Raw genomic sequence first — 63,276 nt, forward strand, 5'->3', positions numbered from 1 at the left:
AAAAATGATTGGAATGTCTTCATCTACACATCATGCTAAGAGAGACAATGTCTCAAGTTCCCGATAAACTGACATAGCTGATTCTATTGCAGCTTCATAGAAAACTAAGCATTCCCATTCTTTTGCTGCTAGCTCGGGTAGAGCTTTTGGATAGAGACCTCTATGTCAGACATGCGGCAGATCACACCAAGGAATATGTAGATTGCTCTCTGGCTCTTGTTATTATTGTGGTAATTTGGTCACTATGCCTGGAATTGTCCAAAGAAATCTAGAGATAAATAAGCATAAACTGAGAGGTCAGTAGCTGCACCAAGTAGAAGTATATGAATAGGAAGATCAGGCGGTCAATCGGAGGCTAGCCAATGACAAGAGAATATGGGAGTGGCCCGAATTTACAATATAAAGACCAGTGAGGATTGGGATGATTCGGAGATCATAACAGGTACATTCCATCTTTTTGATAAGCATGTCTTTGTTCTAGTTGACCCTAGTTCTACGCACTCTTATATTAGTACAAAGTTGGTTAGAACTAGAGGAATTCATTTTGAACCAATTTCTAGTGAAATGATAGCGGTAAACCCTATGGGTTATAGTGCAATGGTAGCTCGAGTATGTAGAAAATGTCCAATTAAGATTTAAGGGGTGGTATTTTCGGCAAACTTGATGGAGTTGCCCTTTGATGAGTTTGAAATCATTTTAGGCATGGATTGGTTGTCTCTACATCATGGATGGGTAGATTATCGCCAGAAGCGATTATTCTTAAATGATACGGAGGGCTCCGAAATAGTAGTGATAGGTGATAAAGTGTAATCACCCCCAATGTGATATCAGCCATAACTGCAAAGAAAATGATGTCAAAGGGATGCATAGCTTTTCTAGCTAATGTGATAGACACTCAAGTTTCGGAAGTGCGATTAAATGATATTCCAATAGTTAAGGAGTTTCCAGAGGTTTTTCTAGAGGAATTACCTGGTTTACCTCCAGATCGTGAAGTAGAATTTAGGATTGAGGTTTACCCGGGTACCGAACCTATTTCTATGGCTTTGTATAGAATGGCTCCAATGGAGTTAAGAGAATTAAAATCCTAGTTACAAGAGTTACTTGAAAAGGGATTTATCAGACCCAATGTTTCTCCTTGGGGAGCACGGGTTTTATTTGTGAAAAAAATGATGGGTCTATGCAGTTATGTATTGACAATCGTTAGTTGAATAAAGTAACAATAAAGAACAAGTATCCTCTTCCGAGGATTGATGATATGTTTGATCAACTGAAAGGTGTAGTGGTGTTTTCTAAGATAAACCTAAGGTCGGGGTACCACCAATTGAAGATCGAAAAGAAGTATATTTCTAAGACAGTTTTTTGGACTCGGGACAGACACTACGAATTCGTGGTAATGCCATTTGGATTGATTAAAGCTCCAGAATCATTTATGGACTTAATGAATAGAGTATTCCAACCTTATTTGGATCAATTCGTGGTGGTATTTATAGATGATATACTGGTGTACACCAAGTTAAGAGAGGAGCATGATGCTCATCTTTGAGTAGTTCTTCAGATACTTTGTGAAAAGAAAGTTGTATGTGAAACTGTCCAATTGCGAATTTTGGTTAGCTGAGATTGCTTTCCTTGGTCATATAGTCTCTGCGGAAGACATAAGAGTAGATCCCAAAAATATTCAAGCTATAGTGGACTGGAAACCCTCAAAGAATGTCTCTAAAGTTTGAAGTTTCGTGGGGCTTGCTGGTTATTATAAACGGTTTGTAAAGAACTTATCAATGTTAGTGTCGTCGCTAACTAAGTTGTTACGAAAGGATGCACCTTTTATGTGGACGGAAAAATGCCAAGAAAGTTTTGAAATGCTAAATAGAATAGTAAAAGAGGCCCCAATGCTTGTGCAACCTGAGACAGGTAAAGATTATATTGTTTTCAGTGATGCATCCCATAATGGACTGGGATGTGTGATGTTGCAAGAAGGGAAAGTTGTGGCTTATACCTTAAGACAGTTGAAGAATCACGAGAGAAATTACCATGTTGAACTATGTTTCGATATAACAATTTAAGGCAAAATGGTTTTTGGACTTGAATTGAATTTACAAAATGGTTTTTGGACTTGAATTGAATTTACAAAATGTTTTTGGACTTAATTGAATTTATTCAAAATTTACAAAAATAATTCAAAGTTCTTTTAATTTAAAATTGAGCACAAAAATGTTTTTATGAAGGGGTATCGATTCCCTATGAAGGGGTACCGATTCCCCCCATTCTGGGCAACCTTTTTGAGTATAAAAATCATCCCCAAACGGCTCTAAAATATCCCCAACGGCTATATACGACTTCAAACTCATTCCAAGCTATAAATACAAGCTGAGGACACTTGAAGAAGCAAGAGAACAACTATCCAAGCAATCAAACACAAGAGAAGAGTTTTTCAATCTTATTTCATCTTTCTCTTGTAAATATTTTGTTCTTGTGAGCTCAATCTTGTAAACACCTACCTTAGAGAGGTTTTCTTGTTTACATTTATTATCCTTTTGTAAAGGGGAAAGGTTCTAGCTTAGCCCGTGTAAAAGCTAGGGAAAGGTTCTAGTTTAGCCCGGAAAAACTAGGGAGTTGTAAGGTTATCTCTTTGTCCTCAAAAGAAAGAACAAATTAGTGAATTTGTTGGAAAATCCTTGGTAAGGAGCTAAGGTAGTGGATGTAGACTTTGGTTGATAAAGTCGAACCACTCTAAATCGCTGTGCAATTTTCTATCTTTCAATCTCCTTACTCCCTAAACACAAAACCATTCCGACCCCTCTTTGCAAACCATTTCGGTTGTCGATTCGAGCTTCCGAAAATCCTAACATACCCGACACATGATTTGCAATTGGCAGCAGTAGTGTTTACTTTAAAAATTTGGCGCCATTATCTGTATGGTGAGCGTTGTCATGTTTACACGGTTCACAAGAGTCTAAAGTACTTGTTGACTCAGAAAGAGCTGAATTTGAGACAGAGAAGATGGGTTGAGATTTTAAAAGATTATGATTTAATTATTGATTATCATCCCGGAAAGGCTAATGTGGTAGCTGATGTGCTCATCCGAAAGACTTTTGCAGCTTTACGGGCGTTAGATGCGCATATGTCTTTAAAGGAAGATGTTGCCTTAACTATTGAATTAAAGTTAAAGCCGATACTTTTGGATTGGGTAAAAGAGTTGCAAGGTCGAGATGAGAAATGCTTGGAAAAAATGGCGCAAGTCCAAAAAGAAGAGGCCAAAGATTTCGAAATAAGGGATAATGGATGTTTATATTACCGTGGAAGACTTTACGTTCCCGGTAATGATGAATTGAAGAAAGATATTCTTTACGAGGCATACTATAGCCCTTTTAGGATGCATCCAGGTGGAAATAAGATGTATCAGGACTTAAAGAGTCGTTATTGGTGGTCTAGTATGAAAAGAGCTATATCGGAGTTTGTTGCAAAATGTTTGACATGTCAGCAAGTGAAAAGCTGAACATCAAGTGCCTTCTAGATTACTACAACCAATATCCATTCCTGAGTGAAAGTGGGAGCGAGTTATAATGGATTTTGTTTCGGGGTTACCTTTGTTTCCAGGTAAAAAGGACTCGATATGGGTAATAGTGGACATATTAACCAAGACGGCTCATTTTATTCCAGTTCGAGTAGATTACTCGATGGATAAATATACATAGTTATATATAAAAGAAATAGTTAGACTGCATGGAGTGCCCATATCGATAGTGTCTGATCGAGACCCAAGGTTTACTTTAAGATTATGGAAGTCTTTGCATGAGGCATTGGGTACTTGATTGAACTTTAACATAGCTTTTCATCCGCTGACAGATGGGAAGTCAGAACGAGCTATCCAGACATGTGTGATTGAGTTTAAAGGATCATGGGAAAGGTACTTGCCTTTAGCGGAATTTGCTTACTATAATAGTTATCAATCTAGTATTAAGATGGCCCCGTATGAAGCTTTTTATAGGAAGAAGTGCAGAACACCATTAAATTGGTTTGAACTAAAAGATCGAGACCTAGTTGGCCCGGATTTGATTAAAGAAATGAAGGAAAAACTGAAAATTATCCAGAACAATCTAAAGATAGTCTCTGATCGCCAGAAGTCTTATGCTGATTCAAAAAGAAATGAAATCGAATTTCAAGTGGGGGACAAAGTATTTCTAAAGGTATCTCCTTGGAAGAAGGAATTGCGATTTGGGCGCAAAAGTAAAGTTGAGTCTGAGATTCATTGGACCTTATAAGATCTTAAAAATGATTGAACCCATAGCTTATCAATTATCTTTGCCTCTGGATATGGACAAGATACATAATGTTTTCCATGTATCGATGCTTAGAAGGTATAGATCATATTCATCCCATGTCATCACGTCTGAAGAGATAGAAATCCGACCAGATTTAACTTATGAGGAAGAACCAGTAAGGATTTTAGCTAAGGAAAACAAGGAATTGCGTAAAAAAAGTATTTTGTTAGTAAAAGTGCTCTGGAAGAATCATAAGGTACAATAAGATACTTGGGAAAGAGAGGGAGGACATGAGGAAGCAGTTCTCGCACCTCTTCGTTTCAGGTACTTCTTTAAATTCGATGACGAATTTTTTAAGGGGGAGAATTGTAATACCCCATATATAAGATTAGGGACTTTAGTGAAAAGTTTTAAAATTTGAGGATTTATTTGAATAAATGATAAAAAATGAAAAATGATTTGGAATAGTGTTTTAGACTTGTTTGTAACAATAGATGAATAAAGAGGGCATTTTGGTCCTTTAAAGGGAAATGAATTTAAAAATCATTTTTAATAAGATATTAAAGTAAGGGAAATTGGGGAAAGGTAAGTTAACAAAAAGCCATCTCTTTTCTTCTTCTTTCCCGTGGAGGAGCTCTCATCCATAACCAAAGGTAATGTTTCATTTGGCTAGCTTATCCTCTCGTTTTTTGTTGGTTTTGAATCATTGAGTATTATAGAGGTTTAAGGAAGGGTTAAATAAGATTAAAACTAAGATATGGATGAAATATTTGAGATTTAGGGAAATGGGTTTTTGAATGATATGTTAAGATATGAGTTTTTATTGATGTTTACTAGTATATTTGACTTGTCAAAGAAGTAAATAATATATTAGAAGCATTGGATGGGTTTAAAAACATGTTAGAAAAAGTGTCATGATTCTTAGATTGAAATGTTCTTGAGAGATTTTTTGATGTTTTAAGAAGCTAAATGAAGGAAAGTTAGTAGGGATAAATAAAACAAGAGTTTAATAGTATTGTTGGGTGGAAACATAAGAAAATTTGACCAAATTTGGGTAAGAATCGGGTTGAAAAATGGAAAATCTGTGTAAGGGTATCAGTATTGATAGAATAGTACCGATACTATAGGCTTAAATGGGTAGAAATATGATGAACAATATCGGTACTAATGCAATTAGTATCGATACTAAAAGAAAAGTATCGATACCATGGATTCCAGAATACCAAAATGATATCGATACTGAAAGGGAGTATCGGTACCATAGTATAGAAGTATCGGTACTAAGAGAAGAGTATCGATACCGTGGATCCAGAATATAAAAATGGTATCGATACCTAAAGGGAGTATCGATACCACAGTATAGAAGTATTGATACCATGGTGGGGTACCTATACTATTGAGCCATAAAATTTAAGATAGGTTGAGATTGTCATAGAAAATTTAATAATAGTACTTTTGAGTAATTGTTTAAGTATAAATGTTAGGAAATAGACTAACATTTGATATTGTACGTGTCTTTGATGGATGCTTGAGTATATCGAAATCAAGCTTCCGAGTCAAGCAAAACGAAAGGCAAAGCAGCTGAGTAATCAAATTTGCGTTTTGGATATAATAGCGAGGCAAGCCAAGTGAGTGCATTTATTATGTACTTATATGTTATGATAGTCATAGATGCATGTTTCTTAATATATGTATGGTGATTAACAAATGGCACTTTGTGTGCAAAACTAAGAAATTCATAATAAGTGTATGAATTTCCGTATGGGCACTTTGTGTGCAAAAACTAAGAAATTCATAATAAGTTTATGAATTTTCGTATGGGCACTTCGTGTGCAAAACTAAGAAATTCATAATAAGTTTATGAATTTCCGTATGGGCACTTTATGTGCAAAACTAAGAAATTCATAATAAGTTTATGAATTTTCGTAAAGGCACTTTGTGTGCAAAACTAAGAAATTCATAATAAGTTTATGAATTCTATATGGGTAATTTGTGTGCAAAACTAAGAAATTTATAATAAGTTTATGAATTTCTGTATTGGTAGTGGGTGTACAATCCACAAAAATTATAGTAAGTTTGGGAAATTACTGTATTGGCAGTATAGGTGTAAAATATAGGGTGTATAATGAATTGAAAGAATTAATGGATATTAGAATTGTCATGCTATACTTGTGCTTAGAATTTTGCTTATGATTATTTATGCCTCACTAAGAAAATTCTTTGCATGTGTTAATTTCATGCGTAGGTTTAATACAATCGGAGTAAGGAGATCATCTAACATCACAAAGCAAGGGTCACCTCATCATTAACTGTATGACTTCCATGTCTACTTTTGATGTATTTAGTTGGCATGTAATAGACTTAGTAAGAACGCTCTAAAAAGTATTTGATTTACCATGATGTAAAAAGATGAAATATTTGAACATTTCTTTTGTTTACCTGCGTAAGTTTAATGAATGATTTATTATTATTAAATTAAAATGTTTTATAAAAAAAAAAAAATTTACGGATTTGCAAATAAGGAAATGCTTTAAAAATGATGTGACATATATATCTCGTGTACAAAAGGTATACGGGAGATGGGTGTTACAAGAACAAGATATAAGTTATGTGATATGATTTATATGTTTATATGAACATATGGTATAAGCCATGTGACATGAGCTACGTGATTACTTGTCTATGTGAAATAAGATATAATAAATGATATAAGTGGTAAAGCCCACAGTATGTGATATGAGAGCGAGGGTATAATTGATATGCCAAGAGTCGAGGGTTCTACGCGGTCATTCGAGACAATTCTACGTGGTCCTTCGAGACAATTCTACATGGCATTTCGGTGCAATTTATACGAGCTGTTGTGACAGCATTTGTGCACAACCTCAATGCACTCACATACCTTAAGTTCTCAGTAATGTACCATGGGCTACTAAAAGATATAACACGAATTAACATTGCATAATGTGATATGTTATTATTGGTTTAATGCATGATCATATATGTTCTTGTTGATTTGAGATATGATGATTCATGTAAGTTATGGATGTATGTAAATTGCATGTTTTATTTTTTCATTCATACATATATGCATCACAAAGTCAATGACTTAGCGTGTGACTGTTTCACACGTAGGATCAAAGAAGTCAGAAGATCAAGGATAGGAAGTCAGGACAGTATATCTTTACCATGGATCAGATCAGAAGCAATATAAATAGTATGTTCTTTTGTTATATTATATATTGTTGGCATGTAATTAAAAGTTGGAATGATATATGCTCTGATTGGTTTTTTGATCATATTTATATAAATTATTCAGTTTTATTTTAATGAAAGTTTGAATTTTCAACTATCTTGTAAAAGTAAATGATTTGAAAAGTCAATGTGACACCTCGAATTTGTATCCAGGTCGGGGGTGTTGCATTTTTTCCCACCATTGTCATTCCATTTGTAGGGACCCCGAGTTGTAAAGCCACATCCTCGAAAGTGATCGTACATTCACCACACGAAAGATGAAATGTATGAGTTTCTGGTCTCCACCATTCAATTAATGCACTGATCAAACCAGAGACCAACTTATATCTCTTACAAATGTTACTTCGTAAAAGCTCGACATTTGCAAATTCTAGACAATAAGTTCAGCTGGCTTATCACAAATGTTCAGTCGACTACGAAGGACTCGTTCGTCATCCTGCAATTTATTAATCCATGTAATTAGAATTAATTCATCGTTCTCAAATAAAATATATTATTCGATCATAATATCAATGCTCCCAAATGACTAGAAATGTGTCGATCATCTAATCTCAAAAGAACATTTTGTTATGCCATGCTTCAACAAATCTATAAAAAAAATTAAATATTTTAATTTATAATATTAATTATAATTAAAGAAAATTTAAACAAAAAAAATATGTTAAATCAAAATAAATAGTCTAATTAATTTATATTAAAAATATAATTTAAACTAAACTTACAAAACTACTCAAATACAAACTTAATATGTATAATCAAAATAAATAGTCTAATAATTATAATTTAAATTAAAAACCAAAATTATACTAAAAATTACATGAAAATTTAAATTAAACTTATCAAACTACTAGAATACAATTTGATCAGTAAAATCAAAATAAATAGTCTAATTAATTTATATTTACAATAAAAACCCTAAAGCCTAAACAATAACTTCAAACTAAACTTATCAAACCACTCAAATACGATTTAATCCGTAAAATAAAAAAATTAGTCTAATAATTTATATTACTCAATAAAAAATATAATTTAAACTAAATTTACCAAACTACTCAAATACAACTTAATATGTAAAATCAATAAATAGTCTAATAATTATTATTTAAAATAAAAATAAAAATTACACAAAAATTTAAATTAAACTTACTATACCACGTAAATATAGTTTAATCTGTAAAATAAAAAAAAATCTAATTAATTAAAATTTAAAATAAAAACAAAAAATGAAACAATAAAATTTACATTAAACTTACCAGGAAATTCAAGTTTTTCTTTCTTTGTTCGAACTTTCTTATCTCCTTTTTATTTTTCCTAATCTATCTAGGCAGCTTCACTTCGAACTTTTTTCTCTTCTTTTCTTAGCTCACCCCTTCTCCCCCAAAACCAAACTCTCCCCATTTATAAAAAAATCTACCCTTACATGAATTATTGGTGCACAATAATGGCACCATTATTAGTGCCCAATAATGGCACCATGATTCGGGTGCAGCAGCAACAACAACCTTCATGCATCTCCATATTGCAGGCCTAAAGATGACGCATATTCCTGGGGGCTTCTGCATGTTGAACGTTGATCTGAAGATGTCGCGTAGTCCTGGGGCCTTCTACATGACCTGAAGATGTTTGAAGACACCGTGCACTCCTGGAGTCTTCCTGGTTGGCCTGAAGACGCCAGGTAAACTTGAAGTCTTTAGCTGGGTACTGTAGATTTCACCATATATGGGGAAATAATCTGAGAAAAACATCATCTTGAGAATAAAATAATCTCAAGTGCATTATTTTAGCAATTTTGCCTGTAGGTCTCTATCCCATTAATTGTTCATGATAAAATTAATGATGAAATAGTTAATAATACGATATCTAAATTTTAATTCCCTGAACCTCATTAATTTTTAATATAAAATCACAAATAAATTAATTAATAATAGAATATTCTCAATTTTCCATTTACTTTCTCTATCTTTCATTAAATAATTCAATTTCAAATTAAATATAATCACATTTCTCTTTATTTTCTGAATTACATTTTGAATTTATTAAATATTGTTTAACGCTTCTTCTTCATACCATGCCTATAATTCAATGCATTTATATTTGAATGACGAGGAGCAGTGGATGTTTTTTTTGGAATATACAATGATTTTATAAGGATTTGTTTTTGAGTTTTTATTCAAGATCCTGAAAATATTCAAAATAACTCTAAATGTGACTATTAATAGGCGTCATAAGTAGGGATGCATGTTTTTGTCCAACCCGACTAGACACGAAAAATATATCTCTTCTATCTAAATTCGATCCAATCCTAGTTTTTGAGATAAAAATCAAATCTGACCTGACACAATTAAAAATAAATATATCTATAAAAAATTATTAACTTTATTCAATAAAATAAAAATCTAATTGAAAAATATAAAAAAATATTATTGATATTATCACTAAATATTTAAGATAAAATCATATTTTTTTCGACTTAGATTAAATATTTTTTACCCTAAACCCGAATATAATCTGACTCAACCTCAATCCAATTGCTTTTTTTTAAAGTTTGACCCAATCAAATCGAATCAAATCTAAACATGTAGAATTAAGACCCGTTCCCATCATAGTCGTAAGGTTAGTGTCGAGTAACTTTCCAACTCACCCTAAGAAACCAAACCAAACCAAACCAAAGGCCTACTTCCACTGTGACAGACCCATTATTTTGGTCGTTCAAACGAAAGCTAACTGAAAACGCAGAGTGATCTTTGTCTTAAGGCAAACTATTAAAATCCCACGACACTCCTCCCTTTCTCTCACTTCATCTCTGCAACATGGAACAAACTCTGAACCATCATTCTGCAAAAACTAATAATTAAAAGGAATAATACTAATGGAAAAGAAAAAAGAAGGAAGAAACATGTCTCATAAAAACACAATGTCTGAAACTCTGAAGAGATTCTTTCATAATGTCCATTAACACCCGTACTCATTACTGACATTTACTAACTTTGCCTTTTTACTAACCTTCCTCTGCCCCGTCTGTGTTGTTCTCCCATTCTGGATACCTCACCCACCAACACTAGCTACTGTAGACTTATTGAATTTTGATAGCCTTTTTGGTTAATCTTTATATATATATAACTGTTATTTTAAGTATTCAATGTATCCAGCTTTTTACGCTATCGCTTTCAAATTTCGTTAACTTCAATGACTTGTTGTTGAGAGTTGACAAGCTTGAGACTTTGAGACTTCCTCATATTTCCCATTTTTGTATATATATATATATTCCATCCTAGAGGTCTGAGATTGTCTTTTCAACTCTCTTTTCTTTTGTATTCTTTGGGATTTATCATGTTAAGTTTTTGTTTTGTTTTAGGCTTTGTTTAGTTGTGATATTTTGGAATTGTAGATTCTTGAGCTTTGAACTTAAATGGAGTTTGCTTTCTATTTAATGCACAGCTCAAGCCTTTGTTTTTTTTTATTCTTTTTGTTTATGTTCCTGGCACTGGCTCCATTGTTTTGTGAGTTTCTTTTGTTTTGCTTCTAATATCATGTTTTTTTTTTCTTTACTTTTTCTCAGTTTGCTTTTGATTAGAGGTACATGAAAATTGTGTACTTCGTTATTGGGTTTTGGATGTTCATTACCATGCACAATTCTGTAAATTCTAAGATGTATGCCATGAAAATGACATGGTTCTTTGCTTGTTTATAAGATATGGATCTTCTCTACTGCTTTTACTATGTTCATTGTTTAGTTTTTGTGAAGAATGTGTAATGTTTGATACAATGTCTCTATTGTTTTATTTTCAGGTTGAGAATCCATTTCTTTCTTAGATCCTGCAAGAAAGCTATTTGAAGACACCATGGATGGGCGCAGACATTCTGTTGATCTACCAATCTCAAGAACCCTTGTAGCACTTAGGAGAGTAAGATCATTAAGGGATCCTTCTACCAATTCCATTAGCAAATTCTCTTCATTGTTTGATAATGTCAAGTGGGAAGCAAATTCAAGCAATGGTTGCCCTGAACCTGGTCCTGAGCCTAATGAACTTCAAACTGTGGAGTATTTAACATTTGATGGAAGAAGAAAGGAACACAGTTATGATTTTGAGCTGCATTCTTTTCCAGGAAAATCCAACTCCAAGTTGATCCCATGTGGGAATGTTCAACTGCTGCGAAACATTGATTGTCCTGATAGAAGCAGGCAGGTATTTGAAGATGGTTGTAGATGGGATTTTAAGGATTATGCATTATCAAACAAGAAAGAATTCCACAATAAAAGACCAATGGGGTTTAAGGATGAAGGTCTGAACTTGACATTGATGTCTCCGAGTTGTAATTCTATAGATGCTTGTAATGGATCCTCATCAGTGGAGAGAGTTAATCACTGTGCTTTAGAACAGAAATCTCAAACTTGGAATCAGGTGATGTTATATGGGGAAAATGGTGATGTTGCATGTCCATGCCCATCAGTTGATGTTGTTTCGGGTCGTAATACCTCATTGTATGCGGACGAAGATGTCGAACTTGCTGATGATAGCAGCCACCATGGATGTGGAATAAGCTTCTATTGGTCAAAAGATCCAAGACTGAGGGAATCAAACCCTACTTCGGATTTTGAAGACCTCCCATTGTTGCCTGGGGATACAAATGAGACATCTCTTTGTGGACAAACTTTCTGGAAATGCATTAATGGTGAAATTAATTCATATTCGAACAGTCCTAGGAGCTTGAGTCAAAAATTCAGGCCAAAATCTTTTGATGAATTGGTAGGACAAAATGTTGTTGTGAGGTCTCTTTTGAGTTCCATTTCTAAAGGAAGGGTTACCTCTTTCTACCTTTTTCATGGTCCTCGTGGTACAGGCAAGACCATTGCCTCAAGGATTTTCGCAGCTGCTTTAAATTGCCAGTCGGTAGAGCTTCATAAGCCATGCGGTCAATGTCGAGAATGTATATTGTTCTTTTCTGGAAGGAGCAAAGATGTCAAGGAGGTTGATTCTTTGAAAATCAATCACACGGATAGGTTAAGGTCCCTTGTTAAAAATGTCATTGCCCCACCGGTTTCGTCACTGTTTAAGATTTTCATCATCGATGAGTGCCAGTTGCTGCAGGGTGAGACATGGGCAACTATTTTAAACAGCCTAGAAAAACTCTCCCAGAATATCGTTTTCGTTATGAGTACTCCTGAAATCGATTTGTTGCCAAGAAGTGCAGTTTCTTGGTCCCAAAGATATCACTTTCCAAGGATAAAAGATTATGATATTTCAAATAGGTAAGAGAAAATCTGTGCTGAAGAAGGTCTGGACTATGATCAGTTGCTTTAGACTTCATTGCTGCTAAATCCAATGGTTCTCTCAGGGACGCTGAGATGATGCTTGATCAGTTGAGTTTGCTCGGTAAAAAGATCACAGTGCCCTTGACCTATGAACTTGTGAGTTCTTTGGGATTTTCTTATTCGTTATCCTGAATGGTGCTTCGCTTTCAATGTATGACATTGAATTTTTGCTCTTTTTTTTTCCTTTGGGGCAGATCGGAACTGTTTCTGATGAAGAATTGCTTGATTTGCTGGATCTGGCTTTATCTTGTGATACTTCAAATACAGTTATAAGGTCCAGGGAGCTAATGAGATCGAAAATCGATCCTATGCAACTTATATCACATCTGGCTAATCTCATTACAGACATTCTCACTGGTAAATGTGACGAAAACGGTTCTGAAGCTGGAAGAAAGTTCTCGAGGAAGCATAGTTGTAAGTTCTACAGATTCATGCCATGCATTGTTATTTAAAATTCAGTATTTTGCTTTTAGAATGTGGATGTGGTAAGTTGAAAAGGTTGAAAGACTAATTAGAAGTGCTTAAAGAGTAGGTAAAAGGATTCAAGTATCCTTTATTAAGCATATAGCCTTAGTAAATGCCATGCAATATACGAATTCATGTCTTTTCATACGTATCGTCGGTGCCAGTGCAAGGTTGATGGTTCTATTGTTTTAAGTGTTGTAAATTGTTGTGTCACAGCTGAAGCGGACTTACAGAAGTTGAGTCACGCGCTGAGAACGCTTTCGGAAACTGAGAAGCATTTGAGAGTGTCAAAAAATCAAACTACTTGGCTCACTGCTGCTCTTCTGCAACTAAGCTCTATGGATTCTAATTTGCTGGAGACGACTGATTCAAAATTGTGTTTGGAAAATTCTCAATGGAAAGGTCGGTATGCTTATATCGTAAGTTTTAAATTTAGTTTAATGTATTGAGAAGCCTCTTACGAAGATCTCTTCTTGTTTCGAAGCAGAAGGTGGTTCTAACAGCACATCATCCTCCGGGGAAAATCCGAATCATCTGTTATCATGTATGTGTAACAGCAATAACTCTAAAATAGGAAAACGAGATTCGGAGGGAAGGCTTGAATCTATATGGAACAGAACAACCGAATTATGCCAGTCCGGTTCACTCAAGAAATTTCTGAGGAAACATGGGAGGTTGTCTTCTCTTTGTATTAATCAAGGTACATGAATATCAGTTTCGATATGGTAAATGGTAGCTATTCTCATTCTATTAGTGATGAATTGGTGTTCCTCTGAATTCAGGTCTGGCTATTGCTGAACTAGAATTTGGCCATGCTAATCATGCTTCGAGAGCCGAAAAATCATGGAAACATATTGCAAGTTCACTTCAGTTTATAGTGGGATGTAACGTGGAGATTCGGATTAACCATTCTGATACTGGTTCAGTCTCCAAGTTTGCAAAAGTAAGAAAACTATCTTGCAGCTTGTTTAGTTGTTCACACAGGCTGTACCCGAAATCGAGATCGTCTACGAAAAGTAGAAGTGATTCTGAGGTATCAAAGAATGTATACCAAAAACCTGGGATAAGTGACGGACCTATTTTATCTTGCTATTCGGGTCATGGGTTTGAGATACCTCACAACGATTCTTGTGTAAGGGAAGTTGTCACTGCTTTCAGAAACAGTGAAGGTAACATCCTGAGCAGTGGGGCAACCCCATCGTGTGAACCATCACGAGATGATACATCTCCGACCGCTGTATATGGAGTTTATTCTTCCAAAGGGGAAGGAAGAGACTATGAATGCCGGATTCTTCCCGTTCATGAGCCTGATTATCTACCAAACTGTTTCCCCAGAGCATTGAGGCCTAAGAAAAAGGTGCATTTGTCCGACAGTACTAAAATGATTTCGTCAGGCGACCAAGAAGGAAACAAACTTGCTTGATCTATTCCCGGGGTGTCATCTTTCAAGAACCCCCTCTGCTCCAATGAATCCTATGTTTTATATGGCTCTGACAACGAGGATAGGTAAGAATGTGTAGAAATGTTACTTGTTTCTTTTTTGAAAGATGAATGATGGTATTTACTTATATCGTTATGCATTTTGGCAGATTGAGGCCGATCTCTGACGTGCATTGCTGCAGAAACCCTGCATTTCCCTTTAAGAAGGTAATGACACTAACGTTATCGAAGTTTCTTCACGACATTCTAGCCTAAATCCAGTTCGAACAATTACATTCTAACCTATGAATACTGCAGCGGTCTCAACGTCGTCGTGCACACTTCGTGGATTGGGTTTTTCCTTGCTCCACTGCCACATGACATTTGCAGCGAGTTTGTGGATGATTCTTAGATAGCTTCAAGGTACTATATGTCTCATTGTCTTGCCATTTTTGCATGTAAATTATATAAAACAAAATCTTGATCATACATGTAAGAAGAGAGCATAGACAGGGAAAGTCCTATGTGTAAGGCCAAAAACAGTTTATGTCTGGCTGTCTCGTGCCATGTTCCAACCCAATGTTTCATTGAAGATGATTTAACAATCATAACATTAGCTTAATTTGTTTTTGTTTCCAAATGAAAACTGATTATAATCCTGGAATTGAATTGCATATGCCGAGGTTCAAATTTTTATACATTTTCAAGGAAAGACAAAAAAGATACTACAGGTTACAATAGGAAAACATCCTCCAACATCATCCACAACTGACGCCATTGAACAAAAGAATGATTGAGAACATGATGGATCCTACTAGTACATAGATAAACGTTGGCCAACATGGATAACAATAAATGGAACAATCCTGTTGACATCTATGGTTCTAGTACCTGTAATGAGGAGGTTTATAAGGACCTTCAACGGGGACATTGATGTATGCAGCTTGGTGAGGAGTTAGCTTGGTGAGTTTAGCTCCAAGCTTCCCGAGATGAAGTGCCGCAACGTTGTTGTGCAAGTGCTTTTTTTCTCATACTTGCCTGTTACTTTTTCCTTCCACAGCTCAAGCTACGCAATCACTTGGTTCGTGAACGAGCAAGACATCACGAAGCTGCGGTGTCCAGTTGCACAACCCAAATTCACGAGTCGTCCTTCTGCAAGCACAATGATTCCCCTATTAGTCTCAGGGGAAGATCCATCGATCGGTTTGAGGCTTGATCGTAATCCGTTTGATACCTGGGTAAGTCTCGAGACCAAGCATATCAATCTCATTATCAAAATGGCCGATGTTGCAGACAATTGCATTGTTCTTCATCTGCTTCATATGACTAACCATAATAACATCCTTATTTCCATCTGCTTCATATGACTCACCATAATAACATCCTTATTTCCAGTGGTGGTCACGAAAATGACCGCCCGAAACTGGAATACCCTCCATTAGAGTTTGAAGAGCACAAATGGGATCGATCTCTGTCACAATCACATGAGCTCCAGCTGCCTTAAGAGCAGCCGCACAACCCTTTCCAACATCTCCATAACCAAAAACAACCGCAGTTTTTCCAGCAATCATGACATCAGTTGCTCTCATAAGACCATCAGGCAACGAATGTCGACATCCATACAAGTTTTCGAACTGCATTGAACACAAAACCCAAACTTTCTTATGCTTAAAATACATAATTAACTGAAGTTCAAGAATCAAAACAAATGAAAATTTACTGTCTCTCAGCTCATCAAAAGTTCTGATAAACCCTTTACCTATCTCTTGGTAACAGAATCATTGACATTAATGGCGGGGAATAGAAGGGTGTTATTAGCTTGCATTCGGTATAATCTTTTAACTCCACTGGAAGTTTCTTCCGAAACTTTAACTAATCTAATCCCTCATCCTTCTAAATCTTTTGGGGTCAACCAATAATCCTTCTTTGATAATACTCAAAACGATTCGAAACTCGGAATTTTCAGTCTCATTTGGGTCAACCAATAATCCTTCTTTGATAATACTCAAAAAGATAACTAATTTAATGAATTAAGCTATCAACATCAAAATATAGGTACAAAGAGACTCATTATTTTTTTTTCATTAAAAAAGGTTCATTTTGTTTCTTGCTTGTCATATTTTCATGGGACAAACATTTTTTCTTTAATTTAATTTTGATTGTACCGTCTTTATCTAAAATTTTAATTAATATTTGATAAAATTTGAATGAAAGATTAAGTCTAAAAATGACTTTGAAGAGAAAAAAATATTAGCTCGATTTAGTTTAAATATTTAGGGGTCGAGTATGACTTAACTTGTTGTTCGATTTATGATATTTATATATTATGTAATTTTTATCTCATATATATATAATTATAATATGAAAATTAGGTTGGTTGGGTTTAAATATTCACGGATCGACTATTTTTGTGTCTAGTAAAAAATGAGATATAAATGAATTCTTATTTATTAAAAATTTAAAAATAAAACGAATCTATTTAGGTGACCAAAACTAAACAAAAACTTAAGTTTAGTGATGATTTTGAGAGAAAAAATAGTTGAGTGACCAAAACAGAACTGTGAAAATAATTAAGTGGCTAAATATGTAATTTACCCTTGTTATTTTTAACAGAGTTTATGGTTTGTAGCAAACGAGGTAACTATTTAAACTTCAAGGGGGCAAAACGTCCCCAAAAATATTTTAGAAGGCAACTCAGTACAAATGACATACTTTAGGGGGAATGATGCATTTAAACCAAAAAAATTTATAGAAAATAATGTAATTAATATTTTATTTTAAATAATTTACCTTTTATTTTTTTATTAATTTATAATTATATATTGAGTCCTTTAGAATTTTTAATATTTATAAATTAAATTAATGATGCTCTTCGTTAGAGGAACTTAGCGATGCTCGTCGAACGTTGTAGAATTTTCCTTATTTTACACAAGAAATCTTATAAAATTAGGTTTCTTTGTGACTAGGTATTTCACCCCATAACTGAGATAATATGTCTTGGCCTTTAAAATTAAGAGATAAAATTATTTTAGAAACATGTAATTTTTGTTGAGATTTATATTACATAGACGAGTTTTGTAAGAATAAAATGAGAGTAAGTTGGGACACTTCAAGTTTCGATATAGATATCAAATTTTAGAATAAATTAGATATAATCTATTTATATATTTTATGAACTCAATATTCATAAAAAATTATTATTCTTAAAATCTATAAATATAATAAAATTGATCACGTTAAATCTCAACTAATGAAACATTCAAGCTTTCAAATTAATTTGATTCCTCCCTCCCCAAATTTTCCTGTAGACAAGCTCTCTGTTCGCTTTTTTATTTATTTTATGGAATTTATCCATGTTTAGCTCACATTTGAATTAGTCATTTTTTTAGTCAACGATGGCTGATAATGGTTGGTAAGTAGTTATACATGGTGAGAATTTGATCAAATTTTGAGATCAATTTAATATTTAAAATTCATGATGAAATTAATATTTTATTTAAAGTTTAAGATTCATATCAGAAATTAATCATTTTTAATGTGTTACGTCATCAAAATGACATGAATTAACGATTAAATGACTATAATGTAACTAATTGATAACGTAAATGATCCAGACAACTTTTTGAAAACCAGAAATAAGAAACTAGACACAAATGAAATCAAGGTGACCAAACTTATAATTTACCCTTACAAAAAGTTTCACGTGGTAGAGAGGCACCTTATCAAAAGTAAAATATATGCAAAAATATTCGATCCGATCTACTAATTCAGTAATCTGATTTAAAAATTCGGATGTTTGATTCGTTTTTGAGTTTCGGATTCAATATCTAAATTTTTTTGGATAACCTGATTAAGTATGGATGGGATAAATTATAATTTAGGATTTTCGAAAATTCAAAAAAAATGAACTTTTAAAATTTAAATACCTATTAACCCAATAAATGAGTAAAATACTATTAAAATTATAACTTAATAAAAAAAATAAGATATTTAATTATTTATTATGAGTGAATAATTAAATATAAGATATTTAATTATTTATTATGAGTGAATAATTAAATATATATATATATATATATATATATAATAGGAGTATCGGATAAATTACATTAAATTACAAAATTTAAAATTAATCTTTTTGTCAAATTGAATTTTATGTTCAAATCTAAATATCCATATATTCGATTTTTCTAGATCAGATTACTATTTTAAATATCCACAATTTTCGATTCAGATCTGATATCCAAATTTGGACACTAATAAATATAATAGATTGATATATTTACTGGATAGTCGATACTCACCGTTTTCATTGGACTGGTAAATCTAAAAAGTCAAGAGCAACCAACCCTAACTCCTAACATTTCCAAGTTTCTGACCTTCTTATTTCCCCCCTCCTTTTATCAGTCTCATCACCAGCAGTGGCGGCGGAAACGGCGACACCTCAACTCAGACTCTTCAGTCCTCACCACCACACCGGCAGCTTTCTGCTTCAAACTAGAACCAGATCACCGGTCGTCTAGTTTTACGCAATACTCGCTAGAATCAGAACCGAAACTTCCGCTTCTATTACCAACAAAGAAAAGGGCTATTGAATATTGGATTATTTAACCTCCATCTTGAATCGTAGGTAATCTTCTTCAACTTTCTTCTATTATTTTTCGTTGTTGCTTTTGAATTTTCAGCTTTCGGCTCTCTTGTTTTCAATTGAGTTCATGATATATTGAACCTTTTGATTGACTCGCGTCGGGTCCTTGATTGGTTTTGAATGAACAAGCTGACCCCTGGCTTTATAGTTTGATTGTTGAAGTCGTGAAAAATGAACCCAGTTTTATATTAGAAGAGCTCTTGGTTCAAGATTATGTAGAGAAAACTAATGGACGGACTTGAGTCTTATAGGACCTAATCGAAATGACTTAACATCGGTCTGTTGGGTCAGTTAAGTTGGCTGATCCGATTTTTTCTCATGTTTCTTCAAGTATGAAAAATAGAAGGTTTATATTACAGATAAGTACCTAAAGTATACCATCTTTGCTATTCAAAATAATTACTTAAAGTTGTCTATTTGGTCTAAATAGATATATAAAGAGTTTTTTTAGTCAAAATAGCTTCATAAAGTATTCGATTATTTTCATATGTTTTAATAAGTTGACATGCTGCATTAGTTAAAGAATACTTTAGGTACTTAAATGGAAACTATAGTATATTTAAGTGCCTATTTTAACTAAAAAATATTTTAAGTATTTATTTTGACCAAAATGATAACTTTAGACACTTACTTTGACCAAAAAATACGTTAGGTACTAGCTGAAAAGGATGGTATACTTTAGGTACTTATTTGTGATATAAGACAAAATAAAACATGAACAGAAGTAGGTTTGGATTTTGGTTAAAAAATTATGTCATATATTTATTATATTTTGTAAAAGTAATTTAAAAATTTAAAATAGTATTTGTGTAAATTAAACTTAAATGTCAGTTAACCTAGTTTGATAGCTTACTGACTTAACCTATTTTAACCTCCTAAGAAAACTGAATTAACTATCAGAACTGAGTAGGCCAAACTGATTTGACTGAAGATTATGAAATAAGTCAGTTTGAACGGACTTTTGTTTACCTCTACTGTAGCATTATAGGTCTTTATGCTTTTGAAAGAAGACAATGACTTATAGTCTCCAGCTCAAAGGAAAAAAAAGCTTATAATCTTGATAATGAGCTTTGAAATGCTTTAATGCCATAAATCAGCCTAACCAAGAAAGAGGGAATCAGAGTGCTTAATGAATGCATAAGTTGTGGTTGTAGTTTAGCACTTATTTTAACCTTTTTTATTTAATCTGCGAGAGTTAATTGAATTTTCTGTTATTTCTTTGTTTCTTTTAATACCCTTTTGCTGCTCATCAATAGTTCTTTTATTATTTGTTCCCTAATTGAACGTTTGTTCTAGCTAAAACAGCTCAATTTAAGATGAAATAATATCTTGCCTCTTTTTACTTTTAACTTTTTAGTTTCCTTTGACATTTTATATGGTATTTAGAATTGGTGAAGGGCAAATGGCGTCAGGCGAGGGATTTCTTACTGATGAACAAAGGGAAATGCTGAAAATAGCGAGTCAGAATGTAGAGACTGCTTTACCATCTCCAAGATTGTCATCATCCCCGAAATCTCCAACGTCTTTGCTTTTGGATCATCAATTAAAGGTTCATGCTGGTGGCAAGGCGCCTACTGGTGGTATTGCTGTGAGGCATGTCCGTCGGTCTCACTCAGGAAAGTGCCTTCGTGTAAAGAAGGGTGAGCCTTGTTATTCTCTACATGGTTCAATTCAACGCATTATTTCTTCTTCTCACCTCTTTTGGTATTTGGTTATACTTGCTATTTTTGAAATTTCTATTTGCTTTATAACTGACTTGTTCATCTTGGAACGGTTGTTGAACGAAAAATGATCAGTCAGACAACAAATGTTCTTTCGGTTGATCCTTTATTCCTAATATAACTATATCATCTTTAATCAATATCACCTTGTTGCTCTTCTAATTTATTGTGCTTAAATTTTCATAGGTTTAGCACATCCAGTTAGGTTCATAAATCTATAATTTATTTTTCATTTAAATAAGATGATGGAATCACAATACTTTTGGTTTGGTTCGAGTTTTTTTTAGTTGGTCTTTGCTTTGTAACTCACAGGGTAAATGTGTGGGGTTAAGATCCAATCCATTATTTTTTCCCATTACTTTCCACAACATGAATCATCATCATTCATATGTGTAGGACCTACTCATGAATTATTTAACTCAAACTTATGAATGGTGATTATTGTATTGAATACTAATGAATAAAAAAAGTAATGGAAGAGAGCTTGATCCATATTTATTAACCTGCAGCAACATTTTGTGCATAAACATATTCGATGGATAATTGATAATCAAAATCATATATCATTTTGTTTTCTGCTTCTGCCAGGTTTGGGCTTTAAATTAGCCAATTCTGTTGCTTTGCATCTGCATTTTTGTCAAAAAATTACCTTTAAATGTAGAAGAGTGTACTACAGAGTTGTTATCTGTTTGTTCTTACCAATAAGTTCTTTTTCCCATTTATAATGTTAAACAGATGGTGCTGGTGGTAAGGGTACATGGGGGAAACTCCTTGATACAGATGGGGACTCACATATTGATCGGAATGATCCCAACTATGACAGTGGAGAGGTACTTGCACCTTTTTGTCTTTATTTGGCTTTTACACACTTGCACTTGACAATTTTTCCTAGTAAACCGCTCTTGTTTATAGGGTCTGTCAATGCAACTTGTACCTGTGGCATACTTGTTTGTTATAAATTTTCTTGGTGCTTAATTTCTTTGCCCTTACTTTTTCCAGGAACCATATCAACTTGTTGGGTCAACCATTTCTGATCCCCTAGATGATTACAAAAAAGCTGTTGTTTTGATTATAGAAGAATATTTTAGCACCAGTGATGTGGAATTGGCTGCATCTGACCTTAAAGATCTTGGCTCTAATGATTATCATCCTTATTTCATTAAAAGGCTTGTCTCCACGGCCATGGACAGGCATGATAAAGAGAAGGAAATGGCCTCAGTTCTGCTTTCTTCACTTTATGCTGATGTCATCAGCCCACCCCATATTCGGGATGGTTTTGTGATGCTTCTCGAATCTGCTGATGACCTTGCTGTGGATATACTGGATGCAGTTGATATCCTTGCTCTGTTCATATCTCGTGCTGTGGTCGATGAGATACTGCCTCTGGCTTTCATCACAAGGGCAAAGAAGACACTTGCTGAATCTTCCAAGGGATATCAGGTTCTCCAAACTGCTGAGAAGAGCTATCTCTCAGCTCCCCACCATGCCGAACTTTTGGAAAGGAGGTGGGGTGGTAGCACTCATGTTACAGTTGAGGAAATGAAGAAAAAGATTGCTGATCTTTTAAGGGAGTATGTCGAGAGTGGTGATACGTTTGAGGCATGTAGGTGTGTTAGGGAGTTAGGTGTTTCATTCTTTCATCATGAGGTTGTTAAGAGAGCATTGGTTCTAGCTATGGAAATTCAAACAGCTGAACCACTTATGCTGAAACTCTTGAAGGAAGCAGCTGAGGAAGGGTTGATAAGTTCAAGTCAAATGGTGAAAGGCTTTTCTCGGTTAGCAGAGAGTCTTGATGATATTGCTCTAGATATTCCGTCTGCAAAAACATTGTTTCAGTCAATTGTTCTCAAAGCTATTTCTCAAGGATGGCTTGATGCATCATTCACAAAATCCTCTTATGATGATGGAGAGACTCTAAATGAAGACAAAAAATTGAGCCAGTACAAGAAGGAGATTGTAACTATAATTCACGAGTATTTTCTCTCTGATGATATTCCTGAACTCATTCAAAGTCTTGAAGATCTAGGGTTGCCTGAATTTAATTTGATTTTCCTAAAGAAGCTTATCACTCTTGCCATGGACAGGAAGAACAGGGAGAAAGAAATGGCTTCTGTTTTGCTCTCTGCTCTACACATCGAGATTTTTTCTACGGAAGATATCGTGAATGGTTTTGTCATGCTTCTTGAGTCAGCAGAAGACACTGCCTTAGATATTCTGGATGCCTCTAATGAGCTTGCTCTTTTCTTGTCTAGGGCAGTCATTGATGATGTGTTGGTTCCACTGAATCTTGAAGAGATAACCAGCAAGCTGCCTCCAAATTGCAGTGGAAGTGAGACTCTGAGGATGGCTCGATCACTTATAACTGCACGTCATGCTGGGGAGAGGCTCCTTAGGTGCTGGGGAGGTGGAACTGGCTGGGCCGTGGAGGATGCGAAAGACAAGATAATGAAACTCCTGGAGGAGTATGAAAGTGGGGGCGTTGTGGCTGAAGCTTGTCAGTGTATCCGTGACCTTGGAATGCCGTTCTTCAACCATGAGGTGGTGAAGAAAGCACTGGTGATGGCCATGGAGAAGAAAAACGATAGGATGCTGGACCTGCTGCAGGTGTGTTTCAATGAAGCTCTAATCACTATCAACCAGATGACCAAAGGCTTCACCAGGGTCAAAGATGGACTCGATGACCTAGCTCTGGACTTTCCAAATGCCAAGGAAAAATTCAGTTTCTATATGGGGTTTGCCCAAAAGAAAGGTTGGCTACTACCGTCGTTCGGGTCTTCTACAACCGAATCACTGCCCACCGCCGCAGCCTCTTGAGAAGGAAACATTCAAATCTCGAGTTTCTCATGTATGGTGTTGAGGCTCCAGTACTTGTTTGTTCTTAGCAGTCATCCATAGCAGATGAGATAGATAGGATTAGATGTGGGATGTTTGGATTCCTTATGATGTTTAATTTTAATGGTGTCATCTGATGGAGATTCTTATGATCCCAGTCGGAGCTAACCATTGTATAAAGTTGGTTGTATTTCTTTTAAACTGAAATAGCTTCAAGCTCATGTCACAACCAGCAGCATGTTAGGTGTTGCTTGCAATGTATGGTGGTTAGAATGGTGCTATTTACTTCCTCCTGAACATATAATGTGTTTTTGTTCTAGCAATTTCAGTTTTATCTGTAATTTTATGTGTGATCCAATTTCTTCACCCTTTGTATAAGAGGCTTGAGATAAGCTAAAAAAATATGTCCACTTTAACAATCTTTTAATTTACTACTTAAAAATCTTTTTATTTGGGGTGAGGGATATAGTTTATAACCATTGCTTCCATCCTCGTTGAGGAGTAGGTTTAAAGTGCGCTACTTCATCTTTACTTGTTTTTGGGGAGTTATTAAGAACCATCAGAATTCATCATGAATTAAGCAAAGTGCATAAAAAGCATACTTATCACATGGATAATTTATCGCGAACTATGCATGCTTTCAAGCTAAACTCACCTGGTTAATCATGGATTGATGATAAACATGCTTAATAAATCATGTTGTTAGGGTATATTTTAGATTCGAATGAGTAACATTTTAGATAGATAGAATAGAAATCGTAACGATTTCTATAATAAATCATGTTGTTAGGGTAATTTTTACAGTTAAAACCTACAAAATTATTATGGGTTCAGAACTTTTTTTATTTGAGAGACAAGAATAACATTTTAGATTAGAATTGTTTTTCTTACAGTATATATAGACGAGTAACATTTTAGGTAGAACAATAAATGTTACGATATTTTATAATAAATAATGTTATTAAGGTAACCTTTCTGATAAACCTAAAGAATTATCATAAATTTATTATTTTTTCATTTAAGAAACAAAAGTAACGTTTTTAGTTGAAAACATTCTATTACCGAACATTTAAACTTGAACCAGATAACATTTTAAATTAAAATCAATAACCGTTCAAATCAGTTACATCATTTTTTAGCCGCATACTAGTTGCCACACGCCAGAACCATCGGTCAGTTAGATTTTATGGTAAATCACCTTTATGCCATTCCACACTTTTAAAGATTTCAATTAGATCCAAATTTCATGCTATAAATTTTATATTCAAGCCTTAGACTTTATATTTCAATCAATTAAATTCTATTGTGCTTAGGATTTATATTTTGAATTCAAGTTTAAATTTATATTACTTTTAGAAAACCAAATAATACATGATTGTTTTAAAAATACTAATCAATAGACATCATGAAGGTAACCTTCCTCACGTTATCAACTTCTAAAATCAATTTTTATTGCATATTTAAAAAAATATTTTTTTTTCAAAGAGAATGTAAAAAACTTTTACAGAAGTCTATCATATCTAACTCAAAACCACTAACAATGATTCCATTTATCAAAACAAATACCATTTCCCAATAATCATTTCTCGAGCTTAAAAACAGCCTCAAAATACAATTTATTGGTAAAGCCCTATCCAATTCCTCACAATACCACTTGTAAAGTAAAAAAGAAACCAATATAGAGACGAACATTCAATCGAGAGTTTGAATCATTCGAATAGGCGAATCTTATTTTATAACTAAAAATTAACTTGAACTGACAAATCCTGTTTTATTACTTAAAGTTGACTTAAGATTTTCTCAAATCAAGTCGGATTTATGAAATTTGAGTCAAATTTTTAAATTTCTGTTTAAACTTGATTGTAAATATATATTTTCCATAAGTTTTTTCACATGTGATATACACATATCATTCAGAGTCGGGAGAATCGACTCAAACTTCAGTCCACTAATTACTAGAAATTTTAAATCATTAGAGTTACTTTTCAAGTTATCAGAGTCGTAATTTACAACTAAATTTGAACTTGAAAATTTTTTGAGACAAATTTATAACTCAAAGTTAGTTTGGGTCGAGTTTTTATGAACCAAGTCGAGTAAAAAAAAATCGGTTTTTAGAGTTGAGTTTTACTCAACTCTATTAAGAGAGTACCAATATGAAAAATTCAAGAATAAAAGGATTGTAGTTTATACGTATAATCAAATAAAAAATACACGAGAAAACTAATCTCATTGACAGGAAACTACAAAAACAAATCAGTGGGCATTCAAATGTAAAGGTGGTGTAGAAATCATGTCTCCACATTAGCTTTGTTTCCTGCAAGGATGAGAGAAATCTCCAGCCCACGGCTAAAGGCTTGGTTAAAGAGAAGGCGAGACTGGAATGTCGAGATGAATGGGAACCATGACAACACTGCTACCGGTGCAAATATGATTGTCCCCATTCCGGCATCGTAAAATCTTGCAATTTCTCGCACTGAATCCCATAATCCCAAACTCCTCACTACATTCTTCCATGTCACAGCCAACTGCGCGAAAGCATCACAGATTTGGATCCATGATTGTTAGACACAATGTAACACCATATTGTAGACTCATTTGAACTCGAAAAAGAAATGGAGAAGCAAGCAAATGAAATTAACTATCAGCAAAGATATAGACTGGTTCCTGCATCTAGGGAACAAGAACAGCCCACAAGATAAGCTAGCGAACAAAGGCCACCAAAATCCGTATAAATTAGAAACAAAGGACAAACTATTAGCGGGTGTAATCGAGTCAAACAAAGATCAAACTGCTTGAACTCGCTCGTTGAGGCTCATCTACCAAAATGAACGACTTTCATGCTTGACTCAGCAAACAATAATTACCGAGATAAATTTGAGTATCAGCTACGAGGATTTTGTATATTCCCGGAAAAGGTCACACAGTGCCATTGTTAACAATAATTACTTCTATATGTTCAATCAAGAGAAATATATCCAAAGCAGGAAAATTAGTTAGTTACTTGCACATAATATAGTCCATCCAGTTGGAATGAAAGCAAGGGTGCTTGCAAATAAGTCTGCAATTGATAAGCTGGTAAAGGCAACGACAAGGCAAAGGGCAACAACAAGTCCGATGGATATAACCCCTTGCATAAATCGCATCACCAGCTTTAAGTCATGGGACTTCTTAGGGCTGTAGCTGAGTATCTGCAAGCCAATAGATGATCAACAAGACACCGTAAACAAAAGGCAGTTACATTGGATATTTTTTTTCAGGGGAAGTGTGCGTTCGGACTGTTGAAAAGTTTGACCTCCCTCAAATGATAAATGGTACTGACCTTGAACAGGAGGACAAATCCAACCAAGACAATCCAGGAAAATCCATAATGCTGGAAAGAAAAATCAAACCATCAAGAAGTTATAATAAGAACATTCTAGTCCAAAAATATGAATTTCTTGAATAAATGTCTGAATAATGATTTGCATATGCATAATACAAAAACTGGCACAAGCAATCAGACAGTTCATTTTTTTTATAGGAATAATAGGCCTCATTAAACAGCTCCCTCTTAGTTAACTCTAGAAAAGAGTAACTAGAAGGAGGAAAAGAGTGCCTTAATTTATTGAATATAGAACTATTACAAAACAGTACACCAATACATAGAGGGTATCCTAATAAAACTGAAATCCATAAAGCACCCTATAGAAATACCCTTACAATTACCCGATCCCATCCTTAGCTAATTTATCTGCTTCCCAATTACAACCCCTAGGAATCCATCGAATAATAACCGCCCTCTCTTGAACTAAGGACACAATATCCAAAACAATGGAATTGAAAAACTGGGAACAGAATTAGGCAGTAATATCCAGTCAACTGCAAATTTGCAGTCACTTTCAAGGATCAGACAGTTCATTGATTATATGAAACTGTTTCACTGGAACTACTTACTATCTCCACACAATTGTGTTAGTTCCATAAAGCACCCTATAGAAATACCCTTACAATTACCCGATCCCATCCTTAGCTAATTTATCTGCTTCCCAATTACAACCCCTAGGAATCCATCGAATAATAACCGCCCTCTCTTGAACTAAGGACACAATATCCAAAACAATGGAATTGAAAAAACTGGGAACAGAATTAGGCAGTAATATCCAGTCAACTGCAAATTTGCAGTCACTTTCAAGGATCAGACAGTTCATTGATTATATGAAACTGTTTCACTGGAACTACTTACTTTCTCCACACAATTGTGGTAGTTCCATTCATCCAATGTGGCTCGATTATAATTACTACATGCATGTGCAAAAAATCTATCCTGGAAACTTCCATCCACAAGTTTTATGCCATGTTATTATCCTTTCGCATCCTTCTAAGCAGTGTTTTTATTTTGTGGTACACTTCATGGGTAAAGGGTATTCTAGGCAATCTCAAGTCGAAGGCAACAAAGCAACATACAATTCATACGACGCATGGCTTTTTGTAGATAGTTTTTGGTAGGACTCTTACAATAGCTTCTGTTTTGGGTACGTCTTTTTCTGTTTGATATGAATTTATTATTGCAATAAGCAAAACAAAGGAAACAAAATTTTATCAAACCCTAAAGAGATTTGGTTCTCTCTAATAACTCCTAAGGTTTCAGCTCCCTTTGATGACCTCGAGTAAATTAACAGAACAGGCTAAACAAACAAGAAGGGAAAAGGTCTGATATTCACATCCTCAACCTCAAACTCACACTCGTACCATTTTATCTTAGAACATTGGGTGGAAATGATTTGCCAACTGATGAAATGGCACGAAGTAAATATTAATATTGCAAGTAGGGGGAAGTTGCGGGGAAAAGTTTCTCTAACATGCTTCATTAAGTTTTAGAAACAGAGCTGACAAAATGTGAAACAGAAAATTAGAAGGGCAAGAAGCACACCGCAATGGATGTATCTTTTCCAGTAAGATGGAGTTTGTACACAATGCCATACTGAAATATTAAGAATCTCAAACTTAATATCGTCTCTAATATGCGGCCTCTCAGCGTCTGGATATGCATCTGCAGAACAAACACAATATTTTCCGCAATAAGAAACATAAGAGCAACAGCAGTTATCAACGCCTAAAGCTTGTTTGTATACTAAATATTATCCCTCATTAAACATAACTGAGGGTGAAGAAGAGATTCTACCACAGATCACCCTCGGACAATCTAGTTTCATACTACTAAAGAGAGAAAATAACTTGATGTAGAAAAATAAGTTGAATGCAGTGTTATCAAGAGCGCACAACACACTCCAGATGCTGCAACTCTGATAGTGCTTTTGAAAGCAAGGTGCAAAAAATACCTGCCTGAATGAAGGCACAGCATGAGCGTGTGAGTGTGTATGTGATCATGACTACAGACAAGTCTAGTTAATTCACAAAACCTCATAAATTTTCTTCTTTTTGTAGGCCAATATGTATGATTTCCTTACGGTCCCATGTCTGCTGTTGAATATTCAAATATTGGGAACTTTCTACTTCGATATTATCTTGTTTCTTACTAGTAAAGGAACAACAATAGAAAAAATTAAAAGGAATGAAAGAGGACTTCAAATAGGCAAGCTCTTTTGCACAAATCACTTTGAAGAAGCATTAGGAACACTAGACGTGCAGCTGATGGTACTAAGGTGCAAATCCTAGGTGCATGCTTTGACAACAGTGGTCAAATGCATTGACAAACTAAATGAGAACTAAAGAACTAATTAGCATCACAACCTGTTCTTCTTCCCACCAAGACTCCCAGCTATCGTCTCCTTTCACCCCAACTCCACCTTTATAAAGAAGCCAACTTGTCCAGTCATCAAAATCTTCCACAGTCCTGTTCATTAAAAGATATGCTTGTAACTAAAATAAGGGCAAACTATGATGTGGTAAAGTTGCAGACTTGCAGTCTTGGAATAAATTCTGAGAACTCTTAAGATAAAAGCTAAAGAAGCAAAACCAAAGTGCTAAGGGACTTACTTTTGCCACTCAAATCCTGATGGATTAAATATATAAGGGGCAAACAGCCATGAGATGACAAGGAACCAACTGCTAAGTGTAAGCAAAACAAAAGAAACAGTACCCCCGTCCGTGTAACATCCGCATTACCGGGTTAGTGACCAAATTGTAAAGTTTCAGAATTTGGTGACTAAAGTAGGATAATTGAATAGTTCAATGATTTCTTGGAAATATGATGATTCAGTAATTATTAAAGGAAATAAAGGGTAAAATGGTCATTTGATCATTTAAGAAAAAAAAAGGGAATTATATACACGTGGAGAGGGAGAGAATTCTCCAGAATTCTCTTCTCCTTTCTTCTTCTTCTTCACGTGGAAGCCAAGAGCAAAGGTAAGTTTGATTTAGCTTATGATTTCTTGAAAGTTTTAAGTTGGATTCGAGTCTTTGAGGGTTATATAAGCTTAAGGAAAGCTTATATCAGCTTAAAACACCAAAGAGATAGAATTAGAAATGAATTTCTATTAAGGGTTTATAAATGAACTTTTGTTATAGAAAGGTTTTTGAAGTTCTAAAGTTGGATTTGACTTGTCATCAGCTTCATTAAGAAGTATTAAGTGTTAGAATTGGATTTAGAACATATAGAAAATTTGGTATGATTCTTGAATCTCATAAAGAAGATAGGATTTTGAGGTTAAAGATGATTTACATGGATATAAGTTGGTTCAAGTTATAGTAGTTGAGTTTAATGTCAAAATAGGGGCTTAAAATAGAAGAATTAAGGGAAGAGTTGATGATTTACGTGCTAAAATGTCAGTTCTGGGCAATGTGCATCGATGCACATTCATTGTGCACCGATGCATCGATGATAAATACCAGAAATTGTTTAAGGTGCATCGATGCACATGCAGTGCATCGATGCATGAATTTAAATAGAAAACATCGAATAGGATTTATGCATCGATGCATAAGGAGTGCATCGATGCATCCCCATTAAATACAAACATCGAATAGGATTTATGCATCGATGCATGGTGTAGTGCATCGATGCATACCTTCATTAAAAGATGAAATTGGCTTTTCTTTGAGACTAAGGAGTGATAGTTTCGAATATATCAATCAGTATACTGATAAGTATTAATGTATTATTATGTAGATATAGAATGAAAGCTTGTTCCGGAACAAACTAAGGATTATGATTGATTCAAACAACGAGGCCCAGGTGAGTGCATATTCAATAGTATATGATGTGCGATTGGAATAAGACTTGCGATGAGTCTATTTCCTGAAGTGTTACACATGAATGCATGATTAAAGGCATGAATTGAATATGCATGTATGTATGCTTGATTATATGGATTGATCTGTTTTTTTATGTGTTAGGTGAGAAAGTATAAGTAATTACATAAGAAGGTTATGAATTATAGGAGATATAAACTATGTGATCATAGTAAAATATAATTATTATTATATGATAAGTGAAATAAGCTGGATAATATTGATCTATAGGATGAAGTGAGAATAGTACACTAGCTAGGAGATTTGAACATAAATGATAAGATGAACATATAAGATAAGCTAGATGGGAAAGATTCATATGTTTAAATAAAACTATAATACATGGGTTGTATGATAGAAATTTATGAAGTTATATGAGAAGATTATAGGAGTTATATGAAATTGAATTAAGTAATTAGATTAGATTATATATATATATAAAGAAATAATAGAAGTGAGATGTGTTTATAAGTTTACCCTAGATGAATAATAATATGAATTATAAGAGTGCTATATGATTTATATTAGGATAAATCTTGAGAATATATATTTTATATAGATGGATATGAAATGAAATGAGTTATATGAATACATAATTATGTGATGAAATGGTGGATTACCTGAACATGTGAATATATATATATATATCTAAGAGAAGGCATAAGATTAAGATATAAGCAATGTGACTATAAGTATATATGTGTGCTCTAAGTGATATGACTTATAGGTATTTCTATTATAATGTTACATAATATGTTATATATGTTAAATGAATTATGTGATGGTATAAGAAATGATATGAAATATATATGTGAAAACAAGTATATGTTATGAGATAAGACCTATGACTATAAGCTACGTGAAAGTGTTCTAGGTGTTTCGATATATTATATGAAGTATATGATCTTATGTGAACAAGATATGATAAGTATGTTTACATGAATAAAGGTGATTGGGTGAGAAATGATAGAAATTATATGAAAACATGACATATGTGACATGTGAATTATATGGAAGTGAACTACGTGACTATGTGATAATATGAAAAGAAGCTACGTGATACGTGATATGTGAAAGTGAATTACAAGTTTATGTGAATATCTGAAATGAAATAAATGATAACGCCCATGTTATGTGTCATGAGAGCTAGGGGTATAGTTGGCATGCCAAGAGTCGAGGGTATACACGGTATTTCGGGATATATATATATTCTTTGGAACATGTGTGAAGTCTGGTGAGACACATATATGATCCCTAGCATATGTATATGATTCTTGGCCATCAACCTTTTTTTTATCTTTAAAAGATTTTCAGGGCATAAAGTTTAAAAGGAAGTCTATGGAAGCTCATATTAGATAACAATTGAAGTTTAAACAAAAGTAAATCATAAGACACCAAAAAGTATCCATGATTCATCAAAATAACTGAAAGGGAAAAGAAAAAAAGTTATTTACCAGATAAACTCTTCCATATAAGAATATATAAACTGTAAGGACAGTCATCTGCAATCATGGAAAACTAATATCAGATGTGTCTGAAGACCAGCAATATAATCTAAAATTAAAATGAGATAGATATAATACCATTGTGCAGACATAATAACCAACAGTTGTGAAAAAGAAAGATAGCATTCTAAAAAAATCAAATAGTTGTCCAAGTCTATACACATCCCTACTCAGGACTTGCTCTCCATTTCCTCCGGCAACCTTCCCCTCAAATAAAGCAATTTGGTTCAATCCAACATCCCTTCCCTTTCCAACCTGCATTAGAAAAATTAATCCCAAGAAAATAGATAAAAATAGGTCCAAGAGACAAATATGATATACTAACCCCTGGAGAGAGAGAGGGGGGGGGGAAGCAAACCTGAATGTATTCATGATGGGTGATGTTACCCTGCCTCAATGTGGAGTTGAACCCTGTAAGAAATCTTCTTTAGTCATGAAATTAACTGAAAATAAGCTTTTAAGCAACAATGTTGAGCTCCCTTTTTTATGTTAGTGTTGCTACTTGGTAAAGATTTTAATTTTGACAATCTCCTAACAACAACAGCTCTAAGAGCTTTCAATTCATGCTAGGAGTTTTCAAGCACTCATGTCCGTTTTGCCCAAGTGGCTGGCATGACTCTAGTTAAGTTCTGACAAAAGAAAGGAATTGTATGGTTCACATTCAGTAACAGAATTACCGATATTAGAGAATGAAATCACATTCTTTGATTTCTATCTAATTAGAATAATCTTCTCAAATTCCTCTACGCACTTTTCAGAATATACACCTCTGTACCAGGTATGCATGGCAGTCGAAAGTAATTTGGAAGAAATGAAGAGAAGGAAGTGGTTCAAGTAGTTGCGTTGAGAATATTAATGCACTTTAAAAAATGGAAACAAAAAGTTCCCATCATCCAACCTTACCTGCATATATGTCTTCACTAATATTGATAACACGCGATGCCTTACTAATCCCTCCTCTTGTTATATGAAAGAGTCGATCAAAAACATCAGGGTGCCCATAATGCATACGAACTCTGCATTTTTCGCACATGAAAATGGACATAAGTAATGCACTACGAAATCCCTTCCAAGGACAACAGATTAAATGCAGACATCAAAACAAGCTCGAAACCATATCGCCACACTTCATATGAAAGCTCATGAAATCAAGACACTACTCTTCCCAAGCACTCAACTAAGAAATTATACAAGAAAAACAGAAACTAATAGAACAACCAAGTGTCAAGACACATTTCCTTTGAAAAATAACAATGTGAAGACACAGATATTATATGTAAGCCATTTTTTTCCTTGAAAACAAATTTATGAAGGCAAAACAAATAAAGTTGAACTTTATAGTCTTCAATTTCAAATCTAAAAGGGAAACAAACAAAATTTATACTAATTCCTTAGTAGCAAAGGGATATCACTGACAGAGAATAAAAGGAGAACGTCCCTTGAGAACTCAAATGCTAGCTAAATAGTAAGACATGCTCACAACAAAATCAGTGTTAGTATACCACAACTTAAACGATTCCATTTTGATCTTACAAGGTGTTTTGGGAAATAATACAAATGAGAAGTTTGTACATATAATCAGGAATAGCCTTTTAGGGTAGATATACTCACTTGAGAGGAAATGCTAACACACGCTGGCCCAGAGTGACAAAACTGGTCTCCTGATTAGACATGAACCATGCAAGTGATGAAACACTGCATGTACACACATTCATATCATATGCGTTATAAAGATAAACAGAGAAATAAATTTACAAGAATGATTATTTCATTGGGAAAAGTAACACAAACCTTCCTGTAAAAACATGCTCTCTAACACCAAGAATAGTTGGAGGTCGGATTCCATGATTTCCTCGAAATTCCTCAAGAAGATTTCTCATTTTCATTGCCTCCTCGAGGTAGTTGTCCTACACAACAAGACAATGGCAACACAACAAACATTATTATAAATTATTCTACATTGACACAACATGGACATAATTTATTGCATACAACAAATATATTTTTTTGATATAAGTAGGAGGCCTCGTTAAAAATCCCCTTCATAGTTGTCCCTTACCACAAATGAAAGGAAACAACTAGCGGAAAGAGGAAAAGTGTACCTCAATTTTATTGAAAAACCAAAGAAAACATAACAATCCTTTTACAATCCCTAAAAAAACAGCCCACTAAATACAGTTATAACACCCTAATGTAACCTAATAATCACCCAATCCCTTCTTTAGCTAGTTCATCAGCTTCCCAGTTGCTGCTTGCATACAACAAATATGAAAACATAAGAATTTCAAGGCACCCATATAAGAAGTAAAAACAGCACATAATAAGAAAGACTGAAACACTAGAAATATCAAATGAAACTAAAATATTGATATTTGAAATGCTAGACATCCAACAAAAGCAGAAATATTAACACTGTTTTTTTTACAAGAATTGAAGGCCTCGTTAAAAACCCCCTTCGTGATTAATGGAGGTTGGGTAAAGCTCCTTAATCATAGGAAGGAGGAAAAGAGTGCCTTAGGTATTTATTCAACAACATAAAATACATAAGAAACAACCAAGACAACACCCCCATCTAACACAAAAAAACCTACAACGCCCATAACCAAAACACACCAAAAACAAATACAGACACTTAATCTAAACCGACAGTAGAACCCTAGATCAGAGGATGAGTCCTGTTTACCACATTACCAAAACTATTACAAGGATTTAGCCATTACAAAACCCAAAGGAAAAACACAAAACCGTCCAACAATAAGCCTGCAACACTCAACCAATCCCCTGCTTAGCTAACCTGTCAGCCTCCACATTACAACTCCTAGGAATCCATCTAAGAACGACGCCCCCTTAGCAGTAACAAGAGCTCCAATTTCCTCTACCAAATCAGTGAAAAAAGAAGGGGCAGGTTGCAGCTTTAAAATCCAATCCACTGCACATTTGCAATCACTCTCAATAATAAGTCTTCCCTTCTTAGCCCAAACGGAAGAATAGAAAAAAAATCCTTCTTTAATAGCTTTCAGTTTAGTCAAAATAGGAAGACCAGGCTCTACTGCAGACGAGAAAGAAGCTAAAGAGATGCTGAAAGAGTCATTCAAAACACCACCAATACCACCCTGCATCCCATCTCCAGTCACTGCCCCATCAACATTGAGTTTGAACATATCCGATGGTGGAGGAGACCAGCCAATAACCTTCTCAGTACTAGTACTTATTTGAAATTGATCAGCCCGCGTAGGATCCCCTACTAGAAGATCTGTCTGAATCCGAACCGAAGGGTGTTTAACTAAGAACCATTTCGCTAATCTAAATCTAGTGATAAAGAACATAACAATACTGTCACACTCTCCGTTTTCAAAAACCACCAGATTCCTTGCCTTCCAAATTGACTAGAAAATGACAACCGGGATGAACCTCCAAATAATAGAATTCTGCTTAAGATTCGACCACGAGCAAAGAATAGAAGAAGGATCATGAGGCAGAACAGTAGAGATATCCCATAACCTTAGAAATTTGCACCACAATTCCGAAGCAACAGAGCACGATAAGAACAAGTGAGCTATAGATTCATCCTGCGAATGACATAACGAACAAAGAACATCCGTAAAAGGAATCCCCCTTTTCTTCAATTCCACTCTAACTGCTAACTTCTTATGACAAATCTGCCATAAAAATGTTTGAACCCTCGGCGGGGCCAAACCATCCCAAACCCACTTCTTCCACTCAAAACTCCCTTCAGAGCTGCCATATAACGACTGTATGCAAGATCTGACCGAGAACATGCCATCCCCCTTTCCCGACCATCCCAGAAAATCCTCTACAGTACATGACAACGAAATCTTGTCAATTAACGACATTAAAGCGATCCACTGGTCCAATTCCCAATCACAAGTTTCTTCTAAGTTGTATGTTCCAAACCCAAACATTATCTTCATACCCACCAAACTCTGATATCTTCCCCCATTTATTCGTTGACAACGCAAAAATTCTGGGGAATTGATTTTTTTAAGGCAAATTAGTAATCCAAACCTCAGTCCAAAAAGCAATCGACCGACCATTTCCCACTTGGATCTTAGAATTGTCTCTTAAACAGTCACCAATCTGATCGTTCTTCGCATAGTTACTAAGGATACCTCTCCAAATCCAAGAATCTGAAGGTGAAGCCACATTTGAAATTGAAAGAGACAGGGTACTAACGTTGTTTTTGCAGCAGATTAACTGTTTCCATAAACTATTTTTCTCACTAGCATATTTCCACACCCATTTCCCAAGTAAGACTCTATTTATCAACTTAAGTAAAGGATTCCCAAACCACCCTCATCGAAAGGTTGACAAACCGATTTCCAATTAACCCAGTGAATTCGTTTCTTATCATGATCTTCACCCCAAAGGAAGTTAGCAAGGATGATAATACAGATTTAACCAGAACCAGTCTACCCGCCAACGACAAATATTTAGCTTTCCAACCTGCTAGTTTCTTATTAAAATTCTAAAAAACAGGATCCCACATCCCCTCTGAATTTTTCCTAGTGCCAATCGGTAAAACCAAGATAAGACATTGGTAACGATCCCACTCCACAGCTCGCTTTCATAGCCCAATCTTTAATCATGTCAACTTCTATATTAACCCCAAATAACGAACTCTTAGTCAGCTTTAAATGCAGCCCAGACATAACACTGAAAACCCTCAATACTCTCCTAATGTTCAAAATCTGCATTGGAGAATCTCTGCAAAAAAGGATTAAATCATCTACAAACTGCAAATGTGTCAAATGAAAGGAATTCCCAACCCTACCAATGCTGAACCCTTGAAAAAGTCCTATATCGACAGCCTTAGTCAAAATAAGATTTAACAATTCCCCACTAAATTGAACAGGAGAGGGGATAGACTGCACCTTTGCCTCAACCCTTTACTAATGCAGAATTCCTCAGTAGGAGAACCATTAACTAACACCGAAATAGAGGCAAAAGAAACACAATTCTCAATCCATGAGATCCATTTTTCCCCAAAACCCATAACCTTCAATATTCTGAATAAGATAGGCCACTCAACCGAATCATTAGCCCTACAGAAATCAGCTTTGAATACAACTCCTTTTCTCCCTAATTTTCTCCAATAATCAATGCCTTCATTCCCCAAAAGAGCACAATCTAGCAGTTGTCTACCCGGAATAAATGCGAACTGTGAAGGGCTTACCAAGCCATTAATAACATAGACAAGCCTTTTGGTGAGCACTTTAGAAATAATCTTATAAAGGCTGCCAACAAGACTAATAGGCCTGAAATATTAAATTCTCTCTGGATTCACTATCTTAGGGATTAGAGTAATAAACGAATGGTTCACTCTATGCTCCCATTTTTTTCCTCTATGAAAATCTTGAACAAATTTCATAATATGTTCCATCAATATAATCCAGAATTTTTTAAAGAAACCCATAGTAAACCCATCCGGACCAAGTGCCTTAGCACTGTCCGAATAAAAGACTGCTTCCCATACCTCCTGTTTAGAAAAGTCAACCTCTAAACCAACCTTTTGTTCCTCTATCAATTTAGCGAAATTCATATTAGATTCATCCACCTCCAGAGATATTTTCCCATTGTAGTTGACTCTAAAAAAATCAGAGATAACTGATCTAATCTGACTTGGATCAGCAATATCTTCCCCAGCCCCTTTCAAAGACGATATGGCATTTACTCTACTCCTATTAAGAGAACATAGATGATAAAATCTGGTATTTCTATCCCCATCCTTCATCTATTTTATTCTTGATTTTTGAAACCAGATACTCTCCTCTTTCCTATGCAAACCACACAATTCATTCCTCCAAGTCGATAGTTGACCCCAATCTTGTGCAAAAATCCCCCCACATTGACACCTCAATTCCAAATCATTTATCCTGTTTTCTAGATCAGAAATCTGTTCGGAAATCCCCAAATTATTATTGTTTGGCCACTTTTTAATCGATTTCTTATTTCCTTGAAGAATACTCAGCATACCCCTACGGGCATTCTCCATCTTTAAATCATACACAGCATTCTGAACCACCCCAGCAAATCCGTCATCCTCAAGTAAGTAGTTAAAAAACTGAAAAGGTTTAGGACCCCAGTTATTGAATTCTTCTTCAAGTACTATAGGGTTATGATCAGATAAGGACTTCGGCAACAATTTCTGAATAACTTTTGGAAATACCTGAAAAAATGCACCTTAATAGAAAACGATCTAATCTAATCCACGTGGAAGCTTCTCTATTATTGCACCATGTAAATCTCCCTCCAACTAAAGGTAGATCCATAAGATTTAAATTTCGGACAAAGTTGGAAAATAAGTCCAATGAATGCCAATTCAGAGCCACTCCAATTTTCTCCTCGGGATCTAGATAAGCGTTGAAATCCCCCCTAGGCATACAGGCCAGTCAAGATTTTGTATAAAACACATCAACTCTCTAAAAAACTCCTCTTTATCAGCCTCAACCGACGGACCGTACACATTAATAACACATTCAAAGTTAACCATCTTAAACTTTCCTGATAAAGCAATGAATCTATTATGCTTAATTTCCCTGCTGGCTTCAAACAGATTTTCATTCCAGAGACAAATTAAACCCCCTACAAAACCTGTAGATGGCTGAAAGTTAATACCTTTCATAAAATTACCCCCCAACTTCCTCAGTAATCCGTTTTGACATTTATTCAATTTAGATTCCTGAATAAACATAATTACCGGTTTGACTTTTGATGCTACTCTTGCAACTGCTCTTATTTTTTCCTTTTTTCCAAGCTCCCTAACATTCCAGGAAATCAATTTGATTTGTGACATAATTAACAATATCAACAAACCCTTGCCATCCTGAAACCAGCACTCAAGAGCTCTTAAGAGGCCCTTTCAGCTCCATCTTCAAGACCTCCTCTTCCAAAACATGATTTCCCCCTTTGAAAGAGATCCCCAATATATCACAAACTTCCCTTGTAGCAGCAGCTTCCAATCTTGCTTCCACATAATTGTGTGGGGACTCAGAAGTAACACTGTTTTGCTCCAAAGGTTCTCTGACCAAACCTCTATCTACCCTTTCATAAACTCGATCATGGAAAGTAATGAACACATCACCCTCCGAGCAAGCACTACCAGACCATGTTGGAGGAATCCTCATCTTCTTGTGCTTAAGAAAACCTCTTCTTAGACCATTAGAGCAAGACTCCTTATTGATTCCCCGCCCCTGATTACCAACCAAAACTGGAATTTTTTCCCTTTCCACCTCTGTTTCATCCGCATTACCAACTACCTTATCCAAGACTACTACTTCCTCTACCTGATCCTCTTCTGTAAATTGAGTCTGTAGTCTATCCTTGGACCCACCAGCAAACAAATTTGAGTTGTAATCAGGCGAAGCTACAACCAAATCCTGCAAATTTGATTCCACCATCACATTTTGCTGTAGAGCTTCTATTTCCTCCACCCGAGATTCTTTATGATTACCATAGCCCAATCTAATTAAATTGACAGCTGGCCCATCTATTCTGATGGGCTCACTCAAATCCTCTAATTGGGCTTTATTACTTTCATTAGAAAAATTATTCCTAATCCCAATACCCGGATAATTCCCTCTTAAATTCAAACCATCCTGTGAAAAATCTGACACCTTTTCTGCACTAGGTTGACCTTCTCCTTCCTGCCACATTAAATTCTGACCCACTTTGCCGCCTGCCACAGTTGTACCAACCATCTGTCTACACTGCCCCTAGTATCCTCAGCTAGCAAGTCTGTACTACCAACCCCATCAGAACACCGTTCTTCTTCCTCTGAAAGTTCGTCATCACTAACCACACCCTCGCCGACCGCCGTTGAATTTACTCCTGAAAAACTTTCCTGTTTTATAAGGACCGACCCCACATTAATTTTGACCTTAAAGGATCTCCCATACGAACCCAATATAACAGATTCCTGTATATCAAAGGGACTGGCAACCCTTAACAGGGCCCTTGCCACCGCCATGTCTTCTCTTCTTGCTGTCGATTCATGGATACAAACTAGCTTCCCCCACCTTGAAACAAGCTTTTCCAGAAAAGAAACATTCCAGCATAATAAGGGGATTCCAACAAAATCAACCGAACAAAAAGTCATCGGTACACCTTCATCATTCAAAAGCGGATCGATCCAATCAAACCAAAAGACAATTCCTCCAATCTGCTCGACCACACCTCCTTAAATTCTTCCACCGAAGCAAAAGTTAAGATGCATGAGTTCCATGCATAACCCCATTTAGCTCCCTTAACCTTGATCCCATCACTAGCCAACCCCTTCAGCACTAGCTCCAAATCAAAATGGGATTTAATAATCCCAGTCAATGATCTTTTCACCCAATCCCTTTCATCAGAGGGAATATGCATCTCCCACAGATTTCTCATTCTAGCATCCTTACTAGGGTGACCCTCCCAAATCTTTTTACTCACCGGACCTTCCCTCGGCCCATCAGACTAGGCTAATGCATCTTTATATGATCTTTCATCCCTCAAACGACAAAAAGACTCAGATCCAGCTCTTCTTCTCCCTTTCGCTCCCTTAATCAACTTTAAGGTGGTGTTGAGATTCCATACTAGACTTAAACCAGATGCAAGTATCTGATGCCCAATGTTAAATCAACAACTTTAGAGTTCTTTAATACTTCAGTCCGAACTTAATTAAATACTTACTGATGATAGCTTGCGAGACTGAACTTTGAGATCACTCATTAAATATGATAAATAATTCGAATAATTGTATTAATTTCCCCAAGATATTCTAACTCAAGAAAAATGGTTAGAGAAAAGTACTTAATATACCAAAACCATAAGAACGCAAATTAAATCAAAAGGAAACTATAAGAGAAACATAAGGCATGCATACTTTCCCAAGCTAGTCGAAGAGAAGGTTCCAGATTCCCGCCATCTTTGTTCTTCTCTTTGGATATCATCGACTTTGTGCCGTCTCTTATAAAGCTGATAGAACTCCCACAAATGTTCAATATCACGATTACGATCTATTCGACCACCATCCCTTTTGGCAAGTTTTTGCTGCAGAAAAACAAATAGGAATCATATAAGAATTTAAAAAAATGATTGAAAAAAAAGGTTCAAACATGTACAAGTAGCTGTTATATTGTAGATTAAGAAAACATATATCAACGTCAACTCCACATCAATAATGAAACAATATAAATTATGAAATACCATGCGAGCAACTTGTTATAATCAGAGAACTTGAGTCTTGATGACACATGAAATCGATACAATAGATTATTAGAAATAGTCTTATAAGAATGAGCCAGAACAACTTCACAAAAATACCATACTTATTTTATTAGTTGTAAAATTTAAGGTGATTTGGTGCTTTCTCATGTAGTATTTGAATGGAAAGTTGGGCAGGAAGTAAAGTTATAGCTTTAGCATACATAGGAAAAATGCTAACTAAAGCTTTAAAAACTTACATTGGCTTATTTGGTTCACTAAACATTTTACAAAGTATGTTATAGTAATTCCCAGACTTACCCTTATCAAATAAAGTGTAAGTTTTATTAGTTTTATATTTTTCAATGATATTTTATCGTGAACAAAAACGTCACAATATTTATTCTTATCAAATGATATTGATATATTTTTAAATAAAATTAAAAGAAAGTATTTATCTTAAAATCAATATATGATTAAACCAAAAATAAGTTACATATTTAAAATGCATTTAAGTTAGAATGCAACTTAATTAAAATTTAATTTGATTGTGATTAAAATAATTTTATAACCAATTTAATTTCATGACTTTGTAGTTAAAAAATAATAATATGATTCAAAGAATTTTAACTGTCCAATTACATTCGGAACTAACTTCCCCACCATTCTTCATGGGAATTGCATCCTCATTTTTATGAGAAAGTAGTCCCAAAGAAACAATAACTTCCCAATAAAGGGATTACCATTAAACATAGCAAAACTTTTACAAGAAAGTGATTGTGTGCATTCCATAATACCAAACACCTTCTAATGTTAGAGTGGTTGTCAGGGGTCCAACAAAGAAGTCTACAAAATTGGAACGGTATGATATTTGAGTGGGATCTAAAACTGATAAGTGATAACGCAGCTGATACTAACAAACAATACCATCAATCTGGACCCTAAAAGATGGCCAATAATGAAGGGAAATTACTACTATCTGCATGGGTTAAGCATAAACACAATGCAAAATATGAGAAAACTACATAACATCCAAAGCTGATGTAATAGTACCTTAATTACAGACATCAAACCAGTCTTGAACTGAAGTACACCTCTACCTTCACTATTTGGGTCCAAATTTTGGGCCATACCATATGCCTGCTCACAAACTGTGATAGAATATAAGCATATCACCAACCCAGAAAGAAATTTGGATTAAGAAGAGAAATATATGTCAAAAACTATATAAACACGTAGTAATTATAGATATTCCAGTCAATGTACAAATCTAACAGGCCATTGGATGTCAAATATAGAAAGTTACAACATAAAAAAATGAGAAAGAAAAAACACATTCTCAATAAAGACAAACAGTTGGCCACTCTATCCAGATGCTAATTTACTGCAGTTGGATCCACTGTCATGAAGTAATTTGGATTCCACAAATATCCCTAGCCAACATATATATTTATGTAGAAACATGTTCAAAAACAAACCACAATACACCCAAATGGGTATGAGCCTATAACTGAACAACAATGCTATTGCAGTGGAATTCAAATTTACAATGGATCTGAAATAGCTTGACCATCCCAATTTTTTGTCAAAGTAAAAGGCAGTTGCATAAATGTAAATAAGAAACTCTAAAACATACTCATGTTAAATCTGTCTTTAAATCTTGTTTAACATTGAAATCAATACGATCTGAAGCTTTCAATTTAATAATTCAATCCAATTAGAAATCTGCATTAAGAACTCAAAATAAACATCTGATTGGATTTAATGCAAGTTATCAATGATTGGAACTTACAAAAGCTTAAACTTAATACATGGAGAAATATCACATAGCCACATCTATGTACAATCTCAAAGAGACCCAAAGATCACCCAATTAAAATTATATTGACCCGAAAGAGCCATTTCTATGATATAAAATGGTTTGCATCACAAGCAGGTTCTACTTTTTTCTGTTCTATATTACTACAGCTATTGCTTCTCTAAATTTGAAATATTCAATTATTTGAAGTTAATTGTTCTTATCCCACAACAAATCCATCAAATAAGTTGTCAGAATGCCAGTTCAGCTAGACATGGTAGTAAACCAAACGCACAAAGCAATAACACAACTAAGGAAACTCGAACCAGTTTGTCTAAATTCAAAACTCCCTTTCAACACATAAACGGAAGGAAAGAATAATTTAACCCCCAGCTGTTCTATCTCTACCAAATCAATACTACGAGCAAATAAACTCAACCATCTACGAAAATCCTCGTAACCAAACACCACCTTACTCTCAAAAGTCCCTTTCAAGCCTTTCGTCCTTCAATTCATAACTTAAATTGCCATCAGATCAAATGACTAAGTGACCACAATAATGCAGTAAAACCAAGAAACTAAGAGGGAATCAAAATAAGGATAAACATACGTATCCTGGCAATCGTGGGGTCCTCCGCTTGAATCTCATCGGCAGCCTGAAGGATGGCGTCGATGTTAGTGGCGCGACCGAGCGAGGGTGGGAGTTGAACCGCACCGGCAATCCCACTCGATCTTTTCTCATGACCTCGACCCGCATCTCTGAGCTGCTCTCTTTCCAAGGTAGCACGCACCAGCCTCTCCCAGTTTTTATAAACCCTAGCCATTGAATCTCAAGAATCCTCCAAATCAGTAGAGAAACTAAAAAAAAAACTAGAGGCTGTCACATGAAAGAGAGGAAATTATTGTACAACTCGATCTAGAACGAGTTATAAGAATTTTTCAGAGTCGGATTTTGAAATTGAGGTTTGACGAGTAAAAGGAAAGGAACGCGGAGCCCGAGGCAAAAGAGAAAAATGGCGAAGGGAGTGAATTACTGATAAACCCTCAGTTTCTGAACCGGTTGATTAGAACAAATATGGACCAACTCTCAAATCTTAGAGAAATGGATGGACACGATTTGTTCTAGTAATTGTCTGCAAACGATATTTTAATACGAGTATGTAGGCCAATTGACTCTTTAAAGGGGCGCGTTTGTTATTTGGAAAGGTAGACGCTTAACACTTAAGAATTGATCCCACTATTCTTTTCACAAGGAAAATAACATATTAAACTAAATTTTGTAACAAAAACATTTTATATAAAATAATATATTATCAATTTTTATTCAATTCTATGAAAAATAAAAATTTACTTAATAAATAATCATGATAGGTGGATTGATAAATTTATATTTTTATTCGTATATATCGGTTTTAATTTTTTATTTAAAAATTATATAAAATAATAAAAATATATTTATAATAATATTAATCAGAGTCGTCTCGAATATTTTCAAGGCCCTAAACGAAAACTCAAAAGTAAACCCTTATAGAACGAAAGTATATTCTATTACTTTGAATAATTAATTTAATATTACATTAATAAATCATAGAAAATGATTAAATTTTGCCGACCACGTTATTTTCATTGTTTTGTTAAGAAAATACCTTAAATACAACAAAGATATAATAAGTGAAAAAATAGATTTGAGTATAATATGGAGCTTGATTTTGAACAATATATAAAAATGAAAAATTATGTATTATTTTATCGTTAGATTGAGATGGAAGAAGACTAAAAGTTAAAGAATACTTGATAAATTGAAGAATGAAATTTGAAAAAGAGAGAAAATATAATTAATTTTAATTCAAATTGAATGAATTAATATGAGATATGAAAAAAATGTCAAAACTTGAGAAATTTATGGAATTGAAAAAATTAGGGCCTAATTATAAATGTAGAAATTAAAGCTCTAATTATAAATATAAAAATTATATGGGAGTTACTCCCCTCGACATGGAACTGCAAATAGCTCGTACACTTGTTTAATGACTCGTATACCATATATTCTCATGATGATGCAATGGGCAATAATACAAATTGAAATATAGTACATAATTGATATGACAAAATACTATTTGACTTTTAGATTGTTTAAGTAAAATTATTATTACGGGTTTTAAACTGTCAGTTAAATTTATAACTGTTAGTATATGTAAATAATTTTATTGATCGTAATTGAGTTTATACATGTTTAATTTTAATAATTTTTTATGATATCACATGTTCTATATGTTAAAAGTTTTATTTATTTTATTATGTTTCCTCACTAAGTGAAAACTTAGCGTGTGAGTGTTTCACACGTAGGTAACAAGTAAGCGAGTAAAGTAGAACGTGTACTAGTGTCATTCCAGGGAAATCAAGTCCGACACCAAAATCAATAAGGATATCTTGTTTTTTTTATATTTGTAGTTAGTGGCATGTATATTAATTAGGTTTAGTTGCTGTAATATTTATATTAGTTATATAAAGGTTTGTAATATAATATCTAAAACTATTTTAAAATAGATAATATCAACTACTATAAATATTATAAATAAATAGTAAAATATTAAATTAGGTTCTAAAATATTACATTATGGTTTTATGTGATTATTAGTTTTACAAATACATAAATGAAATTTTAAAATTTTAAAGAAGCAAAAATTTATTTGTTTTCAAACAAAAAATGTTTTATATGATTGGCGTGACATCTTTAACTCGTTTGTGGTTACGTATATGGGTTAAGGGTGTTACATTTATTGGTATCAAAGCTACAGGTTTAGTCGATTCTCTGCCTAAACCGAAGTTAAATAAATATCAAAAAGTGTATGCATGCCACTAGGATGTTCGTGTTACTGATCTGGTGTGACTAAGTGATATGATGAATGATATTGATTTTTTTTACTAACATAAAATAATTTGCGCTTGAATTAGATGTTGAAAGCAGAAGGATTGTCTCGAACGATCAATTTCGAGCTTTAGGATAAATCTAAGAGGAAAGATAAGGAAGCTGATAATGTTAACAAGAAGATCTAGATTTTAATCGACTCAAACCGACCAGAAAAGACTTTAGTATTTTGCCCTAGAAATATTAGTGATGTAAGATATTTTTCCTCCGTTTTGTAGAAGGAATGCCCCACCTTTTGATGAAGAAGAAGCTGAGATATAGTCACAACTTAATCATGAGAAAATGAGAATATCATTTCATAGGAATTTAATATTATGTCTCAAGAATATGCAAATGACCTTGAGAGTGAAAACGATCCCAAGATCGAGGATGACTCTAAGGTTGATGAAATTGTTGATGATTCTTAGGTTTCGCCATATATATTTTAAAACTTTTCAATAAATATATAAGTTAAGTACTAAGTTGATTAGAAAGAAAAATAGGATTAGAACTAATCTTTAGTGATAGACTAAATAATAAATTTTTTAGGCGAGAAAGCAAGGGTAAACTATATATAAGTTGTCCGCTAAGAATTCAAAGGGAGTTAAGTTCCAAATGAATCTGATGGAACTAATCGCGAGTGATAAGGTAGTAATTAATTTTCAAGGACAAAACCCGTGGATAAGTCATATTAGTAAAGACTTCCAATAAAGAGTTCAGGAAAACAAAAGTGAAATGATAAGAATTATTGAATGGGAATAAGATTAAATGTGTCGTCTTGGGGCTTGTGGATATTAATTATAACAAGAAGGATGATTTCAAGCGATCATACATAGGTTATCATTAGTTAAGTGAGGTGAGAGTAAAAAGATAAGTTTCCATTCCAAGAAATGGAGGAACCCTTAGATTAGTTAAAAGTACATCAATATTTTCTAAGGTTAATTTTTAAGTTGGTCAGCAAAGGTCAAAGAGAAGGATATTTCTAACATTATTTTCAAAATCGAATATGACTAATACGAGTTTTAAAGAAAAGTCATTCGAGTTGAATAAATATTTTGTAGTATTTGTGTATTAGGTGAATATAGCTTTCAGCTATACTTAGATCAGTTGTTGTGATATTCTTAATCGTATTTTGATCTATATGAAGATAAAAGAAGGATATGATACATATCTTTGTATAATATTTTAGAATTTCCTAAATAATAATAATAATAATAATAAGAGTGATTTAGTGGAAAATATAAGCTATGATTGAATATAAATTCTTAAGAGTCTATTCGACAATCGAAATTTATTAGGAATCTCTTATAGTTATTAAAGTTGGTAAAGAATTTCTTATGGATTCCATATCTATATATCAAGTTATGAAGAAAAGATATGTTGATTGTTTGGATTGATAAGTGTCAAGCAAGTTAAAGACACAAAATAGAAGAATCTGCTAAAAATCTAGGATATGGAAAGTAACTTAGGAAATTTGTTATAAATTTAATAAGAAGTAATATGAGGGGATTTTTATACTGTTGGATTTGTATACTTGTTTAGTTTTGTGTAAAACAAACGGAATAATTTTTAAATGTATAGATTAATAAAGAATAGTATTTCTTTTCGCTTAGAGAAAACTACCAAAAAAAGGAAAATGTGAAAAGTATTGCAATTTATAAGGATTATATGTTTTATAATGACGCATTTCATAATGGTTTGAGATGAATATTATTGCAAGAATAAAAAGAGGTGATAAAAGTTTAAAGGAAACTTAAGATTCTTGAAAGAAGTTATTCCATCTATATTCGAGAGTTAAAAGTTATTGTGCTTACTTGAAGATTTAGTGGCACTACAAAATCGTGAAGAGCGATAATACTTTGATATGAATCATAAAGAAATAAAAGTTTGTGGTACTGGTTAAATCAAAAGAAGTCGAATTTGAGACAAAGAAATGGATAAAACTTCTTAAGGATTATAAGTGAGTTATTAATTATAATCGGGGAACGGGTAACGTGGAAGTTAATGCATTGCATCAAAAGATTTTTTTTTGCATTGAAAGTTTTGAGAATGCTCGATTATTTACAGAAGAATATGGTATAATAAATACGGGATTAGAGACAAGGCTGATTCTGTAAGAGCAAAGAAGGAATAAGAAGTACATGTTAAGAATGAAGTAAAGAGACAAAGGTTAAACTAAGGATTTCAAAGTATATTGGAGATATTAAGGAATTAAAGAAAGAACTTCTTTCAAAAGTATTTTATAGTCTTTTGACTGTGTTTTAAAGGAACTAAGATGTCTATGGAATAAAAGAGTTGGTATATATGGTTAAGCACAATAAGAGTTATAATTAGATTTGGTTTTATAAGACTAATGTGACAACAAGTTAAAACAAGGTATTAAGTGTTCTTGGGATTTTGGTAACTAATTTCCATTTTTCAATGAAAATGGAAGAGAAGTAGAATGGTAATTATCACAAGATTTCCTCGAACAACCAATAAAAATTATTCGATCAATGATGTTGTGTAATACCCCAAATATCTGGTCAGTGACTAAAGTATAAGGATTTAAAATTTAGCAATTTAATTTTCATAAATTGAAAAGTTCAAGGACTGATTTGGAAATTTTTGTCTAGGACTTATTATCAAAGATTGAAGAATCGAAGGGCATCATGGTCTTTTAGCAGAAATGGATTTAAAATTCATTTTTAAGATATTTAAGCATGTGAGGTGTAACATCCGAAAAACTAAGTAGTGACTAAATTGTAAGCTTTTGAAACTTCGGGTCTAATTTTGAAAAATTGAAAAGTTTAGGGACTTAAATAGAAATATTTTGGTATTAAAAGATAGAAGGAATAAAGGGTATTATGGTCTTTTCAGTTTAAAGAATATTTTTTCTCCTTTATTAAGAGATAAGCATATGGGATTTGGGGAGAGTTATCTGGAAGCTATTTCCTCTTGTCTTCTTCTTCTCGTTAGCTTTTTTTCAAAGGTGAGTTGAGTTATAGCTGCTTATTTCTTGAATTTTTAAGTTGGTTCTTGTTCTTTGGGTGTTATATAAGCTTATGGAAAGCTTATATAAGATTAAAACAACAAGATGAGAGAATTAGAAAGGAATTTGTAAAAAGGGGTGTAGAAGTGAATGGTTGATATGATATAGTTTTTGAAGTTTTCTTGATAAATTTGACTTGTCATAAGAAGGATTAACAAGTGTAAAGTATTAGAAATGAGTTTAGAATATATTGAAAGTTTACTAAAATTCTTAATTTCGAGAGTTATGGTGAGATATTGAAGATGATGATGTGTTATAGTGTTAAAAGATGGTTTAAGTATGTATAGTAGAGTTTAATGGTATGAAGGGAGTTCTAGAAGTGGAGTTTAAGGGAAGTGTGGGTAATTTTCGGGTTAAGAAGTATATTATGGGTTAGTAGTATCGGTACTGGTGGAGTAAGTATCAATACTACAAGGCAAAATATGTGATAATTATGCGTAGGGTATCGATACTGCATGAACAGTATCGATACCATAGGGCAAAATGAGATAAATCTTCATGGGGTATCAATACTGAAGTGATAGTATCGGTATCATTGGTATTGATACCATTGAGAAAGTATCGGTACCATTCTTGAAATGAAATTACAGAATCCAGAATGGGTATCGATACCGTGGGATGGTATCGATACTACAAGTATAGAGGTATCGATACTGTACTTGTAGTACCAGTACTACTTAAGTTGAAAGTTAGAGCTTAATACTTTGTTTTAGTTGTATTAATAAGCATCTTTTAGAGTAATTCGAATTCCGATATTTATATGGACTATATATTCGTGTAGATATCGAGCAAAAACAAAGTCCTGACAAGTTGACCAATTAAGAGTTACCGAAAGAGTGATAAAAGATTGGTATTAACTAGTGAGACCAAGGTAAGTAAATGATATTATGTATAGGTTATTTTATGGAATTAAGAGTTGCGATGAGTCTAATTCCTATATTATAGTACATGAGTACATTAATACAAGTATGATATTGAGACAGTGTTTATGTGTATGAGTACATGCATATGTCTATATGTTAAGTGCATTTCTATACATGATTTACATGAATACATGTTATGTAAGATGATCTTGTGATTTGATATATATGTCTATGAGAAGATATAAGAACACGATATAAGCCATGTGACATGTGAATGTGAATCATATGAAAATGTTCTATGTGTAAGTGAACTATGTGCTTATATGAATATGTGAAATGACATAAATAATAATGCCCATGTTATGTGATATGAGAGCCAGGGGTATAGTTGGCATGCCAAGAGTCAAGGGTTCTATATGGTCCTTCGGGACATTTCTACGTGGTCATTCGGGACAATTTTATATGCCCCTAGTGGGAATTTATACGAGCTGTGGTGACAGCATATGTGTACAACCTCAATGTACTCAGATATCTTTAGTTCTCAGAAGTGTACATTGGCTAATAAAGAGATAAAACCATTACACTATATGTGATATATATATGACTTGTTATGTGAAATGTATTATAGGATTTATGTGATGTGTGTATTGTTTGATTAAATGTATTATCTGATGATTACGAATGTTATGTATAAGAGTATATAATTATAAGGACTAATGATAAGATTGGTAATAATGAAAATGATGGTACATGTGTATGTTAGCATTTGTTATATGATTTGATATGATATTATTGTATTTAATGTACATGCATTGTTAAGTAGTTAAAGTTTCTATTATTCATTTATATATCTCACTAAGTCCATGACTTAGCGTGTAAGTGTTTCACACGTAAGATCCAATAAGTCTAAAGAGTAAGGATAAGCAGCCAAGACAACATAACATTTTCAGAGATCAGATCAGAAACAACTTAATAGTATGTTCTTTTGTTATTGTAAATGGTGTTGGCATGTACCTTAAAGTTAAATTGTATATGCTCTGATCAACTTTTGTAAACTTTTTGATTTAATATATTTAAATTATTCAGTATGTTTAAATTAAGTCTGAAAGTATCTTCTATTTTATATAAGTAAGTGATTTGAAAGATCAATGTGACATCTCGGACTCGTATTCGGGTCTTATACGGGTTGGGGGTGTTACATGAGGAATATGAGAAATGAAGGAGTATCCTAGAAGCCTTCACCTTCATCTTCTTTTCTTCTTTTCCACTTGAACTTAATTTCCAAGGTGAGAGAATTTTTTTAAGTTGGTTATTTCTTGTAATTTTGAATTGGTTTTTAGTTCTTGGGTGGTATAGAAGCTTATGAAAGCTTAAATATAAATAGAAGTTAAGGGATTGAGGAATTAATGGTGAATTAGTAAAATGGGTTTTTAAAGGAATTGATGAAATTTGAGTAGTTATTGGATTTTAAAGGCATATTTGACTTGTAAAAAGTATGAATAAGATATTTGAAGTGTTAGAAAGGATTGGAAACATGTTTGAAGAATGGGTATGATTTTTAACTCTAAGTATTCTGTGGATATTTTGGATGTTAAAAGGGGAATTAATGGATATAAGTTGATTGTGATAAGTATTAATGAGTTTTAAGGCATGAATGGAGTTAATAGTAGGAGATTTAAGTGAATTTTGGGTAAAATTCGAATTAAAATAAGTGAATTCTGGGTAAGGGTATCGGTATTGGAAGAACATTACCGATACTATAAGGTTAAATTGAAGGAAATTGTATGAATCAGATGAACAATATCGATAATGATTGAAGTAGTATCAATACTGATGTGTAGGTATCAATACTATATTTGAAGATGAAATTCCAGAATGTCATAATGGTATCGATACTGAAGTAGGTATCGGTACCATAGAAGAAAAGTATCAGTACTGTGTGTAGAGTACCGATACTATTTAGTATGAAATTTTAAATTAGGGGTTTCATTTTGTTTATGTAAATGTTAATTGGTTAACCATTAATTGAGATTCAGTATTTATCTTGGACATGTTGATGTGTATATTTTGATCGAAAGCGTACGGAACGAATCGACATAGTAAAGAGATTGAACGAAAGTTAAAAAGGATTCCGTTTAGGACTTACGTGAGGCAAAGCTGAGTACAACTTATTTATTTTATATTAGATATGAGGACGGCTTGCGATAAGCCAACCTCGAAGGTTTTCGAGTGAAAACAAATTTATTTATTTTATACAATATCTTTGTAATGTTTTATATAAATTGTATTTTTGAAGTACTATTTTGATTTTATTCTTGTGTGAATATGTTATACGTGAAGATGTTCTACTTGAAAATTTTCTATGTGAATATATACTATGCGAATATGTTCGATGTGAATAAATGATACTTTGTATAATGTAATGAAATAATTATATGGTTAAAGCCCAAAGTATATGTTATGAGAATTAGAGGTATAGTTGGCATGTCAAGAGTCGAGGGTTCTACGCGATCTTTCGGGACAATTCTATGTGGTTCTTCCGGACAATTCTACGCGATCCTTCAGGACAAATCTACATGGCACTTCGGTGCATATTCTGCGTGGCACTTCGGTGCAAATTCTACACAACAGTTTCGACTGTAATTATAATGCATGTAACACCCCCAACCCGTACCCGACCCGGATACGAATTCGAGCTGTCACGTTGACTTTTCAAAACAATTTCTTTTTAGAGATGTTTGAAAATTTAAACTCTAACTTGTATTTTAGTGGTGAAACTGTAACACCCCCAACCCGTACCCGACCCGGATCCGAGTCTGAGTGTCACATTGACTTTTCAAAACATTTACTTGTATAAAATAGTGAGTAATTTAAAACTTTTATACATGTAACTTATTCAAAAGATTTCCAGAACTATTCAGAGCTTAAATGTTTTTGCAAAACCGATCAGAGCATATCCAATTCAAAACATTAATTACATGCCAACTATTTTCAATGTACATAATACATCTAATTCAAGACATCTTTTCTGATCTGATCTTCGGTAAGAAGTAACTGACCTATCTTGTTCCACTTTGATCTTTACTCTTCTCACTTCTGTAACCTACGTGTGAAACAATCACACGTTAAGTCTATGACTTAGTGAGGCAAATAAGCATATAATATAAACTATAGCTTATAATCATGCATGACCAATTACTACTATCACTCATACCCTTATTCGTGTAACAAATCCCTATAACATCTATGCAATATATCATTACATGTGAGAACATATACACACACATATACTCATCACCCATCATTTCCATCATTAGCCTTATTTCGTTATCAATATTATTATCGTTTATATCACTTAATACATATCCTCTTATACCTAGCCTTTTAACCAACATTTGACTCATTTAATCATACAATACACATATCATCATATAAATAATATAATATCATTCATAGCACAAAAGCATACAAGTCACATGTACTAAATGTTTGTTGTTATTTCTTTATTAGCCCATGTACACATGAGAGAACTATGGATATGCGAGTCTATAGAGGTCGTGCACTAATGCTGTCACCATAGCTCGTATAAATGCACCAAAGTGCCACGTAGAATTGCACCGAAGTGCCGCGTAGAATTGTACCGAAGTGCCATATAAAATGTCCCTAAGGACCACGTAGAAAATTCCTTAAGAATCATATATATATACAAAGGATCAAGTATGTGTCTAAAAAGACATCACACATGTTCCAAGGAATACATATATGTCCGGAAGGACCGCGTAGACCCTCGACTCTTGGCATGCCAACTATACCTCTAGCTCTCAAGACACATAACATGGGCATTGTCATTTATGTCATTTCACATATTCATATATACACATAGTTCACTTACGCGTAGAACATTTTCATATGATTCACATTTACATGTCACATAGCTTATATACTTTCTCATGTAGTCACATAGATCCATGTCATATAACATATATCCAAAGTGCATATAATCACGTATATCATATCATATAGCTTAGATCAATTTTCAGAGTCCTTTCATATTACTTGATAACATATATCATATATGTATATAATAACTTATATCATATCATCTACCTTATACTCCATTTCTTTGTATTCCCTTAGATTATATAAATTATGTCGTATTTCTAAACATATATCATTTAATAGTATTTTTATTTATGTATTAATTTAATCAATTTACTTAATTCAATTTCATATATTCATTATAATCTTTTCATATAGTTCCATAGATATTTAGCATATAACTTATCTTACATATTTGTATCGTCCCTTTATATTCAAGTTTCCTAATTGATATACTATTCCCATTTCATTCTATAATTCAATCTTATTTAGTTCCCTTAACTCTTATTAAATCAAAAAGCTCTATTATACTAATTCTCATAATGGATCATACCACTATGTACTTGTCCAACTCATGTTTCCATTATGCATATACTGTTACCCATGTTTACCTAGTTCCTATCACTTCTCATGAACTCACTTTCATCATATTTTCCTATTATTACATATTTTATCTCATAACCATGTATTCACATAGTCTTATATTTCATTATCATACAACTTATATTTGTTCTCGTATGACACTTCATAAACATTTATTTCGATTTCCATACATCTCTTGACTTATCTTATATTCATATAATTTCATAACTTATTTTATATTCTCTCATTAACACTTAATAGTGTTTTTACATAAACCACATAGCACATACAAAAACATATCAATTCATACAATCAAACAAACATACACTTCATATAGTTAACATACTTATAATTAAGACTTAATGAGCTATTACTTTAGGAAATAGACTTATCACAAGTCCAATTTCCATATAATCTTATACAAATATGATGAACTCACATTGTCCTCACTAAGTTCCAATCCACTTTTATGAGTTCTTCTATTTCGATTCGATAATCGTTCTGGAACTTGTTCATGTTCGTTATCTACATAATCATACATTGATACATATCAGTATCCCATTGATATACTCTAATCTATCATTTCTTAGACCAAAAGAAATGTCTATTTCAATTTCCCCTTGAAGTGCATCGATACATTCTACAATGCATCGATGCACTACCCATGCATCGATACACAAATCACCTTCGATGTTTTCATTTTAAGGGGGTGCATTTGATGTTTCCTTTTTTAATGGGTGCATCGATGAACTTCCTGTGCATCGATACACACTTAACAATTTCTGGAAATACCCTTGATGAATCGTTGCACATTGAATGTGCATCGATGCACATAGCCCAGAATTCATTTTTATGCCCGAAAATCCACTCTTTTCATCTTAATAACTTCATATATCATCTCCTTTCTTATTCTTAACTTACATATTCATATTCAAACTCATTTCTATTCATTAATCACCTCTTTAACATCAAAACCATATTCTCCATATGTAATTCAAGAATTACACTAAATTTTCAACATGTTCCAAAATCAATTCTATTGCTTCTAACTTCTTAATTAGACCCTTGACAAGTCAAATCCATCTTTAGAACTTCAAAAACTTTCTATAAAAAAAGTTCATTTCTACACCCTTCATATAATTTCCTTTTAAATTCTCTATTCTTGATGTTTAAAGTTTATATAAGCTTTCCTTAAGCTTATATAATACTCAAAGAATCAAAATCAACTTATAAATCCAAGAATTAAACAACTAAAATTAAACTCACCTTTAACTGAGGTTTACGGGGAGAAGAAGAAGCTGGAGAAGAAGACTCTCGATAGATTTCCTTATTTCCCACGTTTTTATATTCCTTAAAAAGAGAGAATAAAACTCTTCTCTTAGAAAAGACCATAATACCCTTGTTACTTTTTAGCTTTACTATTAAATCCATGAACTTTTAACTTATTTCAAAATCAAGCACATAGTTTTCAAAATTTGCAATTTAGTCACTGACCCTGAATTTCAGGATATTACAAATCTCCCCTCCTTTAAAGAAAATTCATCCTTGAATTTTCACTGAACATATCAATAAGAACATATCTTCTAATGTTCTCATGCTACCTCATTTATTTAATCTTTCCTTCCTTTATTTCTTCAATTGTCTTTTTTCTTTATACATTCATCTACTGTCACTTATCATATAAACAATAACTAGTAACTTTAATCCATTTCTCTCTTTTCTCTCCTTCCATTATGCATTTTCCTTCGACTATTTCTGAAATTTCATATAATGTCACTAATCACCTAGATAGTAGCATCCATCTCTAATTACCTTATAACCATAACCAAACTCTTTTTTCCATCATCATTTAACCAAGAACACGACCTTAAATCTTCTTTAAATATGATTCAACATACACTTTAAAGAATCTTTTCACATCACCTTCCACACTTTTCTTCCTTCTATATCAAAATTATCATCTACACTTCCATATAACCTTTATCATATCTGATCCTTTGACTCATCCCTTTCATTTCTTTATTCCATTATTCCTTTATTTATTCCTTATACCCAAATCATATCTTTCCTTTCATGTTCACATACTCTTGTCTTATCATCTATACTCATCACTCTGTACCAAACTTCATTGCATCCTCATAACTTTGATAACCCATTTACCTATATAGAACTTTATTCTTTATCATTTATTATACTTGTATTTTTCTTCCTTAAGGTTCCATGCAAATACTTATCTCCTTTTCTACATCATAGCTATCTGATCAGAATACACAACTATCTTCAGATTCACTTCATAATCAATTAACTCAACTTTATCTTTTCCTATAATCTTATAACTCTTTCACCTTTACTCTAACAACTAGTTAATAACATCTGTTCAATCTAGGGCACAAGCCCTAGTCAACCAATCATATTTATCATTTCTAATCGAAATTATCTCAAAATTAGTTTATTTAGCTTATCAATTTCACCTCTATTCTCATACATCTTGTAATTTCTGTTGCTCAAACTAAACATTCTGGCTTCCTTTGTCTTATAAACTTATCATCGATATACCCTTTCTTAAACTCTTCTTATCAATCCGCAACTTTACTCAAATATACAACTGTATCCAGATCCATTTCATATTTGGTTATCATATCCTGAAAATATATTATAATCTTATACTTCCAGTACATTCCCATCACATATTCTTATTAGCCAACGCTAACTTTTTCCTTCTAAAATACAATCTCTTATCATATCCACACTTTGGCTTATGTACAACACTATTCTTTGTTTCAACTCATAAACTCTGGCTTTCTATATCTTATACGCTTGTCAGTGATACACTTATTCTTGAACTCTTCTACCAATTCATACTACATCATTTGATCTTTTAACGCTCTTATGGTGATACTTGTTCACCATATTCTATCTTATCCATGAAATAATAAAACTACTCCATATCACTTTTCCGATTCAAAACAGTGAAAAACTTTCTATCATTATTCAGATATGATTTTACCATTCTGAAATCAACCTTTAATCTTATAAGACACTTTCTGAGGTTTCCGCTCTTCATCCTGCCTGGTCAGGGCAGGTGAATTGCTATCACCATCAGATTTGTCAGTTATCGATTTACTTCGACAATTTATGTAATCAATTTCTACTATATCATACAAATCTTATTCTATTAGCAAGACAACATACTCCTTACACTATCAGAAATTTTTACTTTTAGTTGGAATGTACACATTTTTAAACCTCAGTTGACTTCGGTTTAAGCCTAGAATCCGCTAAACCTTAGCTCTGATACCATTAAATATAACACCCCAACCCGTACTCGACCCGGATCCGAGTCCGAGGTGTCACATTGACTTTTCAAAATAATTACTTATATAAAATAATGAATAATTTAAAACTTTTATACATGTAACTTATTCAAAAGATTTCAAAAACTATTCAAAGCTTAAATGTTTTTGCAAAACCGATCAGAGCATATACAATTCAACACATTAATTACATGCCAACTATTTTCAATGTACAAAATACATCTAATTCAAGACATCTTTTTTGATCTGATCTTCGGTAATAAGTAATTGACCTATCTTGCTCCACTTTACTCTTTATTCTTCTTACTTCTATAACCTACGTGTGAAACAATCACACGTTAAGTCTATGACATAGTGAGGCAAATAAGCATATAATATAAAATATAGTTTGTAATCATGGATGACCAATTACTGCTATCACTCATACCCTTATTCGTGTAACAAATCCCTATAACATCTATGCAATATATCATTACATGTGAGAACATATACACACACGTATACTCATCACCCATCATTTCCATCATTAGCCTTATTTCGTTATCAATATTATTATCGTTTATATCACTTAATACATATCCTCTTATACCTAGCCTTTTAACCAACATTTGACTCATTTAATCATACAATCCACATATCATCATATAAATCATATAATATCATTCATAGCACAAAAGCATACAAATCACATGTACTATATGTTTGTTGTTATTTCTTTATTAGCCAATGTACACATGTGAGAACTATGGATATGCGAGTCTATAGAGGTTGTGCACTAATGTTGTCACCACAGCTCGTTTAAATGCACCGAAGTGCCACATAGAATTGCACCGAAGTGCCGTGTAGAATTACACCGAAGTGCCATATAAAATGTCCCTAAGGACCACGTATAAAATTCCTTAAGAATCATATACATATAAAAAGGATCAAGTATGTGTCTCAAAAGATATCACAAATGTTCCAAGGAATACATATATGTCCCGAAGGACCACGTAGACCATCGACTCTTGGCATGCCAACTATACCTCTAGCTCTCAAGACACATAACATGGGCATTGTCATTTATGTCATTTCACATATTCATATATACACATAGTTCACTTACGCGTAGAACATTTTCATATGATTCACATTTACATGTCACATAGCTTATATACTTTCTCATGTAGTCACATAGATCTATGTTATCCAAAGTGCATATAATCACGTATATCATATCATATAGCTTAGATCAATTTTCAGAGTCCTTTCATATTACTTGATAACATATATCATATATGTATATAATAACTTATATCATATTATTTACCTTATACTCCATTTCTTTGTATTCCCTTTGATTATATAAATTATGTCGTATTTCTAAACATATATCATTTAATAGTATTTTTATTTATGTATTAATTTAATATATTTACTTAATTCAATTTCATATATTCATTATAATCTTTTCATATAGCTCCATAGATATTTAGCATATAACTTATCTTACATATTCGTATCGTCCCTTTATATTCAAGTTTCCTAATTGATATACTATTCACATTTCATTCTATAATTCAATCTTATTTAGTTCCCTTAACTCTCATTAAATTAAAAAGCTCTATTACACTAATTCTCATAATGGATCATACCACTATGTACTTGTCCAACTCATGTTTCAATTATGTATATACTGTTACCCATGTTTACATAGTTCATATCATTCTCATGAACTCACTTTCATCATATTTTCCAATTATTACATATTTTATCTCATAACGTGTAATTACATATTTTATCTCATAAACATCTATTTCCATTTTCATACATCTCTTGACTTATCTTCTATATTCCTATAATTTCATAACTTATTTTATATTCTCTCATTAACACTTAATAGTGTTTTTACATAAACCACATAACACATACAAAAACATATCAATTCATATAATCAAACATATATACACTTCATATTGTTAACATACTTATTATCAAGACTTAATGAGCTATTACTTTAGGAAATAGACTTATCACAAGTCCAATTTCCATATAATCTTATACAAATAAGACGTACTCACCTTGGCCTCACAAAGTTCCAATCCACTTTTATGATTTCCTCTTTTTCGATCGAATCTTAACTCGATAAACGTTCCGAAACTTGTTCATGTTCGATATCTACATAATCATACATTGATACATATCAATATCCCATTGATATACTCTAATCTATCATTTCTTAGACAAAAAGAAATGTCTATTTCAATTTCCCCTTGAAGTGCATCGATACATTCTACAGTGCATCGATGCATTCTTTAACATGTGCATCGATGCACTACCCATGCATCGATACACAAATCAACTTCGATGTTTTTATTTTAAGGGGGTGCATCGATGCACTTCTGTGCATCAATACACACTGAACAATTTCTGGAAATACCCTTGATGCATCGGTACACATTGAATGTGCATCGATGCACATAGCCCAGAATTCATTTTTATGCCCAAAAATCCACTCTTTTCAGCTTAATAACTTCATATATCATCACATTTCTTATTTTTAACTTACATACTCATATTCAAACTCATTTTTATTCATTGATCACCTATTTAACATCAAAATCCTATTCTCCATATGTAATTCAAGAATTACACTAAATTTTCAACATGTTCCAAATTCAATTCTATTGCTTCTAACTTCTTAATTAGACCCTTGACAAGTCAAATCCATTAGAACTTCAAAAACCTTTCTATAACAAAAGTTCATTTCTACAGCCTTCATATAATTTCCTTTTTAATTCTCTATTCTTGATTTTTAAAGCTTATATAAGCTTTCCTTAAGCTTATATAATACTCAAAGAATCAAAATCAACTTATAAATCCAAGAATTAAACAACTGAAATTAAACTCACATTTAACTGAGGCTTACGGGGAGAAGAAGAAGCTGTAGAAGAAGACTCTGGATAGATTTCCTCATTTCCCACGTTTTTATATTCCTTAAAAAGAGAGAATAAAAATCTTCTCTTAGATAAGACCATAATACCCTTGTTACTTTCCAGCTTTACTATTAAATCCATGAACTTTTAACTTATTTCAAAATCAATCACATAGTTTTCAAAATTTACAATTTAGTCACTGACCCTGAATTTCAGGATTTTACAAAAACCCTTATAATAAAATGTATATTACAATGAAAGATCAAAATAAACATTCATTAATTTCGTAGATACAAAAGCTTTACAAAATAGATCAGAGCATTTCAATTTAAACTTGTAGTACATGCCAACAGTTTACAAATTTACAAGAAACCTACTTTTAAGTTGTCTTGATCTGATTTTCATGGGAGTATGCTATCCTCAACAAGCTTTAACCTTCTGTTTTCTTCAAACCTACGTGTGAAACAATCACACGCTAAGTCGATGACTTAATGAGGCATTTACGAGTTAAATAAACTTTGTAAATGAAATCTTTTTTTATTTCAAAGAAACAATTCATAAGGATTCAAATTTCTTTTCATAACAAGAATGTATACTTTAATACATTATTCATTTGATATAACTTTGTTTTAAAATGCCCAATGTATACTACTAAGAATTCTAGATATTTGAGTATATTGAGGTTGTGCACTAATGATGTCCCATAACTCACATAATTTGCACTGAAGTGCCACATATTTGTCCCGAAGGACCACATAGGTTTGTCCCGAAAGACCACATAATTTTGTCCCAAAGGACCACATAGAACTCTCGACTCTTGGAGTGCCAACTATACCTCTAATCCTCATACATATACCTTGGGCTTTTAACCACATAATTATTTATCATTTCATTATTCAAAGGATATCTTGTTCACATAGGCACTTTCACATCGAGTTTTTTCGTATACACTATATGTCACATTTTCATAATCATGTACACATAATAATTAAACATATCTTAAATAATATAACTTGAATAAAAACATTGTAAACTATAATATAAAAGAAATTAAAATTTTTCGATCGAAAACTCTGAGGTTTGCTTATCGCAAGCCGCCCTTGAATCGAATATAAAAAATAAGTTGCACTCACCTTAGCCTCAGTGAAGTCCTAAATGAATCCTTATCACTTATGATCAGTAACTTATAACGTTGAGTTGTCCGGAGTTTGACTTTTTTCAATGTCTACACAAGAACAATCGAAAATGAATATCGTAATTCATATTGCTTATAACCACACATAATAACTTAAGCTGAAAGAAACACTTATTTCAGGTGCATTAGTATCGGTACTCCCACTACAGTACTGATACTTCCCTTCTATGGTATCAATACCCACTTCAGTACCGATACAATTACGGCATTCTAGAATTTCAAACTTGATAATGGTATCGATACCTTACTCTTGGTATCAATACTCCCCCTTTAAATATCGGTACCTTCTTCAATTAGGTCGATACTGATCCTCAAATTCACTTTGGGTTTGCCTTGAAGTATCGATACTGTTCTTCTAGTACATATACCCTTGCCCATAAATTACCATTTTTATTTAAAAAATTAACCAAAACTAAACTAAATCACCTGCTTTTGTCTCCCTTTATGCTTTTTAACTCAACTTCATTCATCAAAACCAACTTTTCTCACTTTAATACTCCTAAACTCCAAAATCTCACTAGAACACTTGAATATCAAAATCAGACCATATTTTCAAACATGTTCTTAATCATTCCTAATACTCCTAACTACTTAGTTAGACTATTGACAAGTCAAATTTGTCCGTAGGATTCCAAAAACTAAACCATAACAATAATTCCTTTAAAAACCCATTTAACAAATTCCTCAATAATTCACCCTCTATTGTTTTAGTCCCCTACAAGTTTCCTTAAGCTTATTTAACACCCAACCTTCAAAACCAAACTGAAATTTAAATAAACAAATAACTTGAATTAACTTACCTTTGAAATGGAGCTCACGGGAAAAGAAGATAACAAAAGGGGTTCCAGATTTTTCTTTCTTCTTTTCGCATACGTGTTTATCCCTTAAAAAGGGAGATAAAAATTCTTTCTTCAAAAAGACCTTAATGCCCCTCTAATATCTCATCTT

At 33.4% G+C, this 63,276-nt stretch overlaps 1 protein-coding gene and 2 pseudogenes across 2 annotated transcripts; 2 read left to right on the forward strand and 1 right to left on the reverse strand.

Moving 5' to 3' along the window:
* The first annotated feature begins 1,086 nt into the window (after positions 1–1,086).
* Positions 1,087–24,198, forward strand: LOC120119916 (MA3 DOMAIN-CONTAINING TRANSLATION REGULATORY FACTOR 1-like). Of its 2 annotated transcripts, none has more exons than XM_039139708.1 (4): positions 1,087–1,096; positions 20,737–20,997; positions 21,814–21,908; positions 22,078–24,198. In XM_039139708.1, the coding sequence occupies exons 2-4, from the start codon at positions 20,760–20,762 to the stop codon at positions 23,890–23,892; spliced, it is 2,148 nt and encodes a 715-aa protein (XP_038995639.1). In that variant the 5' UTR covers positions 1,087–1,096; positions 20,737–20,759; the 3' UTR covers positions 23,893–24,198. The 2 variants fall into 2 exon arrangements, with proteins under 2 accessions (XP_038995639.1, XP_038995648.1); XM_039139717.1 differs by lacking the exon at positions 1,087–1,096 and adding an exon at positions 19,077–19,339 and having other exon boundaries at positions 20,744–20,997.
* Positions 10,863–14,820, forward strand: LOC120119905 (annotated as a pseudogene).
* Positions 15,520–19,738, reverse strand: LOC120119893 (annotated as a pseudogene).
* Positions 24,199–63,276: the final 39,078 nt, after the last annotated feature.

This window comes from Hibiscus syriacus, unplaced genomic scaffold (assembly GCF_006381635.1).
Source record: "Hibiscus syriacus cultivar Baekdansim isolate YM2019G1 unplaced genomic scaffold, ASM638163v2 tig00001099_pilon, whole genome shotgun sequence".
NCBI lineage: Eukaryota > Viridiplantae > Streptophyta > Magnoliopsida > Malvales > Malvaceae > Hibiscus > Hibiscus syriacus.

Coding starts and splice junctions, on each gene's coding strand:
- LOC120119916 (XM_039139708.1), top strand. CDS start 20,760: ATGGCGTCAGGCGAGGGATTTCTTACTGATGAACAAAGGGAAATGCTG. Junction 20,998..21,813: donor GTGCCTTCGTGTAAAGAAGG/GTGAGCCTTGTT, acceptor AATGTTAAACAG/ATGGTGCTGGTGGTAAGGGT. Junction 21,909..22,077: donor CCAACTATGACAGTGGAGAG/GTACTTGCACCT, acceptor TACTTTTTCCAG/GAACCATATCAACTTGTTGG.